Here is a 67464-nt window from a genome sequence, read left to right on the forward strand (position 1 = left end):
CTGTTGAGGAGCCTACTTCAACCCAGCGTGCCCTTGCAGCTGAGAGAGAGAGGAGAAAAACCAGGAAAAGACACGCAAGGGAGATTAAAGCATTGAAAGAAAAGGTTAAGAAATTAACAAAAGAGCAAAACAAACTAAGAAAGCAGGAATGGCGGAAAAAGAAGGCTCAAATAGAAAAGTCAAATGTCAAACTAAAAGATAAAATGATTGTAGATTCTCCATGAACAGAAACAGAGAGGATGATAACGGGAAGCCAACATCGGAACCCCAACATTAGGAGATATCTTCTTTTCCACAAGAGCTGAGAAGGAATTATACAACTCATCTGGCACAGAAACGAGCCGTTGAAAAATCAGGTCACAGACAACTGGCATTACACTGCAAAAACTGCTTATCTAATAAAATCTAACCAATATTATTAATCTTATATCAAGATAAAAAACTAGTTTGTATTGTTTTCAGTATAAAGAGACTTACCAGCGCTTTCTCATGAAATCATTTGACTTAATTTAAGAAAAGTTTGACTTATTTTAAGACATCTCATCATAAAAACAAGCAGATTTGCCAGTGCATTGAGCAAATTTGTCCTAAAAACAAGCCAATTTGTCTGCCAGTGCGCTAAGTAAATTTGTCTTGATAAGACTCCTTAAAATAAGTCAAAGTCTTCTTAAATTAAGTCAAAATGACCTTTCAAGAGGTAAGTCTTTTCATACTAGAAACAATACCAAATAGATTTTTTGATGTTATTATAAGATTAGATTTCATTTTTTGCAGTGTATCAGGCAAGGTTCTAAAGAAGTATCGGCTTCTCCATAGGCTTCGCCAGTTTGGTGTTAGCTACAGACAACTATCATGCTCTTGCAGTGCTATTGAATTGCCAATGTTTTCCCCCAGCTACTCTTTGTATAAGAGACTGCTCAGAGGAGCAGCAGACTGATGCAAGGGCCAGGAAGAGCTGTCCATGTTGATAGAGGAGATGGAAGACGAGTTGGGAGAAGAAGGGGATTCGGTCGATGAAATGTAAAATTTGGTGGATAAAATGGAAGAGGAGCCATTGAAAGATCCTGGGAGTGCTACTGTTGATATCAACAGTATTGAGACAGGGGATTGGCTGGCAGTGGTGTATGATGATCACTGGTGGTTAGGAAAGTCCATTGATGTAGATATAGAACACCAAGATGTGAAAGTTGAGTTTTTGCATCGTCGTGGTCCTACTGCCAATTTTCACCCTAAATATGGGAGGAGGGTAGCATAGAAATGTAGATAGATAGATAGATAGATAGATAGATAGATAGATAGATACTTTATTGATCCTCAAGGGGAAATTCAAGGGTCTCAGTAGCGTAAAGACATAACACACAACATGCACTTACAACAGAAATGGTAAACATTAGTATAAGTATAAACATATAACTAAACTCCACTGTACAATAAAGTCAGTAGAAGATAAGATAAGAATCTAACAAACTAAATACTAAATACACTATATAAGTTAAATTAAGAAATGTGCTTGAGGGTGATCAAGCATAAGACGCTTGTAGTGACAGGGCCAGGACTGGTGAGGTGCTAAAGGGAGTGAGTGTCATGATGAAGGTGCAAACAGTAGTCCAACCATAGTCCTTAGTTGTGTGTGCCTGGCAAGGTGCTCAAGAGAGTGGGTGTCATGGTGAAGGTGCAAAAAGTAGTCCAACATTAGTCAACAGTGCAACAGTAGGGTCTAGAGACCAGCATAAATAATATAGTCAAATAGGAGAGTAAAGTGTAATGTAAACAAGGTAAAATAAAAACTATTTCAGTGCAAGAACGGGTTGAGGTAACACAGTAGTGAAAAACACTAGGCTGTGTACAATAGTAAAACAGTAGTAAAACAGTAGTAAGCAGTAGTGGGCAGTCAGTACTCAAAAAACATGGACGTGGAGAGGGTGGAGAGGCAGACAGACTAAGCAGAGAAGTCTATCTCTCCTCTCCCCTTTAGTGAGGCATTGAACAGTTCAGTGGCCCTAGGAACAAATGACTTCCTCAGCCTTTCAGTTGTGCATGGCAGTGAGCGAAGTCTCCAGCTGATCAAGCTCTTTTGGTTTTTGATAGTGCTGTAGAGCGGATGACATTCATTGTCCAAGATGTTGATCAGTTTGTTTAGGGTCCTTTTGTCAGCTATTGAAGTGATGCACTCCAGTTCAGCTCCCACTACAGAGCCAGCCTTCCTTACCAGCCTGTCAAGTCGCCCAGCATCCCTCTTCTTTGTGCTTCCTCCCCAGCATACCACTGCATAGAAGAGGGCGCTGGCCACAACAGACTGATAGAACATCCTGAGGAGCTTGCTGCACACATTGAAGAACCGCAGCCTCCTCAGGAAGTACAGCCTGCTCTGTCCTTTCTTGTAGAGCGCATCAGTGTTGGCTGACCAGTCCAGTTTATTGTCCAGGTGGAGACCCAGATACTTGTAGGTGCTTACCACCTCCACATTGACCCCATCAATGGAGACTGGTAGCAGAGCGGGCTTAGACCTTCGGAAATCCACCACCATCTCCTTGGTCTTTGAGGTGTTAAGTTGAAGGTGATTGAGTTTGCACCACTGCACAAAGTCCTCCACCAGGCTCCTGTACTCCTCCTCTTGCTCGTCCCTGATACACCCCACAATTGCAGTATCATCAGAAAACTTCTGCATGTGGCATGACTCGGTGTTGTAGCGGAAGTCAGATGTGTACAGGGTGAACAGGACTGGAGAGAGCACAGTTCTCTGTGGCGCTCCGGTGCTGGCGCTAGACTGGCGCTGGTGCTAGACGTACCCTAGCAGCAGCAAATGTAATTTGCAGCCAGGGTAGTCTAGCAACTCTCTGTTGGCTTGTAAGCTGGAAAAATCAAACTTTGATCAGGCCAATCATATTGTGTGTAGAGTCGGTGGGCGGGCTTAAAGGACAATTCCGGCGCAAAATGAACCTAGGGGTTAATAACACATGTGTACCGAGTTCGACCGTTCGCTGGGATTTGTTTTCATGCTAGTCGAATGTGACCAGTTTTATTGCAAACCGCTTATTAGCGTTTAACGCTAGCCTTCGGGGCACACGTACAGTAGAAAGAAATCGCTATTTCTATACCACTAACAAGGCTCAAAATAGCACCACACTACACCACACCACACACAGTAGCATAATGAGGGTCTCTACATGTAAACCAATGCATTGAGAACGTTGTAAGTGTACAGGCAGTTTATTAAAAAGAAACACATTACCGTTCACGTCTGGTTCACATATACAGGCAGGCGATGTGAACTAAAATCAAACGTATGCTCCGATGTAACATAACTTGTATAGTGTACTTACTTAGTGGATGTCCTGGTCCCTCTGGTATGGATCGCCGCAGCCTGTGTGGCATTGACTACAGTAGCTTCTAGCTCTCTCTCTCATAGCCCTTTCACGGAGCTCCCGCAGCTCTTCGTTGGTATATTCCGACTCGAAAAGATAAGGACGTCCAATAAGGGTTCATCCTCGATGTCTTCAAATTCATTCAAATAACCTGCCATCTCTTATGTCATCTCAATGCTTCGGTTTACATGTAGATACCCTATGCTACTGTGTAAGTGTGGTGCTGTTTTGAGCCTTGATAGTGGTATAGAAATAGCGATTTCTTTCTACTGTACGTGTGCCCCGAAGGCTAGCGTTAAACGCTAATAAGTGGTTTGCAATAAAACTGGTCACATTCGACTAGCATGAAAACAAATCCCAGCGAACGGTCGAACTCGATACACATGTGTTATTAACCCCTAGGTTCATTTTGCGCCGGAATTGTCCTTTAACATAATGATGACAGAGTTGCGACGGTTCCACGTGAATTCCCTGCTACTTGAAAACAAAAAAGATGGATGCTGTTGCTGGAAAACAGCGGTCTTTGAATCACGACTGGAGTTAAGCTTTTTTTTAAGTTGGCAAAAGTTTGATCAACTAGCCAACTAGCTCCACTGGTGGGAAAGCGCATGGGACTCATGAGATGTAGGCAGTGTTGGGAAGGATACTTTCAAAAAGTATTCTGTTACAGAATACAGAATACATGCCCAAAAATGTATTTTGAAACGTATTCAATCTGAGTAACGTATTCTGAATACTTGGATTACTTCTGCATTGATTTGCAATGCAGCCATCAAATCCTGCTTACTAAACAGGCCTATTCTAGTGTGTTCTTCTGTTCCAAATGGCTAAACCCTGCTGAAAAAAACAGCTAGAAACCAGCTTATGCTGGTAGCTGGTTTTAGCTGGTCTTTGCTGGTTTTCTTCCAGCTCTTGCTGGTCTTTGCTGGTGTAGCTGGTTGGGCCACCAGCTGAATATGCTGGTGTGACCATCTGAGGAAGCTGGTCATGCTGGTGTGACCAGCCTGTCTTGTGGGATACAGCTGGTGCAAGATGGTCATGCTGGTGACCAGCCCGTCAAGCTGGTCATGCTGGTTTGCTAGAATTACCAACATAAGCTGGCATGGCCAGTTAAACCAGCACTATAGACCAGCAACACCAGCTAAAATGACCAGCTTGAGGTGGTACGACAAGCAAAACCAGCTGAATTACCATCATAAGTTGGGAAAACCAGCTGAAGGTATGTTTTCGCAAGAGTTTTGCTGGTCTAGTAGGTCAACCATCATAGGGTGGTCAAACAAGCTGGTCAACCAGCAAACCTCCTTTAGCTGGTCAGGCTGTTTTTTTCAGCAGGGAAGTGTTAGGCCCATATAGGAGAATGTAAAGTCAACAAAGCTACCAGATACAACTATAAAATAGCAAGGTGACCAGTAAAACTACAGCAGGCAACTAGGCTAGGAGGAGGGATGTCTGTTTCTGTCCAGTGAAAGATTTTGAAACTGACAGGGACAGCTTGTTCCCTGTTCAACACCTCTTGTCCAATGTCCAAGTCCCGCAGGTTAGACAAACTATTATATATAAATATCTAATACTTGGCTCTACACTGAAGGCAGTAATGACAGATAAAACACTATATGTACTTACTTGCTGAGAGAAATTGGAGCAAATCATAGAACTTACTTGCCTGAGGTCCTGTAGAAACTCTTTGTTTGAAGTTTGATACTCTTTCCCTTGATACTGCCATGTCAAAACTAGTCAAATATCTTAAATCAGTTTGATTCTCGATTAGTTTGTCAACACCGTCAATTGTGTGTCAACACCGTCAGTTGTGTGTCAACACCGTAAGATGGAGGTTTTTCATTTTTATAAAAAAATGTATATGTGTTCATACATTAAAACACCAACTTATCTACATGCATCAGTGTCTTGTGTGCACAAAACCACTACTTATATATATATAAAAAATTAAAAAATAGTAAACTAAATTAAAGTAATTTAAAATGGCTTATTTCAAAACAATGTAAAATGATATTAAAAGTGTATATAATGTATATAATGCAATTTATCACTAAACCTTGCTAAGGCACACCATTTCTACACACTTAAAGACTTTAGAGTGTTGTTGAATTGATCTAGCACACAAAAAAACATATTTTCATGTGTCCGACGGAGTTGACAAATGACAAGTTACTAAGTCAGTAAATGTCAATTTTTATAAAAAGTGGTTAATAAAAAACCTGTTCCTTTTCAGGCATGATAGATGAGATCTATGTTTATGATGATATCCAATTCAAATTAATGTAGTATTGATTTTTTGTTTGTCACTTTTCAAAAGTACTTTTGTTCCTTATCTCAAGAATCAGTGGGTTATAATGCAGCGATAATTTTTGACCGGGAACACAAAACTAGTACACATAAAGCAAACACAACAGGGACTTGTTCTGGTAATGGCAGCGGCTGAGGGGCATGTTGCTTCTGGAGCACTGATTTAAAAGAAGATTCTAGCCTGTTTCGAATTCAAATTTTCTATCAGGTTCATCTGGGTTTTCCCAGGCTATGGAAGAATGTGGACAATGTCAAAAATGAATGCTAAAGTGTGGGTCTAAAGGCCTAAAATTATGTGAAGTATTTCCTCTGCTAAATAAGTTTAATCAGGTCAGCTATAATATGTTTTTTTTTTAATTAAAAAAACAGAAACTTGTCCTAGCCTATATTTCAAATAACCGTTGTGAGAAAGCCTGTGATAGGGAGGGAAAGTAATCTCATCGCCATCTAGTGGTTGCGTTCCTAGAGTTTAGCGGAGTGGATGGGATTTTTTTTTAGAAAAAATATATATCGGTGCACATTGGGATCTTAATTTAATGCCTTCCATATGTTAGACATTGGGGTCACCTCTATTGCTTCAAGTGGTCATACCTTATTTTTAGGATCAGTTGAATTGTTTTGAGTTTTTGTCGTAACATGGTGATAAGGAACTACAGCTGCATGTGACGTCACATGTTTGGGCGCTTAATCTCTAACTGATCAATACGGCAATTTGCTTAACTGGCTTAACATATTTTTGTAATAACGGAACGTGATGTAAATTGCGTGGTGATAACCTTTATGTCTGAATAACTGGTGTTGTGCTTCTACTCACATGAAGAGCTAGCTGTAAGTGTTAAGTGTCAATGCAAACCATGCTACCGTGAGTAATATCGAAGGGTAAAGTCACGTGACTTCTTTTTTAGTTTGTTTATGAAACAAAAGGAGCAATTTCGATTTTCTTAAATAAGGCAAAATAGGGTCTGACATTTTCACAGTTAGAAGATTATTACTGTATAGACATTGAAAAATATTTTTGGTGGATAACATCGCTGATTTGGCTTCACAATATTTTTTTTAAAATAGGTCTATGGGACTTAACATTGGAGCTGTTCTTCGATAGGAACGCAACCACTTGGGGCGCTGGTTTTCACTTTCCCTCCCTATAGGAGAGACAAAGTGATGACATCATCAAGTATCGACTCCCCCTCCCCCCATTTTACTTTCCCTCGTTTTGCAATCGTTGCAGTCGTCTCTCTAAATCGTGAATAACAATGTACCTATTTCCTGTGTGCGTAAATGCAGAATGTAAGTTACCTACCAGCAGGGCTGCCAACTTTTCAAAAAAACTTGGAGTGAGATTTGGTGGGGCCAACCAAAATTTTGCTGCGGACAGTAAAAAAAATGTACATCAGTAGTTCTCAGGTGTAGGGACCAGGCATGGACGGATTATGAACTTTCGGGCCCCTGGGCCCACATGTATTAAGGGCTGAAACTTTTTTTTGGACTAGATGCAATTTCCTGAATTCTGGTACATTTTAACAGGTTATTTAGATACTTCTATATAACAAAATAAAGCCAGCCTACGAAATTAATAAAAAGTAAATCATGCATAATTTAAAAATAACTCAATATATAGGCTACTTGGCTACGCAATAAGGTTTCCATTACAACACCGCGGACGTTCAATGAAGCGGATGGTTTGTTTGAAATCCGGACACTCTTTCAACTACATGGAACGTAATAGTGATCATCAAATACCTCCCCAGATTTCAGTGCCCATCAGTCCCAACATTTAACAATATAATCAAACAGTCCAAAAGTAAATTAAATATCAGACTAAACCGAAAATGTCATGCTTTTGAAGGCCTACCAGTATGCCGCTCCAAGAAACGCATGTCTCAAAATAAAACTCGCATAAGAAATAAAGGGCTGTCTCGAATACAATCCTGCCCTTAAAGGCCTGTACTTTGTCTTAAGACCCCGGCCATAATTTGAGGATTTACAGTATCTAAGTAGACAAACTGGCTTCAGATATCCAACAGAGTGAATACGAGATTGTGCAGTCTTAGCTGTGGTTAGTGACGTGATGCTGTTAATGGGGAGTTTTACATAGCCTAGCGTAAACCTATAGGTTATTATTTATTTGGCGTACCTATAAGGCTTTTTACCTTTGAAGTGAAAAGTGAGGGGGACGACTGATCTCTTCAACACTGTGGGGGATTTGGCGCTTGTCACTGTGTGTGTGACAGAAGCGGAATGGGAGAATGCGTGTAACAAAAAAAAAAAGAAGTTTACGAGCGATTTACGCGCAAATGGGAGAATCCAATGAAAATGACAATGAAGCACTAAACAGATGCTGAAAACAGCACTGGTATATCGCACGGCAAAAGTGTGTGTGTGTGTGGTTAACTTTTAAATGCATCAATCAGGTGCACTTTCAAAATAAATTCAGAGATCAGACTTGCTTATTTTTATGGAAATATTTGTGCTGCCTAAGCTATTTTGCACTTCAGAATTATAACCATGCATACACAGGTGGAAAAGTTATGGTGATATTGCAATAAGTTCACAACCACAAAAACATATGCTACATTTCACAGTTCAGAAATGTTCAAAAATGTGTGTACATTTCAGCACTGCATACATTTATGCAGAAGTGGTCACCTGTGTTATTCAGCTAGTTCATTTAAGATAATATATTGGTCATAATGGCCATAGCCTATAGCCTACATGCTATTCCTTTTTTAGGATGTACCCATATGGCTTATGCATATGGCTTAAGTCAGGCTTTATATCAATATTTGTGTCTCGTTATTTGATTTTCTTCATATTTTTGCATTAATGTCACTAGGAAGCATGCCAATATAAATGTATTCATCTGTGTAAGTGGGATTGGCTGGAACCTGACAATATAATAATAATAATAATAATAATAATAATAATAATAATCTTTATTTATATAGCACTTTTCAAAACAAAGTTACAAAGTGCTGTACAATATCAACATAAATGAAAATGCAAATAAGACATAATAATATAACAATCAAATAATATATACTTATTCAATTAGAACTTAACATAAATTTGAAAAAGGAAAATAAACTTACACTGAAATAAAACTTACTGAAATAAAACTTGACACTGAAAAAAAACTTAGGATACTGAAATAAAACTTGACACTGAAATAAAACTTACTGAAATAAAACTTAACACTGAAATAAAACTTAATAAACTTAACACAAAATGGAGTATATTACTTAAACAAAACTAAGGAAGGCTTGCTTGTAAAGATGAGTTTTAAGGAGGGATTTAAAAGAGCATACTGACTTGGCTGACCTGATTTCATCAGGCAGGTCATTCCAGAGCCTAGGTGCCCTGACACTAAATGCTCTCTCCCCTTTAGTTTTGAGATTGACCTTAGGAATAGTTAGGAAACCACTACCAGATGATCTTAAAGTACGCACAGGTGTATAAGGTACTAGGAGGTCAGATATGTAGTTGGGAGACAGGCCATGTAGAGCTTTAAAAGTAATCAGAAGAATCTTAAAATCAATTCTAAAGCTCACTGGGAGCCAGTGCAGTGAGGCTAAAACAGGAGTAATGTCTTAGTACTTTGTCTTAGTAAGAAGCCGGGCAGCTGAATTCTGAACAGTTTGAAGTCTCTTTATAGATTTTTGGTTCAGACGAGAAAAAAGACTATTGCAGTAATCCAGGCGTGAAGAAATAAATGAATGTATAATGGTCTCAGTGTCTTTAAAAGTTAAGATGGAACTAATCTTGGAAATATTTCTGAGGTGATAGAAACAAGACTGTATGAGCTTTGTGATGTGATGTTCAAAGCTTAAATTACTGTCAAACCAGACACCAAGATTCTTTGCAACAGGTTTTACACAGTCTAAAAATTGAAAGGGACCTAAGGATGGTATCATTTGTTTCACTATGTGCTGGGATCCAATGATGAGGACTTCTGTTTTGTCAGAATTCAACTGGAGGAAATTGTTTGACATCCAGTTTTTTATGTCACAAAGACATTCATTTAAGGAATTCAGCATACTAGGATCAGAGGAACTAATGGGCAGGTACAGCTGTGTATCATCAGCATAGAAGTGGAAGGAGACACAGTGTTTCTGGATAATATGCCCAAGAGGAAGCATGTATAAACAAAATAAGATTGGTCCTAAAACTGACCCTTGAGGTACCCCATACTTGACAGGAGAAAATGAAGATGTGTAACTGTTTGCAGAAACACAAAACTTCCTATTTCACAAGTAAGATGAAAACCATTGTAAGGCTGTACCAGAAATTACCACCCAATGTTCCAGTCTATGCAGCTGTATGCTGTGATCAATAGTGTCAAAAGCTGCGCTAAGATCAAGAAGTACAAGGACAGAACACATGCCATCATCAGCTGTTCTTAAAAGGTCATTTGTAACTTTCTGCAGTGCTGTCTCAGTGCTATGATACTTTTGGAAACCAGATTGTAGCTTTTCAAAAAGATTATTATTTTCCAGTGCAGAGACAAGCTGCTTGGACACTAATCTTTTAAGAATCTTTGATACAAATGGTAACTTGGAAATAGGTCTGTAGTTTTGAGGTAGAGATGGATCAAGCCCTGATTTCTTTAGCAATGGGCTCACACTTGCAGTTTTAAAGTAATCAGGGACAATGCCATTTAAAAAAGAACTATTAAAAATAGAAAGCAAACAGGACCCAACAGATTCAATTACTTCTAATAGGAACTTTGTTGGTACTACATCAAGAGGACTGGAAGATACTGTCATATGTGACACTGTCTCTAGAAGTTCAGATAGAGTAACTGTATTGAAGTGATTTAAAGTATGCCTATCCTGTAAGAAAGAGACTTCAGAGTGCATAGTATTAGGAGTGATAGAGGTTCTAATTGACTCTACTTTCTCAGTAAAAAAGGACAAACACTTTTCACAATCAGCATCACTTTCCACTGGGACACAGGGAGTAGATGGCTTTACCAGCTGCTCTACTGTTTTAAATAGAAATCTAGGATTATGCTGATGATCAGAAATAAGTTCTGAAAAGTAATGTGATCTTGCATCCTTAACCAAGATGTTATTTGATTTTCTTCATATTTTTGCATTAATGTCACTAGGAAGCATGCCAATATAAATGTATTCATCTGTGTAAGTGGGATTGGCTGGAACCTGACAATATAATAATAATAATAATAATAATCTTTATTTATATAGCACTTTTCAAAACAAACTTACAAAGTGCTGTACAATATCACATATCATATCAAGTGCTGTACAAAAAAAGTGTTTAAGTGATTCCTTCATAATGTCATAATGAACTTGAAGACCAGACTTCTTCCATTTACGCTCAGCTTTCCTACAATCCCTTTTACAACTACGAATGTCACTATTAATCCAGGGCTGCTTTCTTTCTGATGACTTAGTTCTAACCTTCATGGGTGCAATAACATTTAGAGAAGACAAGCAGATGGAATTAAACTGGTCAACCAGATCATTGGTACAAGAGTATTCAGAGAGGTCAGGGCATTGACTCTGGAATAATGCACAGAATTTTGAGGCACTATGCTCATTGAATATGCGGGAACAGAAAGAGCTGGGAGTGACAGTATTGATGATGGATGTTTCACAGCTAAAAACTATACAGTTATGATCAGATACAGTCATATCAAAACAATCAACAGAGGATATTTTAAGACCCAGAGTGAAAACAAGGTCCAGTGTATGACCACGGTTATGTGTTGATCCAGACACATGTTGGCAAAATTGAAAAGATTTAACAATGTTTAGGAAATCAGTAGCATGAACATTACTGGAGTCATCAACATGAAAATTAAAATCACCACAAAGAACAACACTGTCATAATATAAGACAAGAGTGGAGAGAAATTCTTGGATTTCATTTAAAAAACAACCTGATGGTTTAGGGGGACGGTAAATTACAACAAACAAAATTGGATCAGGACCACAAAGTTTAAAAGTGAGCGTTTCAAAGGAAGAAAAGTCATCACAAGGTATTTGGTGACATTTTAAGCTCTTCCTGTACACACTCACAATGCCTCCCCCGCGACCGCTGACTCCAGGTTTGTTGAAAGACTCGTACTGAGGAGGACACAGTTCAACAAGCTGACTATGATAATTTGTTTGTAGCCAGGACTCAGTTAAAAACATAGAATCCAAGTTGGCAGATGAAATAAAATCGTTTAAAATAAATGTCTTATTTGAAAGAGATCTCACATTAAGTAGTGCCACCTTAAGACTAGGTCTTAAGTTAGGAGCAACAACGTCGTCACATGATCCTGCCGCATAGATATATACACTAGATGTCGCCTTCTGCTTCTCAGCATGCATAGATATATTGACGGATTCGTTCCAATGAACAGCAGTAGTCAAGGCGACATCTAGTCAGTATATATATCTATGCATGCTGAGAAGCAGAAGGCGACATCTAGTGTATATATCTATGCGGCAGGATCATGTGACGACGTTGTTGCTCCTAACTCAAGCACGAGGGCGTGTCTTATTTGGCCTCAACCAGAGCCTGTCTACGAAGAGCCTGTTTACTTTCATTGTATCGAACCTGGTTGCAGTTTACTCATTGTTCCTCTAGGGGCCGCCGCTAGCTAGTGCAGAATGAATCAATGAATGGGAGTCTATGGGGCTAGACGGTAGGGGTGTGAATCTCTCATGTAAAAGACGATACGATTCACATCTAGATACATGGGCACGATTCGATACAAGAAAAGATACATGTTCATAAAAAACGATTCAGTACGATTCGATGCGATGCGATTCGATGCAGTTCGATGCAGTTGAAGAATGGAAAGCATTCTGAAAGATTTTTTATCATTTGCTTAAGGTGCACATTAATTTTATATTATAAATTATCATGGTCATGTCAATTAGGCAAAAACAAATGTGTGAATATGATTATCTAAACTGAGGTTTGTATCATATACTGTATTGAAATGAAAAAAGAATAGTCTACATTTCAGCCAAACAAAGCAGCCAAATACAACATGAAAATACATTTTTATAGACTTTATAGATTTTATAGAGTTATATCTGATTGTTTTCAAGGAGCTGTTGCCTATTGTTGAGGTAAGACAATACCGAAATAAAATAAAACGGTGCTTAAGACAATCTTGGCCTTTTCTCATTGCCTACAACAAAATAGGCCTACATATCAATGAACTGGGCCTATTTTGTTCCAAGTCTGAGTGAATATAAACAAAATAATAATAATTTGTACATTGTTTAAGCAGCAAGGGCCAAATTATTCTTTAGTATTAAGGAAATCCCTTCATCAAACGTAAGGCTACTCTACAGACTATCGTTGCCGTTTAGGAATGCTATAGTAAGTGTTTAATTTCGCGCTGGATTTTGACAAACAAAAGAGTAAAAACTGTCAAACACCGACAGAGTGCGAGTTGTCACGTGCTTAAGTTGCGGTAGATGTATGGGTAATGAAGTCCTTTGACGACATTGGGCAATGAGTGTAGCCCAAAACGAACTTCATTACCCACAAATCCGTGCCATGTGTAGTTTCAAAACAGGAAGCGGGATGAACGCGCTGCTTGCAACGTAAATCAGAGTCTGAGCGAGCAGAAAAGGTTATGAACCGATTTGTAATAAGTAAATCAATATAACGACCGGTTCATTTCAGTTTTATACCGATACGGGGCTTCACATATCGATGTAGCCGTATCTTACGCGTTAAAAACGGATACCGATACATATCGGTTAATCTTTACACCCCTACTAGACGGGTAAAATGTATCTTTATTATCGTCTTAAGCTTAGTTTTCTCTAGACTCAACCATAAATACATGCCTGTCAGTTGGAACAACCCAAAAAACTAGATAATTGCTTGAGATTTTGACGATTTATGGTGATTTTATTTTCGCTAGATCTTTGCCCAGATTGACGCTAATGCATTATAGAGGAGTGGATCACTGAAGCAAGATGGCGTCTCGATTGACGCATTCGTTCCAATAGAGCATCACAGTCCCGCCCCTCCTCCGAGAGAGCTTAGTTTCCGGAAGTAAATTTCCCATTCATTTCTCCCATTGACGTTTTGGAAAAATCCGTATCTAAAGAGTTTTAGAGCATGTCTTAGGCTAATCAGCTACGGCGTAACTCATAAGCATACAACATATCATTTCGAGTGAAAAAACGAATAGAAAGTCCAAAAAAAGTCAAAGGTACAAGACTGTGTACATATTTTCATTTCCGAGCGAAGGAACTACTCATCCCATAAACCACCGGGCCTCACTGAAAAATATATAAGCAGCACGAACCAGCGCAAAATATTCATTTCCAACCGGCGACAGCAGCGAACCATCTCCTCCAAACAATGATTTTTATATAGTTAATAGCAGATATTTCAGGAGTAATCGTGTAAATAATAGTGTTTTGGTATTGAATGTTATATTTACCATCGTGTATTTTATATCGTGTGTGTGAAAGCGGTTAACGTTAACGTTAGCAACATTGTGCAGTGCTTCGTATCTGACTGCCATCCTGATGCATGGACCGGTGCATGGTCTGCTCTTGGACCACCATATTCAGTTTATTAACTTGAATTATTACACAAAATGTTCATTAAATGTACGAAGAAGTATTTCTAGGTTAATGATTGATATAGCTTGTACAGTATGAAGGCTACGAAGTAGCCTAGCTAATGTTAACTAGCATTACCAACCTCCCTGCAAAACTCACCACACAACTTCGTAGGTTTGATAGGTCTTGTTCCTCATGCTGGCCCATACAAAACCCACAAGCTGACCCTCGACACACAACAGTCAATAATGTGACCCGATTTAAAGTGGTTTTCACCCCTTTGGACACTCTTGATTTCGTCCTTGAAACTGAAATATTCACGGGCCGGGGGCATGGATGGTTTGCTAACCATTTTACTGCAGTGTCTACCCGGTGGTAGCATCCAGCTTTATCAGCTAGCTAGCTAGTTCAAAGGTTTAAGTTCTTAATGGGGATATACAGGGCTTTTTATGCCTCGTCTAAGTTGATGTTTCATATAAACAACAATTCATGTTCATAGAAACAACAAGGTCACTAAAACGTAATATATTTCATACCTGTGTTGCAGCATGTAGGCTAATGTTAGCAGCATTATAATGACATTCTAATGTCTGAAAGGCTAATGATTAGCTAGCCTATCGGCTACCTGAAAAGTTAAGTGTTCAAACTAGCATTTACAGTGTTCTATTTGATGGTGTATTGGCCACCAATCAGAGGCATCACTGTGGGATTGTGGGATTGTTCAGGATTGTGGGTAATGAAGTACTTATCCAAGATATCGCGAATAAAAGACATTTATCTCAAAACAAGGTTAGTGCCCCGTGAACTTTTGGCGTCTATATGAGCATACACAATCGCTTAGTACAGCCGTAGCTGGTTTTGAGTCTACCATGTGCAGTTAAGTTTTTATGGCTTATACCCGAATTGTCAATGGAAAAATTGCATTGAATTCTTACTTCCGGAAACTCCTGTGGGCGGGACTGTGATGCTCTATAACTGTGGTCACATTGTACAGACCCCTTGGCCCCTTCACTGAATTCTTAGAGGAATTTTCTGATTTCCTTTCCACTTTAACTATCCAAACAGAAAAAAATACTTATATTGGGTGATTTTAATATTCATATGGATAATGTGCACGATTGTCTCACAATTGCATTTCAATCCCTAATTGACCATGTCGGGTTCTGCCAAAATGTTAATTCATCCACGCACCGACATAACCATACTATTGATCTAGTCTTGTCATACGGCATAAACATAAAGCAGTTAACAATCTTGCCACAACACCCGACCTTAACTGACCACCATCTAATTACTTTTACAATGACATAGCAACATGCAGTACCTAATTTAGCTGAATACTACAGCCGCGGCTTATCTGAAAAAACTAATGCAGACTTTCTAGAAAAAATTTCGCCTACGCTTGCCCCATTCCGGACTCATGTGGTAGGCCTATCAGAAGGCCCATTCCTTAATCCAGCCGAGGTCGACTTGTTAACTGATAATGTGATGAACTCATTACGCTCAACCCTTGATTCAGTAGCACCACTCAAAAAGAGAATGAGAAAACAAGTAAGGCGTGCTCCATGGTATACCACACAGACAAAAACACTCAAACAAACAGCGCGTAAACTTGAACAAAAATGTCGTACCACTAAATTGGAAGTTTTTCGTCAAGCATGGAAAGATAGCCTTATCACTTACAAAAAAGCACTCAATGAAGCCAAGTCAACTTACTACTCCTCGCTGATCGAAGAAAACAAAAACAATACAAAATTTCTCTTTACCACAATCTCCCGCCTGACGAAGAGCCACACCGAAGTAACCGAATCTATCCCTATTTGCCTAAACAGTAATGACTTCATGAACTTTTTCAATGACAAAATTGAAACAATTAGAGATAAGATTAATATCCAGTCAGTCTCACCAAATATTCATACTCCATTGCTGAACGGTAGCGAAAACATAATTGACTCACAGATGAGACGAACAACGTTGAATTCATTTACACCTATTGACATATTAGACCTCACTTCCACAATCTCTTCATCAAAATCTACAACTAGTCTACTAGATCGATCCTATTCCTACTCATCTTCTGAAGACTGCTCTCCCTTTCTTGGATAATGCTTTGCTCCAGATTATAAATAACTCACTGCTATCAGGCCATGTACCACAGTCGTTTAAGTTATCTGTCATTAAGCCATCCCTCAAAAAGCCTACCCTTGACCCTAACAACCTGGCCAACTATAGGCCTATATCTAATCTCCCTTTTTTGTCAAAAATACTAGAAAAAATAGTGTCGAAACAAATTGGTACCTTCTTGCATATGAATAAAATCCAAGAATTATATCAGTCTGGTTTCAGAGCTCACCACAGTACTGAATCAGCCTTAGTTAAAGTTTTTAATGACCTCCTCATCGCTGCCGATAATGGACATATATCAATATTGGTCCTCCTGGACCTCAGTGCTGCCTTTGACACCATAGACCACAACATACTACTCCACAGGCTTGAACATTCGATAGGCATTAAAGACTCAGCACTCGCTTGGTTTAGATCATACCTTTCTAACCGCAGACAATTTGTACAGTTTCACAATGAACCATCTACCCAGACTATGGTAAAATATGGGGTGCCTCAAGGCTCAGTACTAGGGCCCCTGTTATTTTCTCTCTATATGCTTCCTCTAGGCTCAGAAATTAGGAAACATGGCATTAAATTTCATTCTTATGCAGACGATACACAACTATACCTTTCCATAAAACCTGATGAATTGACTCCGTTAGCCAAACTTGACACATGTATACAAGACATAAAGACATGGATGACGAACATTTTCCTGCTTTTGAACTCCGATAAAACAGAAGTCATGGTTTTAGGTCTTAAAAAGATGAGGGATATCCTATCCTCATCACAAGCTACATTTACTGATCTCCGACTATCCTCATCCACATGTGTTAAAAATCTATGAGTTACAATTAACCAAGACCTATCACTAAGTAATCACATAAAACAGATTACCAAAGCTTCATTTTATCATTTAAGGAACATTTCAAAGATAAGGAAGTCTTTATCCCTACCAGACGCTGAGAAATTAATCCATGCTTTTGTCACCTCAAGGATTGATTATTGCAATGCTCTATACGCTGGCTGCAATAACACCTGTCTAAAGAGCTTACAGCTTATACAAAATGCAGCTGCTCGCACACTCACTAGAACTAAAAAATATGAACATATTTCCCCTATCCTGGCATCTCTACACTGGCTGCCTGTTAGAAGTCGCATTGACTTCAAAATATTACTTCTAACATACAAAGCCATTAATGGCCAGGCACCAGAATATATTAAAGATCTCCTAGTCCCATATAACCCACCCAGACCGCTACGATCACAGAATACTGGCCTTCTTGTAATTCCAAGAATCTCAAAAACTACAGTAGGAGGCAGAGCTTTCAGCTATCGCGCACCCCTCCTCTGGAATAATCTTCCTACCTCAATTCTACTAGCAGACACCCTCCCTATTTTTAAGTCTAGACTTAAAACATACCTCTTTACTGCCTCCCATAGTTAGGTATGGTGCGTGGAAATTCACCCACCTCAGTCCTCGTGTGACTGGCACCCCAGTCGCGCGTGCGATGGTGGTCACTGACCATACCTGCGCTGGTGTCGACTAACCCTCACCATGCCTTAGTTATGCTGCTATAGCATAGTGCTGTCATGGACTTTTCATGTGTCACGCCGTACAACCCCCCCCCCTCTCCTCTCCCCTCTTCTCTCTCTCTCTCAACTCTCCCTCTCTTGCCTATTCCCACCATGGTATACTGTAACAATATATAGTACTACTGATTACTTATTGACATTAACCATTTTGATTTTCAGTAATACTAACCCACTCTACATCTCTCTTTCTTCCCCCTCACTGTACCTCACTTGTGAGGTATATCATCACCAGTCATCAACCATCCGTGTGTTGGCCCTCCTCTCACCCATCTCACCTGAAGTCCCATCCTCGATTGCCCTATTACTGCCCCCTATCTGGACTCCTGGCCCGTACAGCCGAGCGACCGACCACCAGCCTATGGCAACTCTGCCCGGATTACTGGCCCGTCTGCCAACCCACCACATGCCCCTCGACAACTCCCTTCCCCTGGACAATTCCAACGCTGGACTATTGAACTTTCTGTCACTAAATCAGGAATAATAAATTACCATAACGGATACGTAATCATCCCACCTCTTGTAACTTTCAGCTCAAGTGCTTTCAACACCATGTCTTATTCTCTACACCCGACTATCATATGCATTTGTCATGTATACAGACCTTACTGTCATGTACTGACCCTAGGCAGATGGGTCAGGCCCTTGAGTCGTGGATCTGCTCGAGGTTTCTTCCTATTCACCTTATTCAGCCCCGCCCATTTTTTAAAATTCCACATTGTCTTTAAACTTCCGGTCGGTTAGCTACGTCTAGTTAGCTTCATTGGGATAACACAGCAGAAGAGGATAGAGAGGCTATCTTGGGAGGAAAACGACAAATGCCATCAGGAGGTCAGATTTGCAATTGTACTTCGCTACCCAAGGCTATTCACCCCTATGGAGTGGGTAGACGATATGCGGCAGTGGCCGCTGTATCATGGAGAAACTCGCAAATCCGTATCTGTTTGGTAACTATGGTAACTAGTTTAGAAAGTCATTACAGAACAGCCGCTCCAAAGTCAGTGTTTTCCTAACTTCAGATAGGAAAGGTGTATAACAGAAATGTCTTAAGTCACCAAAATCCTAAATAAACGTTCCTAACTTTAGGATGACCCATAACATATGATGCCCGTCATCTCGATAGAGCTCTGCTATCTCAATGTATCGCAATGGATGCTACTGCTCAAACGGAAGTTCGGAGACAATGTGGGCAAAGCTAGCGCCCCCATGTATGCGCGCGGAATAAGGTGAATATATATCTCCAATTCTAGGGAGTTTTTCCTCGCCCCTGTTACCCATGGGCCTCTCTCTTGCTTTTCTTTTCTTCCTTTCTTCCCTTCTTTCTCTGATTGCCTACATTCTGTAAAGCGCCATGATACATGTGTTATGTTTTGGCGCTCTATAAGCACAATAAATTGAATTGAATTGATTATAAAGGCAACTTTCTGTTGCAATTTTCTGTGTGTTCTAGACTGGTAACTTGTTAAGCCAACATGTTCTAACATTGCATAAATATTAACTGCAGACACATAGTGGAGAGTTGATTTGGTTTATACCAGACAATTTAGGTACTGTAGGCCTAACTAGGCTATTTGATCATGTAGTCTGTTTGGATCATAGGCATGATGATTCATTCATGGCTTCATAAAATATCAACATCATGTTGCTTTTAGAGTATTCTACCATTGGCCCAAGTAGTGTAAAATAAATCTAAAAAAATTAGTAGAATTGCACATTGTTTAATCAAACAATATTTTGAAAACAATCAATGGTATTATCTTAATATTCTGGCAAGTTTAAAATATGATGGTCGAAAGTGGGCCAGAGGTGGCGATCCGATATCTGGAAATCTGATTTCACTATGGGTTTGTGTTCACAATTTGGTCCCCCTCACTTTCAAAATATCTCCTGCGCCCCTGGTGGCACTGGACCATTAATCCACACAATGATCCAAAACATACAGCCAAACAAGGCAAGAAATGGTTAACAGAGAACAATATCAACATTTTAAAGGAACACGCCACCCAAAATCAGTAGTGATATATGTTCTTACCGTAACTTTCACGAGTTGAGTCGTACCTCTCCCGCGTCGGTAGGTGCACTCAAACGCTCTGTCGCGCGGCGCGAATGTGTTAGCATGTTGCTATGCTAGCGGGCTCTGCCGTGGCCGTAGAGAGAGGCACATAGCAGTATTCAAACACCTCCACGTTTTACCTACTTAAATACAGTTGCAGGAGTAGTTGATGAAAAATGTTAGGGCACACAACATGAAACGTGACGATTTTCCAAGCGAATAAACATGAGAACTACAATGTGTGGCGCAATAGCACTTGGGAGTACTTTGACCTAGCGTGGTAATATTATTAACACCTAATTGTAGATCCTATCCACCACAGAGTTTAGAATCCATGCTGGATCGACCCTCAGCCTCTCCCTCCCCTCTGAGCGAGAGAGGCACACACACTAGAGGTGGTGGCTGGTTGTTTTAATGTAGGCTATATGGGTGATGCAGCGCTGCTGACGTGAGGCTAGAAAGCCCTTGCCTGTTCTAGAAAGACTGATCTAATGCAGCAAATATATTAAAAGGCAAAAGTCGTACATTGGCTAGGCCTATCCCCAGAATATCAGCAGCAAACTCAGTCTCTGTCGCGCAAAACAGTCTCCAAATAAAACGCACATCGGCCTGTTGCCTATTCTGCCAGCTTGTGACAATATATCGTCCAAAATGCTTGATTGCATTGCATTCTCCACATTTTTAGCTACATTTTCATGTACCACATCAGCATTTTTGTTCAGTGAATCTTTTGTAAATTGCTTTACAATTACGTAAAGTGTTCTGTTCGCGACGTGTAAAATCAGAGAATGTCTAATAGGAAGGGCTCTGATAAAATCCATTAGAGGAATGGTCTATTTTCCCGAACGTAGCAGGCCACTAACACGCCAGGTGTAGCTACTTCCATTGATTAGGCCTATTGGAAGCTATAATTGTTGCAGTACATAACGCGAACGGAATGCTTCAGTTTCGTGCCTGGTGTAGCTACACCAGAGACTTTCTAATGTGGAGAGACAGCACTCAAAAAATACTCCATAGAAATGCATGGGGCTAGTTTGTCACGCCAATATGGCCGTTGTCTACACATATCCCACCCCTTCCTCGGCAAAACGTCGACATGTGAATACATTGAGCCAATCATGTGGTGTGATGTGAATAGATTGAGCCAATCATGTGGTGTGATGTGAATACATTGAGCCAATCATGTGGTGTGTCGTGAAGACATCGTGCCAATCATGTGTTGTGATCTCGCCGCTGGAGCAAGATTGGTGTCGTGAAGCCTTGCGCACGCGCAGTTCGACCCAAAGACTGTGCCCGATGAGTGCCCATAAAACGTTGGTATAAGGACTTTGGCTACACTCATAAGAAACTGACCACACTACCCAGAGATTTAGCTTGTTGAACCTATAATCTTCTAACCTAAGCGTTAAACCACAAATTACATTAATACACAGGATTAGATGTTAAAATCCCTTGTGCCAAAATCCAAGGTAAAAACACATTCAGAAGCCCCTGCTCAAGTTTAACTTTAAAAAGCACACTACCCACAAATCCGCCAACAAATGGTCACAAGCACAATGCAAATGGCCTATCCAACAGCAGTAGCCTATATAGTATGCGGCATGTCATTGGGGTTATCAAGTGGGCACCCTCATTCACCGATGTTTCGTTAAGTTAGGCCCACGACACCTCATGAAGGCTTAACAGTGAAACCAGCGTCCTGGAGACACTCCCCTCCATGCTACCACCATATTACCACATTGAAATATCCAATACTCAAAATACTCTTAACCAGCCCAGGCATGGTCTAAGTTGGCTAGGTCGGTCCGTCCCGTTGATGTGGACTGAACCATAAACCATAAAGAACCTTAGCCAAGTACCATCACCCTAGGCACAGCCCATCACAAACACAAAACAAATTAGCCAGTTAGCTTAGCCCATTATCTTAGGCCCCATCCCAAACACAAAACAAATTAGCCAGCAGTTAGCAGTTAGCTTACGCCCCATGCTGTCCCATATTACCACAACAAGCATCCAAATACCCTTAACCAACCTAGGCATGGTTTAAGTTGGCTAGGTCGGTCCGTCCCGTTGATGTGGACTGAACCATAAACCATAAAGAACCTTAGCCAAGTACCATCAACCTAGGCACAGTCCATCACAAACACAAAACAAATGAGCCAGTTAGCTTACCTTAGCTTGCGCCCCAGGAAGGGTAACTTCTCCTTACCCACGACCAAAACAAATGAGCCAGTTAGCTTACCTTAGCTTGCGCCCCAGGAAGGGTAACTTCTCCTTACCCACGACCAAAACAAATGAGCCAGTTAGCTTACCTTAGCTTGCGCCCCAGGAAGGGTAACTTCTCCTTACCCACAACCATTCGCTTGCCCGTTCTGCTGCTAAGGACATGTTACTAACCACCTGCCTTAGACTTCGACCACAAATGCCCAATTCAGACAGCAAGCCAATAGCAGATCTGGCCACAAACCCACATGCACCGATTTCAATAGGCCTTAATCGTGCACTCCAACCTCGCTTAGCTGCCTCCTCTGCTATTTCAGTATATTTAGCTCTCTTCAGCTCATTGGCCACTTCCACTCTGTCTTCCCAAGGAACAGTGAGTTCAATGAAGTAAACTATCTTCTCTGAATCCGACCATAGAATTATGTCAGGACGTAGCTTAGTACTCACTATATGTGGAGGTACCGCCATCTGCTGGCCAAGATCAACCTTCATTTCCCAGCCCGCCCCATTTTTCAACTGGCCGGTTTTACACCTGGCCTTCGCGGAACAAGGTTTATCCCCCTGACGTACAAAGTTAATTTGCCTTACCCCTTTACTAGCTGCTAATGAATTGACTTCTCTTCTTTTATCCTCTATTGCCGCTGCCACACATTTCAATACCTGGTTATGACGCCACGTATACCGCCCCTGGGTGAGACTTACCTTGCATCCTGATAGGATATGGTGGAGACTGCCCACACACGAGCAAAGTATGCATTTATCATCCTCACCAAACCATTGACTTAAATTCTTGGGAGATGGGAGCACATCATATGTAGCACCTAACATAAATCTGATCTTACTAGCTTCCATGCCCCATAGATCTTTCCATTTAATCTGTCTTTTTTCCACCCCTTCCCAGTTCACCCACTGCCCTTGTTTTGCCTGCGACACTGCCTTAGTACATCTTACAGCCTCCTCCTGTCTATGCATTTCCTCCACTACCATTTTCCTCTTTTCTCCTGCAGAAGCCTTACTCCACAAGGGTTTACTTGCACCCACCCCTAGACCCCCCCGCCCGTGCTGCACATGGCCCATTATATCTCTATGCTTCAATGCTGATTGAGCTTGCTTAACTGCCTGCTCTGGGTTCCACTTCCTCCCTGCATTAACTGAGGGTGCAACTTTCCTCACCACTGGGTCCTTGGACTGAGTAAGAGTCAATTCCAATCTAGCCTTAGCACACTTAAATTCCTCTGTCAGACTAGATATTGGCAACTCTACAATACCCTTCCCATACAAGGCTACACTGCTTAAGCAGCGTGGGACTCCGAGCCATTTTCTGACAAAGGAGTTGATCATTTTTTCCAACCTCTCTACCTTTGACAGAGGAACTTCATAAACTGTCAATGGCCACATTAGCCGAGGCAACAAACCAAACTGCAAACACCACAGCTTGAGCTTACCTGGCAGCCCCGACTTGTCAATTTTTGCAATACCTTGCCTAGTGACCTGTCTCAAGTCTTCAACCTGTGATTTATCACTAAGGCTTGCATCATACCACCTTCCCAGGCTCTTCACTGGTTTCTCCAGAACTGTGGGAATCACCTCCTTATTTATAGCAAACTTCTTATCTGTTACCTTCCCTTTAATAATTGAGAGACTCCTAGACTTACTTGGTTTCACCTTCATTCTGGCCCATTGCAGATTACTATTTAACTTACCCAGCAACCTGTTGGTGCATGGAACGGTTGTCGTCAAGGTTGTCATGTCGTCCATGAAAGCCCGAATCGGGGGGAGGCGTGGCCCTCCCTGCAACTTCTCCCCGCCCACTACCCATTTTGAGGCCCTAATAATGACCTCCATTGCCATTGTAAAAGCAAGTGGGGAGATGGTACATCCGGCCATGATTCCTATCTCAAGTTGTTGCCAACCTGTGGTGTAATCAGCTGTAGTAAAACATAATTGAATATCCAGAAAGTATGCTTTTACTAGGCTTTTAATGCTACCTGGGATTCTGAAATAATCAAAGGCCTCCCACAACAGACTATGCGGCACAGACCCAAAAGCATTAGCCAAATCCAAGAACACAACGTGCAGGTCTCTCTTCTCACGCTTTGCTAATTGAATTTGGTGCCAAATCATGCTGGTATGCTCTAAGCACCCGGAGAAGCCAGGAATTCCAGCTTTTTGCACCGTGGTATCAATTAGTTTATTCCTTTCAAGGTAATTTGTCAGTCTCCGTGCCACCACACTAAAGAAAACCTTCCCTTCAACATTCAGTAGACTAATTGGCCTAAATTGATTAATCTCCACTGCGTCCTTTTCTTTGGGAATAAATATTCCCCCAGCCCTCCGCCAAGCCTTGGGAATACTCTGCTTTTTCCAAACTATCTTCATTAATTGCCATAAAAATCTTAAAACATCTGGTGCACTCTTATACAACCGGTAGGGCACTCCATTAGGTCCCGGGGCTGACGAGACCCTTGCACGTTTTATTACTTCTTGCACCTCTTTCCACCTTGGTGGACTATCGTCGCATTGGCTACTTAATTCACCAATAGGTGGGATATCAGCAGGAAGTACCATCTCCCTGAACCTCTCCCTATCTTTGTGCACTCCCTCTAAATACTCCTCAAGCTTCTGCTTAGGTTCCAAAAGACTACCACTCTTCTGCATTACGAATAAAGACTTAACAAACTTAAATGGGTCTTTATAGAATGCTAGTCGGGCTCGTGATTTCTTCTTCCTATTTTTTCTAATATTTTCAGCTCTTCTTAGCACTACTAACCACTCCCTCACATCTGCCTGTAGACAGTCAATACCTTCCTTCTCATCATCTGTAGCTTTTCTCCACTGCTTCTTAAGCTGCCTCCTCTCCTTGATAAGTTTATCTATCTCCTGCTGGCGCCTAGATTTAACTACCTCATGTAGCCGTTTTGTCCTTCTCTCAATAGTCCCAAATCTTTCCTTACCATAGCTATAAATAATGTCTCCCATTTTCTCTAATTTGCTTTCAGCCGTCCCCTTGAGCTGACCCAGGATACTGACCAAATCACTATTAACATCTTCCCACATTCTACATTCTGCTGCGCCTGGCCATCTAACCCCAGGCCTATGACCATTAATCTTCTCCCTCCTTGGCTGACTGGCCTCTCTCTCTGCCTCAGTGCTAGAACTTACCTCAACAACAGGGTTACTGATGTCCTGCGAACTGTGGGTTTCTTCCTGTCGCTGGACTTCAACCGACTGAATTGATGCACTTTTTAAGAAATAGCTATCAATGCGGGGAACCTGTGTTCTCTCTACCAAGCACTTCTTTTTCCCTTGATGAATTTTCAGGCCCTTTAGACTTGTAACATTCTGCCAACCACACACACACATCTGCAGCTTTTTCTCAGTTTTCTCTGAACTAGTGGCTTCCACAAACATGTTTTCCTTACTCGTAATCAAATTCGTTCCAGGGTCAGTAACCATGTCTATCACAAGTGAGTCATCTTCCGCCCCTGCTCTCGCTGACTCTAGGGGTATTTTTTCATTATGTCGTACTGTAGCTTAGTAGGGTGCAGCCCATAGCTTAGTGAAGCCTGGGCTACTGCCACAATGAGCTGCTAACCCATTGTAGCCCCGGCGGGGTCTATTCCCTCCTGTCAGCCGTCTTTCCGTGCTGTCACAAGGTCTTTCCCTAGTTGCCAGCTGCCCTATTCACAGCAGTCACTAGCCTACGCTAGCTTCAGCATTACATTAATACACAGGATTAGATGTTAAAATCCCTTGTGCCAAAATCCAAGGTAAAAACACATTCAGAAGCCCCTGCTCAAGTTTAACTTTAAAAAGCACACTACCCACAAATCCGCCAACAAATGGTCACAAGCACAATGCAAATGGCCTATCCAACAGCAGTAGCCTATATAGTATGCGGCATGTCATTGGGGTTATCAAGTGGGCACCCTCATTCACCGATGTTTCGTTAAGTTAGGCCCACGACACCTCATGAAGGCTTAACAGTGAAACCAGCGTCCTGGAGACACTCCCCTCCATGTTACCACCATATTACCACATTGAAATATCCAATACTCAAAATACTCTTAACCAGCCCAGGCATGGTCTAAGTTGGCTAGGTCGGTCCGTCCCGTTGATGTGGACTGAACCATAAACCATAAAGAACCTTAGCCAAGTACCATCACCCTAGGCACAGCCCATCACAAACACAAAACAAATTAGCCAGTTAGCTTAGCCCATTATCTTAGGCCCCATCCCAAACACAAAACAAATTAGCCAGCAGTTAGCAGTTAGCTTACGCCCCATGCTGCCCCATATTACCACAACAAGCATCCAAATACCCTTAACCAACCTAGGCATGGTTTAAGTTGGCTAGGTCGGTCCGTCCCGTTGATGTGGACTGAACCATAAACCATAAAGAACCTTAGCCAAGTACCATCAACCTAGGCACAGTCCATCACAAACACAAAACAAATAATAATATTAGCAACAATATCTTATGCTCAACTAAGTACGGGTATTGTTCTTGTCTAAACAGGGAAAAAACACAATACCCGTGCACTATTAGGCAAAGTTGCTATCACTAGAGCTCAGGTTTTTTACACTTCAGTCTAATTTATGTCTTATTGCCATTATTACATTGACCTTTGTAGGCCTACAATGATGTTTTGTTTGATTACTTGCTGTTTACTTAGTGTTTTGTATGTCTTCCAGAGCACATCCTCATGTCAGGCTACACAGCTTTCTAGCCTACATTAGGTCATCACGTTAGAAGCAAAGGTTTGTGATCTAACTTTTATTGTTGTGCTAGTTAGTTTCTAGAAGTCTTTTTCTAGTAGGCTAATACAGGTTCTTATGTGCTCGTCAATGTTTGGGAAAGTCAATTAATTGGTTTCTTTAGGTCACTTTCCACAGGTGTATAAAATCAAGCACCTCGATTATGAATGCAGACTGCACGGTGCTTGATTAATACACCTGTGTAAAGGGACCTAATGAAACCCATGAATTGCATAACAGATAGAATTGATATTACGGAATGTCTTCTTGTGGGTGTGCTACTTAGTACATCATACACCTTACCACAGTCACTAAAATATTTTGGTTTCCATTGTGCCAGTACAGTTTTGTGTGAGATAGTGAATGTCCTGTGTACTATTAGTATCTTGTAACTTGACAGTAATACACATTTATTTACTTTAGGTACCCAAACAGAATACTTCATGAAAAGTATGAGTATTGATACAAGCACTTTGGATACACCATGGGCATGGGGGCCTGCTATCTCTACTGCCATCAAGCCTGTTCATCCAAGGCCAGCTAGAAGACCTCAGGTTGATCAAGAGGAGGAGGAGGAGGATGAAAGCGACATCTCCACAATAACACCTGATGGCTCCACCTATGGCCCAGCGCAATCAAAGAGCAATGTAATAGAATCATCACAGCCAACGAATGTGTTTTGTGTGTTGTCCCTTCGGATCCCCAGGACAATACAAGCCGAAACAACAACTTAGACCTTTTTCCCTAAATAATCCCAGCACCATCTTACAAAGGATCTGTAGGCCAGATGTCTGCATCGTCTGGCAAAAAGAGGACATTGTTAATTCTGTGCATAGTTTGGATGTTCTTGTTTTGTGTTTGCATTATTTTAATAGACTGCAATATTACTATTTGTCAGTGTTTCACGGACCAGTAGACCTATTTCAGCAATGTATTACACAATAGGCCTTATCACTGAACCATCTTGCTTATTGTCTTTGCACCTTGCTTATGGTGTCAGAGGATTCATATGATTTAAACTGGCATAGGTTACATCAGTGTTGCAGAACTGTTTGGATTTACATACAAGTTGGTTCAATATTGCAAACAACTCATCTATTATATTTTACCACATCTACTTGTGGAACACTTGAGATAGCTTGCGGACCACACTTTGAGTACCACTGCTGTATGTACATATAATAAAGTTATTTATTAAAAATTGACCTGTTTTGTATATTTGTTTTAGGAGTTTCATCAGTTTTTGTCCCTTTTAAGCTAAAGGTTTATCTTACCTTTCATATCTTCTGTCTCACAGAGGGCCATAGTCGTCATAGTCGAATATTTAGTGCATTTTGAAGGGAGTGCATTATGCTAAGGCAGACTGGTTCTAATCCTGGGTACAGGGTCATACAGACAACAGGGGTACTGGTGTTGCCCATTTTTCTAACCACATGAGCAATCCCCTTACGAAGAAGTAGTATAGGAATCTTATAGTATTTGGGACAAAATATTATAGTAATCTTATAGGAATAATTATTATAGGAATAATTGGGACATACTGTAGAAGTACTACTAATAACCCTATAATATCCTGTAACCGCTATAGTTTTTCTATAGTAGTCTTATAGTACCTATAGTATGTCCAAACACTATAGTATTCCTATAAGATTACTGTAATATTTAGTCCCAAAATACTATAAGATTCCTATAGTAGGCTACTTTTTCTGTCATACGTGACAGAAAACAACTTGAGTAGGCTAACCTCTGCCAATGTCAGGCTATCAAAGCCATAGTTCTCATTACCGGAGAAGTCTTGCAGCACACATTCTCTGCTTCTGTAGGCATTCTGGTACAATTCCAGCAAAATATAGCTAGGTAGGTGTGTTTGCATTTAGATCTATATATATATTGGGCTATGACCAAGTGGTCTTTCAATGATAGTATCATGGAATTCAAACCATAATTATCTATTCCGATAGCATTAGCAGGCTAGGTCAGTGGCTGAACTGCATTTAGGGTGCTTACCTGTGTTGTGAAGTAAAATATCTACTAGGAAGATTGCAAAGACTTTTGACTGTGTAAAGAAATAGGTCTTTATTTTAAAACGTTTCCAACTGTTTATTACTTGAAAGCAAGATGACGATTGTCACAAACGTTTACCTCTTTTAGGAGAAATTTTAAGCTGACAGGCAATTGTTACCATTCTATTAAACCAACGTTCACCGACAAACGATCAGGAAGCAGTTCTTCTTCCTACTCGGATATTAGGATCAAACACATGAAGTTGTATCTCCGAAGACATTTTGTGCAACAGTTTTGACTCGAGTTTTAGCCAGGTTTTAGCACTGTAAAGTTGAATATGGAGCCTAGCACAGGCAGAATCGGATGAGGACGCACTGGAGGAAGCGTCACAGTACTGTTAGCCAATCAGAGGTGAATTCATTAGCATGTCATTAATATTCATGACTAGAGGCGAAATCCAGTCGTTCCTCCCCGCCCACCTTCCCCACCAAACTAGAACAGCATGAAACAGACGCAGGACAGCATTTTTTTCACCAAAACCGGCTCACAGGGCATTCATCAATACTACAGACCACTGCAAAATGAATGAAAAAACGATGAGATGAGACCTTTAAAAGGGTATGAATAATTGTGGATACGCCATATATATTGTATATAATATTGCAGCCATGTTTCTACTAACCTGACTCTCGCCAGATTAATTTCGTTCCGCTTAGCTCTGCCTAGCTTCACTCACATTCATCTGGGACCTCTTCCATTGAGAGTGATTTCAGCACGAGATTGTATGGTAGAGCCAATCAGGACGCAGGGCGGGAGTTTCATAGATGTGACATAGCGTAGAAGCGACTGTGAGACTGTTATCAGCGTCACGGGTTGGCTTCGATGTGAGTGGTTGAAGTAGCACGTCAATAGATGATGGACAAGTGGCTTATTCAATCATATGCAAGCATTTTTTTTTATTAGGCCCAGCCTTCTTAAACACCATTCCAATGGATCGGTTCCAGATGGATGAGTGGAGCTAGGCGGAACTAAATTCATCTGGCGAGAGTCAGGTTATGTTTCTACCACATTGTCTTACAACCTATTGGCATGTGGCAGTGTCATTTTCAGTCAGAAGGTAGGCTATCAGAAGGTAGGCTATCACACTTTGTTTATGTTAGTTGAGCATTGCTAAGTGTTAGAGCGCTAACTGTTGTGGTGCTGATGCAATGTCTTTCTCCAAGAAAGATACATTGGGTTACCAAAAAAGAATGGACAATCAGAACGAGCACAACAACAGCTAATAAACCTCCAAAGAAAGGTGATCCTCCTCATCCTGCAGGCGGACTAAACCATTTTGCGCTTTAGACTTCACTATTTTTTATATACAAAATTCAGTCAGTCAATCAACCAAGCTATTTAGGGAATACACTAACTTTACATTTTGTCTGACATTCATTATGGCATTTCATTTGGAAATGAAAATATTCAGGAAAAATAAAATGTATTCCAGACTTTTCAAGGGCCATCTTCCCCATTGGGGCCCTATGATAGTCCCACTTTTAACCCCAGTCTGACGCCCCTGGTCTGAACTAGTCTGCTACTGTTACTGTTATTATTACCTCTGCTACCTCTGCCATGGAGTTTATGTTTTCACATGTGTCAGTTTGTTTGTGGTATAGTTGTTTTGTTTGTTGGCAGGATTAAATGAAAACTGCCAGCCTGATTCTTGTTAAACTTGATCTGTAAGGTGTGTAAGCCAATAAGCCAGCCCAGAAATAATCAAATGCAATTGGATCACATTAGACTCACAGGGTGCCTGCCCCACACAAATACTTTCGCTTTCAAGAACATTTAAAGATACAACTGATGGGACAGGTGCGTTCAAAAATGTACTTTCACTTCTGTATACTTAATGGTTTCTTCTTATGCCCAGGCTTTTTCTACCCTGGAAATCCAGAGTTCTCATAATAGCACAATTTGAATTGTGCCTGCAAGATACTCTGGCCACGAGCAATGATCCAAATTTCTTCTATCTCTCGAGCGAGAGGGACCAATCAAATCGGTGTAGGCGGGACAAAGGCGAGCTACACTGATGACGACAGTGCTGCGACGTCCGGAATCATCTAGAAAACATTGTAAGATGGCTACCGATGAACACCAGTTGTTTGAAACCATGTTTTGAAACGGCTTTGGCCGCTACAATAAAGGATTTAGATTTGGCTTTTCAACTAAAAGAGGAGCAGAAAATCGCCCTCAAATCTTTCCTTTGTAAGAACTGGATACGTCACACCGTGAATTGTTGTGATTGGTCGTAGCGTTATCCAACTGCGTGCAGTGAGAGTTTCAAATGCATGCTTGGTGCCGCCCCTCGAATTTGGCCATTTTCATTACTCGTGGCCAGACCCTTAATCTGAAAGATTCCAGGGTCTGGTTTACCAGGCTAGGCTTTTTCACCAAGTTTCATGAAAATGGAAAGAGGTATGTGGGTCACTGACTAAAAACAATACTATAACAGATGCATTTAAAAAATACCCATCAATCCAACTCAGGAAATGTCATGTAAGTTACTGTCTCTTACTGTAATCTGACTAGCAAGTCGTACCTCCTCCACTATTAGCATTATCACAATAATGGCCTACTCATCCTTTACCACAACTCCACATTATCAGTTTACTCTTTTGCATTGTTTTTAGCAGTTTCAATCTTTTTTTCCTGCTTATGCCTATAGTCTTCTAAGTGTTAGACTAGTCTAAATTTAGCACAAAGTATGGGTCAGCAAGGTCAGTCAATCTTTGTATTTTTCAATCCATAAAATGTTTGTGGTCAGTAACTTTCATCCCCAAGATGTTAATCATTAATTTAACAAAACAATGGTTCAGTAGGCCTACTATAGTAGTCTATTACCGGGATACCAAACTCAAAATGGACTATGCCCTTAGGCAGCACTGTACGCTAATAAATGCCGCCACTGTCAGGTAGTGGAGTCTATGATCTGTATGGATGTGGCATAGGAGGCGGAGGGTAATTGTGTTAAATTCCTGAAATATTTTAAATATTTAAATCTCTCAACAGGTAGTTAAACAGAATAACAGTGACAGGCATCGCCAGAGGAATACACAGACACAAAAGCATGTTGTCTGTGTGGATTGATGGAGGAACTGGTCATTTCTTTCAAGGAGGATCAGCCAATCTACATAACTTGTGACTATCCATAATGTAGCACCAGAATCATAGTTCGGATTACAGAGAGACAGAAATATCAGTTTTGGAGGGGGTCAGATAATTTTTCTGATATTGTGAAAAAATATAATTACAGTTATAATACAAGTCAACTCCTATTTTCACTGTAGGAACATTTTAATGTAAAGCTATTTCAGACACCCCTATTGTGGACCGTACCATTTTTAACCACTGTGGCGCTAGAAGCAACTGAGATAGTTTGCTAAGCCTACATAACATCAGTGAAACCTGTGGAAACATAAAAAGACCCAAGTAGCTGGCTAAATAGTATGTGCTAGTATTTGAATTTGTTTTTAATTGGTTGGTATTGTTTTTAAATTCTATTATTTTATATTTTTAGTTTGATGTCGTTTCATCTGAGAACCTTGATACTATCTCAATGAAACTAGGATTTTATTTTATTTAAAGAGACACTATGAGGAAAAAAAAAGGGCACACAGACATCAGGCACTTTTTTGGTGCTAAAAGAGTAAGCAGGAAATATTAAAATTAAGATCTACAACAATTACATTAAAAGTGTAGGTGCAGTTAGGTTTTATACACTGTTCATATGTGTTACGGAAAGGAGTGCTCAGCAGACAGGAGAGACACAGAATGAATGCCGTGAGCAGGCCGCAGGGAGACGACAGGATATATAAGAACGATGAGATATTCTGTAGCCTACTGATTATCAGTGTGTCGCATGTTTAGACCTTGTATGTGTGTTGCACAACACATGTTGCACTTGGCGATCACGGTGGGGATAGATATGGTAGTGGACCATGATGGTCTTAAAAGAAGTGAAGGAGCAGTACCCCCCAATTATGGTGGGGTAATTCGCACTCTGACCAGAATCAGGCGCGCCGGAAAGAATTTCAAAGTGAAGTGGCCAGATAACGAACCCCGACCTCCTAATCGCGTGCGCTGTCATTCTGTGTGCGTTCCAAAAAAGCCTAGTGCGTAATTTTGCTTCATAAAGTTGAACAAATGCATGTGGTTATTTTACAGAACAATATGAATAGCCTACTGTCGTGCAGCTTAAGGGCTACAGTGCACAGCTGGTAAGTTATGGTAGGCCAACTTTGAGTGAATATATACACAGGGGAGATTCTTTCTTTACTCGTAGCTGAGTAGCCTGATGGTACGCACAGCGCGTACGGCCATATGCCTGCAGGCGCCACTGGCTACAGACAGCTAAATAGGACCAAACACGCAGTTGCCACGGTTTCAGCCCCGCATATAATTTCAAAAGTAGACAGACAAAGCCTATTTGAAGCTAAACAAAAAACCTAATTGTAGCCATACACCTTTGAGTGCGGTTCATGACGCTGCTTATGAAAATAGACGCAGCAGGTCTCTTTCAAAATGTCCTTTTGTTACAACTGCAGCTAATCTCCCCAACTATGTTGAATAGAAAGAAGTCTATTTAAGCGAACGAGAGAGTCAGATTTTTGGCGTCTGGTAGTAGCTTGCTAATTAACTAAAGCAAGGCTTGAGAATGGATATCACACATTTGAAAGGGAAAATATGAAGGCAACAAGTGGCGGGCGAGGCTAGACCTGTAAACAAAGGACGTGAGAGTGCCGCAGACTGATATAATAGGCTCAGGTAAACCGCACAATGTGCACAAACCAAGGGCGTAGGTTTGGTCTTAGCTTTGGTGGGGACACATCCCCAACTCCTGTTGACACGATACCAAAATGATTGTTTCAATACCAATCCAAGTAAAGAATGTCGATTTCGATACTTTTGTGATTTTTAAAATTTTTATTTGATTTGGGGGCCCCCAGCACCTTGACGCCATCAGTAATATTGAATATTGTGTGATCATTCACATCAGTGGCAATCATAGAATTTGATTGACCCTCCACACACACACACAACCTGACACACACACACACACACACACACACACACACAAAGTGATGGTTGTCATGGGTTTCTATTTCATATTTTGGAATTCTTATAAACTTTAGGCCTATTTTGTTAATTATTTATAGTATTTTATGATCTGCATAATTACTAATAGCTAAACATATTTGGTAATTGGAATACATCTTGTTGATATTTAAATTATTAGACACTTGTCTTTACTGTAATATCATCACATTTATGGTGTGTACGTCTAATTGAGTGCCTGTCACTTTAAGAAGAAGAATGTGAACGTCATTAGCTTTCAGTCTCACGGTTTTGGGCCAGTGGAAAATAGTTTCGCATAATGCAAGGATATGTGGATTCAATTAATCATATTTGCTATGTCATTAAATAAAATAAATGTTCAAAAAACTAACAAGTCAAAGAAAATCTTCCTGGGATGAGATCATAGAAAAGATAAGTGTCTCACAATGTTCATTTATGGAAATACCCATAGTTTGGCACCATAGTTTATTTCATTTTCATTCATTTTCATTCATTCCTTTGCATTGTGCAGGCTACATTCACAAATACATTAGCCTACATAAACAGAATATAGGAGCAGGAAAATGTCTCAGATCCATTGTTTATTGCGACTGCAAGGTTGGTAGCCAATTAACAGTCAGTGGCATGGTGACTTCTATTCTGTGCTATATGCACACCTCTATTCAACATGACTCCTAACTTGGTTGAAAGATTACAGAAGCTAGGTTTAGCTGTGACAATATCCTGGGTAATATCCTAACAGTTAACACTATTTTTCACTGTAGAATCTGCATTTGAAAGCCTGATCACTAGCCTAGTTGCCAGTTTGTGTGGCTAGTTATTTTGCCTACTTCGACTCTGCATAATGAAAAAGCTTTGACTATTTATTTTCTTCTTTGCTTGGCACAGCTGATCTACAAAGCACAAAAAGGGGCAACATGTGCATGCTGAAGGGCAAAGGGAATATTAAAATGTTTTACATTGGCCTTTTCTAGGTTATGTATTGGTAGACATCCCTGATAACTTAGCCTATACCGACACACTCGCCCACCAAAGCTCAGACCAAAACCTACGCCCTTGGTCCAAGGCCAGCCAGGCATTCGCTTCCTTGCACAACACCTGGAACTCCAACATCATACGGCTGGAAACTAGGTTGTGTATATTTAAGAATAATGTCTATGGGGGAAAACATGTGTGTTTAATACTGTAGCGTTGGCGTAGGAGACTGTGTGCTACGGCTCCCACAATGCAATGTGTGTGAATGTTAGATTGTGTAATGTCAGTTTATTGCATTCTCCTTGTCATGTATGTGTTAGCATGTGTAGTCTTTCTTTGGGTTGACCCTCATGTGTTTACCCCGTGTGTTGTACAGTATGTGACTACCCTGTTCGTGTATTGTGCTTGTTTTAGTGACTTCCCTTGTGTTTCCTTTGCAATGGTGTTTGAGTGTATGTGTGATCCCCGCTTCTGCTAAATAAACCTTTGATTGGACAACTGTGAGTCTCTCATCAATTGTTACAATACATTTGAATTTGAAGATAACACCATACTAGTTAGATAGGCTAGGCCAACTCAAAGATAGCAAATTGTCTATACCTTTCAATGCATAATGTTGTCTTATACCCCCCTCTAGTGGACAAAAAATCATGCCATCCCAATGCAGAAGATGGCAGTGTAACATTTATAGATGCAGATGTTACAGCAAAATGCCCCACTGATGTATCACTGGTTACTACTGCCTGCATTGCAAAACCTGACATACCAAGTGATATTAACCTAGGGTTAGAAAGAAAACAATCTAGTTGGTATTGTTTTTATTTCTTGTAAAATCATCTGACTTAATTTAATACCTGTACGAGTTTGACTTATTTTAAGACACATTATCAAGAAAACAAGAATATTTGGCTGCAAATTTGTCTTGCTAAATTTGACAGAAGAAGAGCAGTGACCGTGTGGAACAAAGCCGCAGTCTACTAAGCTGACCTCTGACCTCGGGCTCTATACTCTCTTTAGTACCAAAGCTTGGGGCTGTTTACTACATTCCTGTGCATGTGTCCTTTATCTAAGTCTGGTCCATTGACTGCTGCATGTCCAGTAAGGTCTTCAGACCATTCATTATGTAACCGGATGCAGAGCACACAGTAGGTTACTATGTCCAGACACATGGCGGCTCTATCTGTATAAATAGAACAGTGCACTGTATTGTATTATTATGACCGCCGCACAGCGAAGCAGCGGTCATATATTTTGGGGCAGCCGTGGCCTACTGGTTAGCGCTTCGGACTTGTAACCGGAGGGTTGCCGGTTCGAACTCCGACCAGTAGGCACGGCTGAAGTGCCCTTGAGCAAGGCACCTAACCCCTCACTGCTCCCCGAGCGCCGCTGTTGTTGCAGGCAGCTCACTGCGCCGGGATTAGTGTGTGCTTCACCTCACTGAGTGTTCACTGTGTGCTGAGTGTGTTTCAATAATTCACGGATTGGGATAAATGCAGAGACCAAATTTCCCTCACGGGATCAAAAAAGTATATATACTTAATATATACTTCATATAGGTTTAGTCAGATTTTCCATCAAGGATTCCCGGGATACTGAATGACCGGGGTGCACGAAACTTGGTGGGCATGTAGCCCCACAAGGATAGCATGGAACCATTGTTTTTCGTTTTGATTCATCGCCCCGCCGCCGGACTGGAGCCTCCCTCAAGGATGCTAGGGCGAACACAGTTTTTTGTGAATATCTCGAGAATTGTAGGACCTAGGAGGTCCACCTTTTTTGTATGTTGGTCTTAAGGGGCCATGTCAACCCATCCCATAACACCCATTTCATGTATAGCGCCACCTAGTTAAAAATGAAAAAGCAAAAATGAGATGTTGTAATCGCAGGTATCTCTGACCTTACATGGTCAAAACTGCACGAAATTGGAAGTGTAGGATCATTATGACACCCTCTGAATGCATGCCAAGTTTTTTGGAATTCCGTTGATGGGGGGCCATACAATAAATTAATTTATGTTACTGTACACCAAGTGGCCTGTAGGTGGCCGAACACAGTTTTCTGTGAATATCTCGAGAACCGTAGGGCTAGGAGGACCACCTTTTTTTTGTATGTTGGTCTTAAAGGGCCATGTCAATGCATCCCTTAACCATTCATTTCATGTATAGCGCCACCTAGTTAAAAATTAAAAAGCAAAAATTAGGTGTTGTAATCACAATATCTCTGGCTGACATGGTCAAAACTGCACAAAATTGAAAGTGTAGGATCATTATGACACCCTCTGAATGCATGCCAAGTTTCGTGGACTTAATTTATGGGGGGCCATACTATAAATTAATTTATATGTACATTTAGTGACTGTACACCAACAGAGTTTTCTGTGAATATCTTGAGAACCGTAGGGCCTAGGATGACCAATTTTTGCGTATGTTTGCCTTCAGGGGCCATGTTAACCCATTCAATATGCACACATGTGCATAAACAGATACACACCCACACACATACATTCACAGTAATCATACGTATGACACATACACACACAGTAGACATATGTACGCATGCATGCACATGCGCACACACAGGCGCACACACAGGCATACACACAAGCACATGCATGCACGCACACACACACACACACACACAAGCATAAACACGTACACGCACACATGCACACAATTCAAGAATTTCTCAGAATTATGAACAGGCAAGATGGGGGTGGGGTTGTATAAAATGTATTTTACATGTGAAATCTATGAACTAATTATGTTTTGGTACTTGGTACTGGTACTAGATACCAGTGAGAATTGAGTGTGCATAATGCAATTCAGTGAGACAGTTAGAATCATATATGCCTTTCACCTTTTGTTTTTAGCCGGCAGCCAGACCAGCAGATACCCTGACTTTGCTGAATTACTGAAGCTAAGCAGGCTTAGTTAGTACTTGGATAAGAGACCTCCTTGGAAGAGTAGGTTCCTGCTGGAAGTGGTGTTGGTGGCTGGCCAGTGGGTGGCACTCTTCCCTGTGGCCAAAAGCCACCAAACAAATATCAATCCCAATGCCCTATTGCAGTGACCGGGACACTGTACTGCAGGAGATGTTTTCCTTTGCATGAATGTTAAATTGAGGTCCTGACTCACCATGGTTGTTAAAGATCCCATGGAACTTATCGCAAAGAGTAGGTGGTTCCCTGATTTGCTGGCTACATTCCCAACCTGGTTCATTCAATTTGGCCTTGTAATCATCCTCCCAGTGTGTAATTGGTTCATTCACTCATTCACTCTCTACCTGAAACTAGTGTGTGGTGAACATTCTGGCACATAATGCCTGTTGTGCATCACTTAGATGGGTGCTACACATTGGTAGTGCTTAGTGAGATTCCACCTCTCCTGTAAAGCACTTTCAGTGTCAAGAAAAGGGCTATAACTGTAACTGTACGTACACACCGCCGCCGACAAAGAAGCTCTGGTCGCCCTGTCAAGGATGCTTGTCAAAAAAGTACAGGGAAGCTTTGGACGCTATGGCCGCTCTGACGTGACAGCATTTTACGTTCGATCATGTTCTATCTTACTTTATTCTATTCGATTGGTTGCTGGTAGTTGGTCGCTGAACCACGTCATAGCTCAAAGTGGCTTGTTTGATTGTTGATTTCTGTCACCATATAACGTTCTCTTTCGTTCCATAACTGTCAAAATTGAACATTGAAAATAAGGGAGATTTCCCGGGGTTCTCACCCAAAATACGGGAAACATTCGGGTTAACATTCGTCCCCATTAACGTTGGAAGGGTTGGAGCAACAGTAGCCTACTTTATTCACATCTAACAGCCTATACTTATTTGGTCAACTTTATACAGCCCTTAAAAAGGCTAAATTTACCTTTGGTTTACTTTTAGTTTACCGTGTAGCCTAACTTTAAACAGTGTGCAATCTGTGCATGCTTAACATAGTAAAGAATACTTGTGCTTCATTCATCCACACATCCAACTCCTAACGTTTTGAGAAGCATTTCTACCAATTGACCTTGATCTCTAGCTTTGCTGTCTCCATCCTTTCTGTTTTTGTTGTTTGCAAAAAAATATATAGTATTTATTGGTAACCAGCAACAAGTGCAATTTGTTAATCGATGTCATTCTCTCTCCTGCGCAAACAAAAATGTGCAAGTAGCAGTGCGTAATTCTGCTTCATAAAGTTGAACAAATTTGGTTATTTCGTATAAATAGACAGTTTATGGTCTGCAGTGTAGAGTTGGTAAGTTATGGTAGGCCAACTTGGAGTGAATATACAAACAGGGGAAATTCTTTGTCTACCCGTAGCTGAGTAGCCTGATGGTAGGCAGGTGCGCACATACACATACGGCCGAACACTGCAAGCGCCAATGAATCGTGCTCTCACGACAACCACGCTGTTAACTTAAATAGGTTAACATCACTCTAAGTTCGCATTCAAGCAAGCAAAACGATGATTTGAAGACATCTGTTTCACTGGAAGGGCAAGGGACAACAGGACAACATAGAGACAGGTCAGATGACAGGACTAATGTTATGAGAGAATTAATATGGGATATTCTACGGGAAAATATTAAAACGGCAAGACAGCGGGGGAAAAGTTAAAATACGTGATAAACCCGGAAAACGTTGGCATGTTTTTCGGCCCCTGTGATTATTTGTGAAATTGTGCAAATGACTGAGGAAGCCAAGAGACCATAGCAACCAGTTCATGTGTTGAATTTGTTATTACCCAGTGTGCTTTGTTGAATGGTCTCAATGTTTTATTGTTTTATTTCATGTGAATACTATTTACTAGAGGAGTAACTAATTTCAAGTAGGCTAATGCAGTTATGCAGGAAGTGTGCATTTAGTTTCCATGCTTATTGTGTTTTCACAACAATGTTAGTGAGTAAATCTACTGAAATGGCCACCATCTTGGTGGAGTGTGATGTGAAAGCAGAGGTTGATTTACAAATGTTCATTTTTGTCAGTGTGTTTTCATAGCGCAAAGAGGTGCGGGCGGAAGACACCGACAAACGGCTGGGAAGGGTCATGTCTTTTTTAGAAATTATTTTGGAGGGTCATTGAAAATTTTCATGCAGGCAAGGGAGGGTCATGCAACTTTTGACTGAAGCACTGAAAATCCCTCCGGTGGCCCCTATATATATTTGATGTTTGTTAACATTGTTAAATGATGGTGATTCACTAGTCCCCTACAGTATTTTGAAGGAAGGAACCAGTTCTGTATGCATTATTGTAACAGATGGGCTAGGTTATTGGTAAAGTAGTTGAATAGCACACTATGCACACACACACATACATGCACACACATGCACGCACAAGAACACAAACACATAAACACACATACACACACCCTCACACACACACATGCACAGAATATAATTCGCAATCTTCTTGAGAATTTAGGTTATACTTGCGGGCAAGTACAAAACTTCTTACAGACGAACTTTGGACTGAACAGGGGGGCAAACATCTCGTCATTACAAGTTTTGCACGGAGCGCAACATACACAGGCTTGATTATGCAAGACTAGGGTATAGGCCTACTACGAAGCACGTTAGACATATCTAGGCCATCTAGACATATCGAAGTTACACAAAGCCTTAACTCGGGGTATAAGTTAAGTGATACTAGGGCCTACTAGATAGATAGATAGATAGATAGATAGATAGATACTTTATTGATCCCCAGGGGAAATTCAAGACTATACTATATATTTATACTATAGCAGTTATGTGATATATTTGTAAAACTAGGCTTCCAGCTCGGATCTGTGCGCGTTCTCGTGTTGGGATGATGTTGGCCAATCGTGAAACGTGGAGATGCACAAGACCGCCTAAACGATTACTTCCGCATTTATGAGAGATAGCGTAATCTAGACTGCGGTCATAGTGTCTAGCCTATAACATCAAATAAATCGACTGTCATCAGATGTTGCATGGTATGCACGTCCATAGTGGCATATTTGCACACACAACATTGTTAAAGCGTCTGGCGTTTGAAGAGGCGAAGCTTCACCTGTAAGATATACGATATGACAGAATCTTACACGTGAGCACATAACCTGCTCCCGACCAGGTTTGGTTGGCAGCATAAGACACCATGGTGATACAAGTGACGCTGAAACAGAGCCACTTTCGAGTCACAGCATACCCTGGCTTAGAGCGCAACATGCCTTGCCACTAATCGAGATTCATAGCATAGCCCATAGGAAGGGAATGGACAAATCAACTTGTCGCGTCTGCGGCAGCCTCAAGTGGTCCAGACACACCCATTATACCTAGCCAACCAATCATTGGTAACTGGAACAAGGGAGAGAATATTATAATTCCTGATCCTCTGAATAAAAACAGAAAATTGCAAAAACAGTTAAAAGATCCATTTTTTTAATTTGTCAAGACGGAAAACAAAAAATTGGATATTTGAATCCATTTTTCTGTTTTTCCAAATGTCTGTTTGTGTTTAGTACTGATAAGCATTACACGGACCATTTCAGCGGATGTTTATACATTTTGTAACTGAGTTGATTGCACTTCTGCGTGCTGTGATAGCCTATGATGACCATTTCAATTCCTCTCCCTGTCTTTTCAGTGGTTTTGTCAGAGTTCTAGGGGCAACTAGTCGTAAACAAAAAGGGCTGTTTGTGTTATGTATAGTGATAATGAAATCCGTTTACAAATAAATACTGAAAACATTTGTTGATGTATTATCTTTATTTTTCATTACATGCAATGTCATGAGTGGATTTAGTATTAAAATAGTACTAAAACATGTATTTAAAAGCACTGATACCAGAGATAGCGTCTGACCTTGACATGAGATATGAAGATGTCTGATTCATTCTGAATCCAACTGCTATCTGAACACTTACAGATAATACAATGTTGCAAACAGTTTAAAATCAATCATGAAGTTTAAAGTCATTCATGAAAGTGTTGTTACTCAATGAAATCAATATAAACAAATAAGATGTTAATGTAGGTTAAGATCTGAGATGAGATTTTTTTATATCTGTACTATTGGTTAGATATAATTGGTTCTAAAACGCATGACTGTAAATACGTATATTTTGAGTCGGCCACACGGACTGCAGGTCAGTGAGAAATAAAACTGCCAGTATAATGTGCAGAAAATGGAGGAGAAAAATAAAATAAAATTAATGTTATAAACCTCGGGTATAAGAAATGTTGGTTACACTTTACTTGACAGTGTTGACATAAGAGTGACATGACACTGTCATGAACGTGTCATAAACAAGTCATAAACGTTTATGACATAACGCTTCTGTTATTAAGTGTCATTCAACTTAAGTTAGGGTTAGGATTAGGGTTAGGGTATGAGTTAGGGTTAGGGTTAGGGTTAAAGGTTAAGATTAAGGTTAGGGTTAATGTGTCATGAAAGTGTCATGTCACTCTTATGTCGATACTGTTAAGTAAAGTATTACCGAAATGTTAAACATTTTAGTTTGGATAACATTACGTGGTCGGATAATAAACATGGGTGTAAAGTGACATTGTCCGGCTTGTTAGCTCATTTTCAGAGTAAATGTAGTCTGTTAAACTATGACCTTTTAGACTCCAGCACTTGGAATGGGATGCATTTCAGATATTTGTTTATATAGTACACCTATATTACAGCTGTGAGTGAATTTGTTTTTGTTTTTATTGGCGTTCGCTGTTGTTTTGAAGAAATGGTCTCCTCAGGTTTGTGATCAGCAATGCTATATCTGTCAACATAAAACACACTACTACTTTTTTATTAGTTTCTCTTTACTCTTGAGGCTGATAACTCTTTCTGTTGTCTGTGACTTCATTAATCTATCAACAACACTAAACCATCTCATGTGTTGAGCCTCCTAAATCTGGAGGTAATCTCTTATTAAATGTTTCAGCTGTGAGACTTCCACTGAGCCGGTTTTCCTTCCTTCTTATCGAAGTGGATTTGTTTGAGACCTCTTTTTTTTTTTAATTATCTACTAATCGATTGACTAATGGATGACCAAAGAGCTTTCTGTTTGGATCATAGTAAACCGAGATAATACCATGGTAAATTGGCCTATGCAAAAACCATGGTTCCTCACACCCAATTAGCATCATCAATTGTCATCATCAATACAAAACCATGGTAACATAGTTACCATACAGTATAATGCTAACATATTTACCGTAAAGTGCCACGTTAAAGCATATTTCCAGAGTAATTTGAAGCTCCCGGTACACTTACTAAGTTCTTGATGCTTTGTTTTATGTGTAGGGACCCTATTCATACTACTGCAAAAGTGAAGTGCTATTTTGAGCATTAGTAGTGCTTAAAAAATGGCGGTTTGGAATGGTGGTTTAGCAAATGGGCCCCTAGTACTTGCACTGTTAGCCATTTGGGCTGTAAGTGCAAATGCCGGTCAAATTCGGTACTCCTTTGAACAGCGTAATCTAGCTCTCGAGGGGTGTTTGACCCGTTGTCATTGTGAAAAAGGTTCAAATTACTCCTAAACTACACTTTAAAACTGTAGTAGTACCACAGTTATGAAGTGCTATAGGTAAACCATGTAGTGCCACGGCTACTAACAAGTGCTATGGAGAGTAGTAGTACCATGGTTAGGAGCATAGTAATCATAAGCACAATGATTTGCCATTGTACAACCATGTTTACTGTATAAAGACATAGGAAACAGTAGTGAATTTTTGTAAAGGTGGGAGTGATCTTCAAACACATGGTTTGGGTTGTTGACCATTCAACATTATCTGTGCTCTACAGTACGGGATGCGAGCCAACCTTGTCCATCAGTGTATGGCCTCCTCGTTCAAACTGCCCCTAAAGAGAGAGAGAGAAACGGAAAAGAAAAAAAAAAAACATGCAGAAGATTTAGAGAAATGAAACATACAGAAAGTGTACAAATATAAGATCTATACTATGAAAAAAGAATACTGGCTTCATTTTAGTTTTAAAATGAGAACAACCAGGATTGTCATAGTGATATGAATATTTAATCTATAAATCTTTTGACAAAATACAAATATAGCCTACTTATCATCAGTAAACACCCTCTTGGAAGAACTTTACAAACTGTAGGTGCTGGATTGAATAGATCAGAATAAACTTACTTCCAACCCTTTATTTGTGTGAATTTCATTATTCTTAATTCAGATGTGTTAAAAAGACCTCATCCTCTAATGAAGTTCCTGAGGATTGTTTGGTAGTTCAACACCTACTAACCTGCACTGCTGCTCTTGGTGTCCTCCTCTGACTGGTTGACCCTGCTGTGGAGGTTCTCCACGCCCCTCCAGACAGGGGTACTGGCCCCCGGTGACTGCTCATCACCCCTCCTCCTCTTGGTCCGTCGTCTCTGCTTGGCCTCTATCAGAGCGTAGTACTTGGCAAACTTGTTGACGAGGATAGGGATGGGCATGGTGATGAAGAGGACTCCTGTCATGGCGCACAGACTGGCAATCACCATAGCAGGCCACGATTCTGGATACATGTCTCCGTACCCCACGGTCGTCATGGTAACCACCGCCCACCAGAGAGCCAAGGGTACAGTTTTGAAATTTGTGGGGTCGTTGGTGATGTGCTCAGCACAGTACATCAGGATGGAGAACACAAGGAGGGCCACAAACAGGGCGATGCCCAGGAGGCAGAGGTCGCAGATGCTGGCCCGCAGCGCATGTCCCAGCGCCCGAACTGCCGTCACGCACCGTGCCATCTTGAAGATCCGCACGAGTCGGATGCAGCGAGCTGCACGAAGACATCCCAGGAAGAACAACGTGGTCCCGGACATCGTCCCGCGCCAACTCACCTCCATGAAGAAGGGCAGGATGGCCACAAAGTCAATGATGTTCAGGACGTTCAGGACGAACTTAAGCTTGTTTGGGCAGCTGATGACACGAATCAAGAACTCAACGGTGAACCAGATATTGCAGACGATCTCCACTATCATTATAGAATTTGTTTGGTAATTGCTGACCTCATACTCTCCCTCACTGTATTCATATTCAACGTTTGAGAACATTGGCCCCAAGACTTCTGGGAACTCCGGATGGGTCCCAAGGCTGAAAGCAATTGTGGACACCAGGATGAAGAGCAATGAGAGGATGCCAATGATCTGTCAATGGAAAGAGCAAACACACAACATCTAGCACAAACTACAACGATAAACATCAGAAAAAAGGATTTCTGTGCAGGTTGTGAAAATGCAAACAATTGCCATAAAAAATAACTCTGGCATACCTAGTTTGTCACAGGTATTAAAAGCATTCAGTATAATGTACAGTTCTTCTTTCATTCATTTTCTAGTGGTTCTCCCAAATCCTGCAAAATCTGTACATACGGTAATCTGAAATGTCATATCCCAAGAAGAAGAGCTCAAATAGCACACCAAAACAAGAGGGGGAGCAATTAGGCCTCTGGTTCTACACAGAGGAGGCTCCTTCATTGAGGAAAGGGAGGAACACCCTCCCTAACATTTCAGAGAAAAATAAAAAATATATAAAGTGAATTACTAATCTGATAAATTACTGTTAATATTACTATTTTTAACACTTTGAATGAACAGAATCGTTCCCCTAGGTCAAAATGCCAACAGCACCCCCTATCGCTATTGAAAATTACTGTATGGAGGAGCTTCCTCCTCAAGCCCCTCATTGAAGTCCATTATAAACGCCTCGGGCCCCAGCGGCTCGTGAATCACGTCGTTTTCAATGGCCAAGGGAGGAAGCTCCTCCGTACAGTAATTTTCAATTGCGATAGGGGGTGCTGTTTTTAGCGGCAACGGTTCAAGAACGTTATCTGCAGTCTACGAATCTTATGTTGAACGGAAAGCTTGTTTTTTGCTCGTGAAATAAACAGTACAATGGAATCAGAGGACAATCTCAAATCTTTTATACATTCAAATACACTGTGAATACACTGATGTATGATGAATGTTTATCAAAGCAGGAAGACCAGCTCCAAAAATTCATATTCCAAAACAAGACGGTAAGGCTAGTGTAGGCTACTGAATGCTACATAGTCAGACAAATAGGCTACTAATGGCTAACTGGTAACGTTAGCACAGAAAACAATCAGCCATAGCCTACTGCTGACCTGTCACATATGTGGACAGTTCACTTGGTGATAAAACATTTTTGGATAGTTATGCGTTGTTATAATCATCCAAGTTATGCTTTCATAAATTCCCACTTAGCTATTACAACCTGTTTTTAAATTATAGCGATTTGGCTTTAAAAACAATAGCATGTTACAAATAGCCACATTTAAGGTCTATTTTTAATGGTAAATAGTTACATGGTTTTATAAAACAAGTGTCTATTTTTATTATTATAGACTTTTCTGCCAATATATTACACTGATCAAAACCTCCAGACTTTCCGTAATTTTTCACATCTGGAAAACAGTATTTCATAACTAGACCTACATATCTTCCCTGACTTCCCAGACCTAAATTTACATTTATTTACATTTACATTTATTAATTTAGCACTATTATCCAAAGTGACTTATATATTTAAATTATATTACAAAGTCCATTGTCCCTGGACGAATTTGGGGTTAAGTGCCTTGCTCAAATGCACAATGGTTGAAGCCAAGAATTGAACCCACAACTTTTCTGGCTGCTGCATGCTTGCCTAGCTCCTTAGGTCAGACCCCCCCCCCCCCCCCCCCTGCTACATAGTACATACTGCTGCTATAAATGTGTCTGGGTAGGCGGCCTACATACTCTATTGTTCACATATGCCACCAACACCATCACAACCTCACATTTGCCACTAACGCCAATCAAGCAGACATTCCTTCCTCCGTTATTTTTTTAACCACCAGCCGCCACTGGTTCTACATAACTGTGTAATCCAGAGGTGAAGAAAGGTGTTTCTTTCAACTAATTAGGCACATCATGTAAAGACATCACTGAAGTCCTGCCTGTAAATGCTTTTTCAACCATGTGACATAACCTATTAAAATAATGTTGTGATTAGGGATGTAACGATTACCGGTATAATGGTAAACCGCGATAAAAATGTTGACGATAATAATTACCGTTTTCATTTCAAACATCATGATTATCATGGTTGATTACTGCGGTGTGGAAACCGTGTGTTTAATCCTTCCCAGCTTCATCCGAGCCTGCTTTTGACATACAGTAGGCCTGGTACAATGAAACAAAACTGGTACCCTACTGATTCTGTTGTCTAATTGATGGTTTTAACTACGATTCGGATTAGGCTACACCTGATTTTAAAAGGCGGAACTTTTTCACCACAAAATGTGCACTGTATCATGTAGCCACTCTGCGTCTTTTTATGTTCGTGTCCACATTAAATCCATTCCACTGACGTTATCAGGAGAATACAGTAGCCTAAAGTTTTATTTTAAACGCTTACTTCAGTCTCACTCATTGCATCCAAATAACAGAAATAGCAAACTCCAAGTTATGGTAGGGTAAGTTAAGCTATAAGCACATAGCCAAACATGAAGAAAAAAGTGAACAGGACACTTTTTGAAACTATTTCAGCTTGTGTAGGCCTATCAGTGCTTTCTGAACATATTGAACACACTTTTAGAAATACCGTGATAATACCGAAAACCGTGATAATTTTGGTCACTATAACCGTGAGGTTAAATTTTCATACCGTTACATCCCTAGTTGTGATTATTTGGGATATTGTTGTTCTAGGCCATCATTGTATAATCCTTTTAATAGGGTGCAGCAGTTACTTAACGCACAGCAGAGCAAGAATAAAATTTTCTCTGAAGAAAATAATCAGACACTTTTATCTTCATCGTGTAGCCTACAAATTGCAGAGACTATTTCCAGAAGAGTTGTGCAACTGCAACTCTGGTAATTACCCAAGTCAACATAAAGCAACTTATCAAGCAAAAATATCAAGCACATACTGTACATGGACTACAGCAATGATCAGAAAAATAGCAAATGGACGAACCATGGCCGTCACAGATGAATGGGGATCATCAAAGAGGGCCCACATCTTTGCCATGCAAGCTGTCTGCATCCTCCCCGGTCCCCCCACCAGGGTGCTGTAGTTTGGGGGTCCCTCGTCCGGCTCAAACTGAGCCAGCGCCTCCTCTGCATCCCGATGCTGTCGGAAGTTCTTCCAGCAACACTGCTCCACGTCGGTCTCACTGACTCCCCAGAAGGAAAGCTCCTCTTCAAACGACTGACCGCATACATCTGCCGCGCAGTGCAGTTTCCCTGTGCGGTAGTAGTTTAAGATGGGGGCGAACGCTCCCGGGTCCCGGTCGAAGAAAAACTCAGAGGTCGGATGTTTCTGTGGGTCAGCACTGGAGTCAGAGACTAGGTTGGCAAGGCGTGTGCCTGGGATGGACATGAGGGTGCTCTTGTAAGTTTCATGTCGCACGCCACCAACATTAATTACAACCCTCTCTGCTTCAGAGGCTGCAGGTCCAACTTGCGTCAGGTGAGTAGGTGGGCTGGTGGCGCTGGCCATTTTGTGGAATTAATAAAGTCCTGGAGGCTGTTTAGTTTTATGACCTGTTTTACAAAATGGATATAAGTTCATTATGTCATCTGTTCTTTAACATGAAACCAGTAACTTAGTTATAGCCTATAAAACTCAAAAAGTAGCCTAGAACATTATCCTTCACATAATCTACTGTATTTGCTGTAAAGGAGTTAAATGACTCAAAATGTCCTACTTTGTATATAACCCAAAGCCCTAGCCCTCATGGCTATTTGAACAAACCCCCTTGAACAAACTTGCTTTCTTCCGATGCTTCAGTAAGCCATCACTCTGTTATATTCTCTGTTATATACTGTTATAAGCTTCATACAACGTAATTCAAATATGTTTATGGATGGTGTAATTAGTGTTCTGATGTGGGTTCACCTTTATTCTTTCGGTACTAACCAGATTTATTATTGAAATATAATTGGTAGGTCTAGTTGTTACATCCTACTCATTCAAAGGGTGGCATTTAGATGTAATGTATGACCAGAGATTGGATTGGATTTATGACCAGCTGGTTTTATTTCAGAAACAGCACCACTCCCTAAATAGTCTAAAAACTACAATTTTGTGAGACTGAATAATAGCCAACTCAGCCAGGGGATTTACGATACAAATGGATAGTTCTCCGAAACTCTTGCAATGCAGTGGTCGCAAAAAGGGGAAAGCATTGTGCATGATTGTTTTATTGGACCCAGGGCCGTAGCCTAGTGCACGTGTGCCCCCCCCCCCCCCCCCCCCCCCCAATATTCAAATATGACCAAAATGTCCCCCCCAATATACGGACATAGGCTGTAGGCTTGGTTTATATTGGGATGTCTAACATGATTTTAACACATATCTCATGTGTTGATTATGGAAGCAGTCTCTTGCTTTCAGATGTTTTTCCAGGTAGGCTAGTGTACAAGTGATGGGATAGACAAAAAATGCTTTTAGAAAGAAGTAGGATTTTGTAGTAGGCCTATTTTGAAAATACAAAAATACTTTTATTTTGATACATTTTTGGCTGCTGTATTTTGTAGCTTATTTTGATACATTTAAGGTGGGTATTTGGTATTTTATTTGGAAATACATTTTGATGTATTTGTGCCCACCCCTGGATGTTGAACACTTAGCCTACTCAAAATGAAACACGACACGGACTGACACTTGTGTCAACTATGCTACTGTTGTTTCTGTGGGCCAAGTTGATTCTGTGGGCACGATGAAGAGAGATTCTGAACACTCGGACACCGTTGCAGCAAGTGCCACCGATACATTTACCACTACTCCTGCAACGCCCAGATGAGCATAAATCTCAACCAGAATGTTTTTTGACACTGCTGCATAAGAACTTCAGTATCAGGTCTCACGATAGATTTGGGAAGATAATGGAAAAGGTTTTTCGCGTTTCTGACCGCAGGATGACCCAAGCTGTCAGAGGAGGCTCACTGAGGCACTGTGAATGCATGAGGTGTTGATAAATAAATTAGGCCTACAGAAACCGTAAATAAAGAAACCGTAAATAATGTCGCATTTCCTATATTTTGCAATATTGCCCATGCTAATGATAAATTCAAGCAATGGAGACGTGGATCGTGTAGGCTACTTTAATAGGGGAGATGGAATTGCACTTAAAAGTGAGAGCAACACAGCACGGGTCGTAAAATGCTTTATCCAGAGGGAGACATTTTTGGATGCAGTGACAAAAAGCCTATCATAGACCTGGCTGGGAAATGACAGTTGTGGAGTCGGCATCCTGTCTCTTTCAAACTAGGCCTACGTTAAAATTGTGTGATTAGCCGCCATAATAAAATCAAAAGACAAATAGCCTACAAAATCGTTTAGGCTATAGGTCCAAACCTATGAGTCCAAGCCAGTGGTCTATGCCTGGCTGTAAGAGAGGGCCAGAGACTTGGAGTAGACCTATATAGCCTAAATGGCTTGCTGTGAACAATTACAGCAGTCTACCTTAGTTGAATCCCGACAAACACGGGACGTATGGTATAAAATTCTCGCCAAAAGTTTTCTGTACCTGTACCAAAGTTTTGTGCTTGTAAGAATATTTTGTGCTCGTAAAAATGATTTGTGTACATGTAAAAATAATTTGTATCTGTAAAAATATTTTGTGCACGTAAAAATGGTTTGTACATCTTCAAATCCGTTTTCTCACTGTGTAGAATTTTTTTTTGTGAATTTGCTAACGATATTTGCACGCACGGATTTTCCATTTGCAAGTGCGCATCTGTTTTCTACAGACATGAAACAGATCTACGGGTACGAAACGAATGTACAAGTACAAAACTTTTTTACAAATTTTCCCAAAACAGCCAATCACAGCACTGCTTACTGAACGGCCAGTCAGCCGATCAGCTCGCTTCTTTAATTCTGAAACGCTGAACGCTGCAGCTCTTGGTACATCCATGTAAACACCACAGTTCAGAAGAGGTGAAACACTTAAAAAAGAAGAGCTATCTTAGCTAACAAGCAAACAGCTCAACTTAACTCTATTCCTTCCCTACTATGAATCTAATATCATTAACTAGAACTAATAAAATTCGGATCATTAGTATTATTATTAATGATATAATTGTTCTGTATAGTTATTGTGTTAGTGTTTTCCGACTAGTCATTCCTCCCTTTTGTATTTCCCACGTTAATGTGCGGTGCTTTCACGTAATGTTAGCAGAGACGGTTGATAGTATCTTTGACGTTAGCTTAGCCCAGCCAATACTAGCCCAGTTAGCTGCCATTACCTATTGTTACCTACTAATTACCTATCCAGTGCTTGCGTTTTAAACTATACTGTTTATTAGTTCTAGTTAATGATATTAGATTCATAGTAGGGAAGGAATAGAGTTAAGTTGAGCTGTTTGCTTGTTAGCTAAGTTAGCTTGTTACCTAAGCTAGCTAGAACATAACAGTTACTGCTACCAAAAAAGTTCAGGGTGGCTTTAGGCTGACTCCCTTCCCTCCCTCCCTTTGTATTTCCCATGTTATATGTGCGGTGCTTTCACGTAACGCTAGCAGAGACAGTTGATAAGAGCAGTATCTTTGACGTTAGCTTAGCCCAGCCAATACTTGTTTCACCTCTTCTGACTGTAGTGTTTACATGGATGTACCCAGAGATGTCCAGCGTTTCAGAATTAAAGAAGTGAGCTCATCGGCTGATTGGCCGTTCAGTAAGCAGTGCTGTGATTGGCTGTTTTGGGAAAATTTGTAAAAAAGTTTTGTACTTGTAAATTCGTTTCGTACCCGTAGATCTGTTTCATGTCTGTAGAAAACAGATGCGCACTTGCAAATGGAAAATCCGTGCGTGCAAAAATCGTTCGCAAATTCACAAACATTTTTTCTACACAGTGACAAAACGGATTTGAAGATGTACAAACCATTTTTGCATGCACAAAATATTTTTACAGATACAAATTATTTTTACATGTACACAAATATTTTTTACGAGCACAACATATTCTTACAAGCACAAAACTTTGGTACAGGTACAGAAAACTTTTGGCGAGAATTTTATACCATAGGGACGTCCCCCGGACCTTATGCGGACATTCACGACGTCCCCGATTGGTCCCGAACGTCATGTTCTCTACGGTGACGTTATTGATGTCCGGAGCAAGTTATCCTTTGGTTATTGCGCGACGTCCGGTGCAGGACTTTCTGGGGACGTCACCGTCAGGTCCCTCGGATGACATTTGCATTTGGTCATTTCAAAGACGTCCTAAGGACCCGACAATAACGTTATACCGAGGACATCAAGGGGACGTTTGTTTATTAAGTACACACATGGCAGCGGAGTTGAGAGAGCTCTGGCTACAGCCAGCAGGATGGAGACATCCACATCTATGCGCGACTTCACGTTATACGTCATTACGTAGCAACATTGAGGTCAGCTAGGATCAACTACACAGCATTCGGAAGAAATGCACCATTGGTGGCCACCGATGAAAGTACAGTAAGTAACATTTTTGGCTGTGTATGTAGCTGATAAAGTTTTCAATAACTGAATGAAACTGAATGAAAAGTTGTCAAATGTTAACGTATAACGTAACGTTCTGGAATTTTTCCTCTGGGGATGAATAAAGTATCTATCTATCTAACGTCTCTAGCTTAGCTGCTCATTAGCCTACCGTAGTCTAAGGCAACATATCAGTTTATGAAGTTGTGCGTCTATGAACAAAGTAGAACCATGGTAGGTTCACTGCAGATATGTGAATTATGTAGCACATACATTTTGAGTTTAACGTTAATGTATAACGTTACAAACTAGGGAATGGATTTTTATCAAATTCATGTTAGCTGATGTGATGCTTGGTGTAACGTTAGCTGTTCTTAGCTTCTAGCTTACAATGTGCATTTCTTCAGATAACTGTCATTACGTGATGCATGTAACATGCTCTAAATAGGCAGTGGTTTATCTAACCTAGTCACATACTTATTATCTGTTTCATTTTCAGAACCACACACACGGCCGAATTGGGGCTGAACCGAGGACTTTTGGAGCAGAATACGATGCAATAAAACTAGAGAAATGTTAAAAACAGACCACGTAGCATTTGTTTAGGGTTGCCTTCTGTTTACAGAGGTAACTAATTAATTTGTAAAGCAAAACAATCTAGCTCTACATTGCAGAAGAAATTATAGCTTCAGCGAAAGTTCTACTAGGAAGACTTAGGGCTCTATCATGACATTCCAAAGTGCATCGTCACTCGTCAAAAGTCTATTCAAATTTAGTAGGATGTCCAGTTCACATTGGGAGGGGTTTCGCTATCAAAAGTGGAGCGCATGGCGTAACAAGGTGTTCCTAGGTCTTTTAATCAGTCATATGGGTGTGTTTGGGGCGTAACATCTTTTTAAACCAATGAGAATGACATCTGTCATTCCCTTTAACAGCGCAACGCGCGATATGTCAAATAAATGCATCGGTATTTTGGCATTCAAAGGCGCATTTGAAGGAGGCTGCTTGCGAGACCGTATAGAATAGTCATTCTTAAACCATGCTTTACTAAAACCTAGCATAGCCTTCACGCATTTGCACTCGTCTATTTGAACTCATTGGCAAAGTGAAACTAACTTCACCAAGGAGTCAGTCAACGACAAGACAGTTGTATGCAGCAGGGGCGCCTGCAGGAATTAATGCTATGGTACGCACACCCATCCCCCCGCCGAAAAAAAAAAAAAAAAAAAACGTTCACGCGTGGACAGTATTTTTCCTTTAGGTTCGTGCATACATAGCATAACAACATCCACATGCAATAATGCAACAACAACGTCTACAGTTACCTATTCATTTGGGCAACTTTATACATCCCTAAAGCTACCTTTAGTTGTGTTATAGCGTACTGTAACGCCTGGCTTTAAACAGCTGTAATGCAGTCGTTCTGACAAGCACGCCAATTGCTTAGCCAACCTTGTTCTTGCCCATCTTGAATAGCTCCTCTAGTTTTGCTGCCTCCATTCTTTCTGTTTTCATTGTTTAAACTTGTGATATCCATGATGAGTATTGAGTTAGTGAATTAGCTCAACATTGTGTGCTGATAACCATATAGAAAGCCGAGTAAAAGAAAACAAGTAGCCTATGCGTGCCTGCGTGCGTATTCTCTCCTGCTCAAACATGTGTGCGCGTTAATTTTGATAACTGTTCACTAACTTTACTTAATAGAAATTTGTAAATAGCCTGATGGCATGCAACTAATGGGATACTGTGCATAGTTGGAAAAGTATGGTAGGCCAATATGGTGTGAATATACACACACACAAGGTAAATTTGTCTCGTTGTTGAGTGATGGTACGCACAGTGCGTACGGACGTACACCTGCAGGCGCGCCTGGTATGCAGTTACTTTCACTGTTGACTGACAATGGGTTACCACCGAAAACATAGGCTGGAAAAAGCAACACTTACCCTAATATTGCTCAAATGACAGAATAAAACAACATTTATTCTGCAGAGGAGTTGCTTATATCTCGTGACAGTGCGTCTTCAGCTGTGCTCCATACATGTCTCTCGCCTCTCCCCTAATCACTTTTAACCAATTTGCAAATGATGGTGAATAACTACTCATTATGAGATGCACAGTATTTCGTAATATCTTTGTTCTAATTATGTTTCCCATTGTAATCGTGCAATTTGTAATGCTTTGCATGGACGTGCACTGGTGTGCGTTCATGAATGATAGAAGGATGGTGCGTGCAGCTGCCAATATGACTCTTAAAATAGCATATGAACAACTCGCGTATTTGACTTCTGACCAGGTTTAGGTGGCGTATGATAGCGATTTTTAGACAACGCGCTAGTCCCCTCCCTAGGTTGTTAATTTTTGTATTACAAGTTTTCTGAAATGTAATTTTTAAATATGCAAATGAGGCTTAATCTACTGAAATATGCGCTAATATGCACACATTCCAAATTTGACACGTACACATTGGATGAAGTCATTTGAGGGGAAAAGTTGTTATACATTATATTTTGAAGGTTCAATGTTTCCTGAATATAAATCCACTATATAACATATTCATTAGGGTACCAGTTCTTAATATTTTGTACTGAAACAATATGCGTCTCAGACACTTCAAAACACCACCGTATGAATGGGGCAACAAAAAAAACATAGATATCACCGTAAAACTCAGTTTTCTGAAATGTTATTTTTACTTATTATTGATTCATACAAGTATCACATGATATTCTGCATTTGCAAGCAGCAGTAAATGGGTTTTCTGATTGCCACCAAGCCTCTTCCACGGCGCTTTCTTGTTCCACTTTTGATAGAATGTGTGTGGTAGTGATCAAACAAAACATCAATTCTCTGGAATTGTGCTCCACTTCTGAGAACAGATTCCACAAAAACATCAGCAAGGTCCCCAAAACTCTTTGCTGCTTGTGGCTTTCCAATGGCAATGACCAGAGATTGACCATCAATGATGAGCATTGGTTCATCCTGAAAGTCTCTGTCATCAAGGTGGTTGGGACATGGAATGCCAGCAGCTAGAATCTTAGTAAACACTGCCTTTGAACCTGAACGAAGCTGTCCATTTACATCTGCCAGAGACAAGGGCACAACAAGCTAGTTCATGCATCATAATGCTGTCAAGATTGACTGGGCGCCCTGCATCATATGCAGCAATGAGGCGTTGCAGAATGTTTTCGGTCTGCCTAGACAGTTTTCACCTTTCCAGTTTTTGGATCCGACTTCTTAACTTCAAACAAAGACGCAAACATGAAATACTTGTTCTTTTTAAGTTTGTCCCTGAACGAGACTCTCCCCCCCCCCCCCCCCAGATGGCAACAGCCTCTCAACAACAAATGTATCTAATCGACTTTGACCTTTCTGTGATGCTGTCAACAGCTCGCTTTCAATATCCTGCGTGGCCAAGTCTTTGTTTGCAATGTTTTGCAGGGTCTGGGACAGGTTGGCAGAGAAAAGGCCAAACCCCTGCAAGACTGCAAGCAAAGCATCTTCATCTGCATTGTCCAGTTTCATTCTGCCTTTTGTCGTTTCACTATGGATGTAGTTATCATCTGGTCCCTGGCCAAAAGCAACTTTAGTGTAATGGGCAAGACTGGATCGGAGGTTGAAAGACAGAGCCCACCTACTGAGTGCTGAGGATGTCTTTGTGATTCCAACAATGCCTCCGCCTTTCTTTCCAATACACTCTAGCCACTCCTGACTATGATCAGGGTCCACTTGGTTGAAGCGGTGTAAAGAGCGTTTGACTACAAAGTTTCCGGCATCAAACTCCGTTTTTACTGGTTCAGGAAGTTGGTGCATTTCATTCAGGTAGATAGTGCCCCACCGTGCATAATTGATGTGGTTATACCGCATGAAAAAGGGCAACATTTTCTGGAATGCACAAAGCTGCAGATCCCAGATTCCATCCCTCCATGGGCGGATTATGAACTTTCGGGCCCCTGGGCCCAGATGTATTGAGGGCCCCCCACTAATTGTCGTATATGTGGGAGGGGGGGGGGGTCCCATGCAGGCCCATGCAGTAATCCATCCCTGCATCCCTCTGTGCATGAATGAATAAAAGAAGAATATGTATATCTGCATGTAGCCCCACCAAAACCTGAAGTTTGGATTAGTGTTAGCTGCAACAAAAACCTCTGTGATCCCTTTCTGTGATTCAGTAGAAAGCAATGTCACAATATCTTCTACAGAGCTATTCTTTGTCTTGTCCAGTTCTTCTTTCAGGTCAGGATTTCTGTCCTCCAGAAACGTAAGCAGTTGAGGAAGAAGTATCCTCCACATGGACTGAAGAGTAAGTTAGTGGGCTCTCATCGCCCTGTTGTAAGACTTTCCTGCCATAACTTGCTCAGCAGTTTTGGAGCCTAAAAGGTTACCTTCAACCCATGCCTCTAACAGTCCAGATGATTGGATGTGCTTGCCAAAGTTTTGTGGTGATACGTAGAAGTTAAATTTTCCCCCTATCTACCAGTATTTTCTCGCCTGAGAGCAAGGCATCCATTTTTAAATGAAAATTCAGAGAAACTGGGGACCTAAAAAAAAGTTATACGGTGGATTTGTATTTAGGACCCTTTGAACTGTCTAAAAATGCTGTATAACAACTTTTCCTCAAAAATGCCTACTGCCTCTTTTCTATGTTTGGTCCAGACTAGAATTAAGGATACTGCTTCTTCATGACTTGTATAAATGTCATTGTAATTTATTTGACGCATACTCGCGTTTAAAAGTGTCAAGCATAGCTGTCCCCGATGTCACAGCAGCTCCTTGTGGAAACAGCAAAGAAGAGTGCATATATCCTGTGAGATTTCTGACGAGGAGCAGATCGAAGATCTCTGCCTTACCAGAGCCTTACTGTTTATGAATAAAAAATTATATGGAATAGAAACATCTGGAATCTATTTATTTCATCTTAAAGTTGGCTACAAAGAGCATTCATAGCCTAGAGAAAACGATAAATTTTTCTTTATCTGCAATGTTCCAGGAAGATAGGCTTACATAGGCTATTCTTAGGCTGTCCCAGTTTGATCACAGGTCCAAGAAAACGCCTTAGAGTGGATATAACGTCAATGCATTCTAGTTATATTTCATGTACTTTATTTCATGTTGAGTTTTGCTTCCCAGCATGCATTGCGATTCATTTACGCATTTTAGGCTATTATTATTTTTTTTTTATTTTGAAACAATATGGTTTGAACAATTTAGCTTAGGCTAGCCTAGGCCTACTCTGATGATGTTTTGAACAATATGCTACGGGATATGCCCATTAAAAAGTGGTATTAGTTTATTAAGAAAAAGACACCGTAGATGTGAAAGTAGCACATCCTAGCCCGGTATAAAGGTCCATGTCTACTCATCATTAGTGTAAATCATAAGGAGGATATGATTTCATACATGACTGGTCGACGTGAAAACATGAGATAAGTGTAATTGATTGTGTAATTGTCAGGCAAATCATAAATGCGAGTTCATGTTACGACACCCTCTCTCCTAGCAGCCTATGAAGCCTAGCCTACAGGATGTAATACCGCAAAATCACGTTTCATGTTTTTTTTTTTTTTACCATCGCGGAAATATAAACGTCGCTGTGACCATTACAGGACGTCCCCTCAAAGTCTCGGGGACGTCTTTTAGACCTCCCGAACACAGGTCCGCGGGACGTCAAGGGAACCCTACACAATGTCGAGGAGGTGACGTTCGCCAGGGGACCTTTAGGGGACGTTGCCAGGACTTTATTTTGTTTACTGGGATATTCCATTTAATCATAGGCTATCGCAATCTAATAGCCTACCTTTGTAAGCTGTGTTTATTTTATATTGCCATCATGCCATATCGATATAAAATATAGCTCAACATGGAAATAGCTCAAATGGAATAATACGAATAAAAAGACATAGCATTCCCAAAAGTATATTTTATTAAAAATTTGTGAACTCTGAACTCTGTGTCTTTGCATACACAGCTCAAGTTGTGAACAAGCAATATCTACAAACAATTTAAAGTTCTGAAACTATGAGAGTTTTATGAATGCTGGAAAAAAACATCTGAAATGACCACCATTCTAACTGAGAACTGTGTGAGCTCTGCTGTCTTTGCATTAACATTTGAACGAGTGAATAAAAAATAGAAATAATTATCCCAGAAAGTCCCAGAAATATGACTTGAATAGAAATTAGGCCTTTAAAACTATTAATGGATACTTTTTTAGAATACTTTGAGCACTGATGCAGTCAGCAAAGGCCAAAACAACCACCAGTTGGCAAAAAAGGTATTACAGGTGTACTGTTTAGACTCACCATAGAGCACAGGAATTTTGAGGGGCAGTTGCTCTGCCCTGAAAAAAGGGCACCCCCCCCCCCAAAAAAAAAAAAAAACGGGCTATATGCAGGACTGAGAATAACAGCGTCTTTTTAAAAATATATACACAAAGAAGTAAAACACTGAAATACAGCAATCACCTTAACTTATAATTATTATTTTCATGCCCACTAGTGGTATTTATGTTCTGCTCAGGCAAGATCTTTGAAATTACCTTTAAAATAGCCTATGTTTTTTTAGATTACAATTATTTAGCATGCAGCTCTTTAATCCTGTATTTTCTAGCATGGTCCTCTCATTTCATCTCGTGATCATCACTTAGGCCTTCCTGTCCTCTGTGCCTCCTCCTGGTCCACATTTTCCTCACATACAGTAGTCTGGAGGCTTATGACTGCTCCTCATCTTAAATGTAATTTAATTATGAAACATTGCCATTAGTATGCTAGGCTAAAATATGAGTCTGATTAATTAATCAATTCGTCTACACAGTGTCATGTCATCTTTATCACAGTGCAAAGTCTCTGTCTCACCTGCTGGTTGGCTTTTTCGCAGCCAACCTGCAGTGATTGCTGCCTCTCCTGAATCTGACTCTTTTCAGTGGGCATCTTGGCTTCAAACAATAGGCCTACCCAAAATACTAGTGATAGGATTTAGGCATTTAACCATTTTGAATAAAATAATTAATGTGATGCATTACTTCCATCATTCATTCTTCTTGCTAAAACGAAATGTGAGAAACTAACTATCAGCAGACATGTAGCTTAGTTCGCCTAATGCCTACCAAAAAATAGTAGGCCTAGCATATAGGCTATGTGATAACGGGCTGCTTATCTGCAAGCTATCTGTCTGATTATTTAGGCTAAACGTGGCAAACTCAGCCTGGCTTTATGAAGATTTTAATTAATTTCATAAAACTTGATGACGAATCGTTTGTCACAAACTCACCTTTTCCGACAATGTTGAGTCGTATGACAACCGCGACAATTCTAGGGCCGCTTATGCAGGCTCAGCTCAGGTGCCGGTCGCGTGCAGCGCTGCAGCCACGTAAACAGAGTTTGCCCTTCCCCTACTGACTTTCACTTTCGGTGCCCGAATGGAAGTGAATGAGGCTTTGTTATTTTTTTTTATCTAGTCCTACGTGAAATTCTGCATCCATTGTACGATTTATTTATTTATTTTCCCTATTGGAAGGGCAACATGAGTCAAGAAGGGAATATGGGCAGTTGTCCGGGCAACCTGAGCAACCCCCCTGTGCACGTCCCTGCGTAGGGCAACTCCTGGGCGGGCCGGATGCTATATAGGCTACCACGGACATGTTTTGAGGGGCCACCCAAAATAAGGTGCGGGCAGTAGTTTGGGGACTACAGTTTTAAACCTGTTAAAAAAAAAACCTTAGGTGTAACCACTGCATTCAGGATTGGTTTAGGTTCATAATTTCGTCATATGATCTGCAAAACTGTTGAACAGATCAACATTAAATGATGTTATGTCTTACCTTCTTATGGTCCAAAATACACTGTCCAGACACGATGGATCTGCTCGAGCCAATTCACATATGCCAAGTTACTCTGGTTTCCAGGCAGGCCTATACTGCAGTAGGCTATACTGCTTGTTTCCTTGCCACTATTGCCAAACGTTGGACTCGTCGGACTTAGGACAAACATAGGCTACACGATCTGCAAGACTCAGTCACCGATTTAGTCAATGCCAGCTACCCCTTAACTTTTACTTAGGCTCCTTCTTAACTAAAGTCTAAAGTCAAAAATCTAAAAGATTGAATAGCTTAAGCCTACATATTCACCGTACTTCCTTTCCCCCAAGAATGAAATGTGCGCACTTGGCGGCCGCAGATGTTTTGGATCAACCGCATCTGCTTAGCCCACACACACAGTGACAGTCCCTCGACCCCTCCCCTAGTCCATACGCCAGACCCCCTGATTTTGGTCCATTGAGGTTAGCTTTTTACTAAGATACGATGCATCGTAATGTGAGTTGTAGGCCTAATGTGAAATGTTCTGGGCGTGCATTTGGGCTGGCTATTCGAGGGGAATATGCAACAATTTGACAATTTGCGTATACAGACAGCTGATAACCTGATACAGAAACACTGGATAAATTCAGGATACAAAATATTTTTGTTTTTCATATTTTTCTGGAAAACGTTTTGACCTATCATAGGCTACTGCTTAGAAACAGTTGTCTTTGCAGGCCTATAACTTTGCAGCTTTCTAGCCCAGGTCTTTATATGTCTATAATTGTCTTAGGGGTAGGCTAAGCATTTTAGTTTAAAACATTCGAGAGTTATTCATTAAGAAATAACTCACTTGGTCACTCCCTCATAATATAACTTGGTAGCCTACCTGAAGAGGCGCCTTTCATGCAAGTCAAAGGAAGAATGATGGTGGATATAATAGTTTACCCTAAAGTTTCAGCTTTACTCCTATACACTGGAGGGTTTTTTTATAGAGGAGGTTGTTCATCATACATATATTAATATATAATATGGAAAATAATACAATTCTAGAACATAACATGGGTTTTCAGCAAGTTTTTGAAGACATTCTCAAAAATCCAGAATATATGAATATATAACATATGTCGCCAAAATGAAAAACAAAAAGAATTGTGAACCTGACTTGATATAGTGCCAAGGTTGTATGCACATTATTGCATATTCCAGTAGCGTAGATAATGGATCAGTTACATATTTATAAATACAATTTCAGAAAACTTGCGATACCAAAAATATTATATAGCCTATATAATTGTATTTCTCACAGAATCATCAGCATTATCACAACAATAGCCTTCTCATCCTTTACCACAACACCACATTATCAGTTTACTCTTTAGCTTTTTTTTCAGTCTTTTTATCCTGCTTATGCCTATAGTCTTCTAAGTGTTAGACTAGTCTAAGTTCAGCACAAAGTAATGGGTCTGCAAGGTCAGTTAATCTTTATATTACTGTTTGCCTTTATATTCGTAAAATGGTTGTGGGCAGTAACTTTCATCCCCAAGATGTTAATCACTCATTTAACAAAACAATGGTTCATAGTAGTCTACTTAACCGGGATAAGTTGTTTGACAGCCAAACTCAAAATGTATTATGCCCACACTGGCATAGGAGGTGGAGGGTAATTGTGTTAAATTAAATTAAATTAAATTGACTTAGGGGCAAGTCATTTTAGTTAAAACATTCCAAAATGATATTGCCACAGAATTTGAAATAAATAAGAAAGAAAGAAATAACTCACTTGGTTACTCACTCATAATACAACTTATACCTGAAGAGTTGCCGTTTCAAATATATACAAGTCAATGGAAGTCTGGTGGTGGATGTAATGGCTTGTTCAGGACAAATACCACATTACCTCTTTAACATACCACAGTCTACAGTACCCTCCAGAATGGCACCTCTGCTAAAGTTGACTAAAAACAGGAATATAAAATCATCTTTTGGAAATTTATCTTAATGCCTTAAGTAAAAAATGAGGAAATATCCAACCTTTAAGGACACCAATTTTCTTTGTGAATGAATAATGTATCATAAATAAATAAATGTTCCTCCTTAAAACCGCTGGTCATAAGTATTGGCACCCCTATGTAAATTTCCATAGAGGCAGGCAGATTTTTATTTTTAAAGGCCAGTTATTTCATGGATCCAGGATACATCCTGATAAAGTTCCTTTGGCCTTTGGAATTAAAATAGCCCCACATCATCACATACGTACCCTCCACCATACCTAGAGATTGGCATGGTTTTATTTCAGTTAGCCTATTAGCTGGTTTGATTTGCATTGAGCTCAATGAGCATAAAAACTAGATGTACCGCATAGCGGTACAAAATATGACCGCCGCTCAGTCCTGTACATCCGTTCCGCAAAAATAAATCACACTTCAATTTGTCTCCATCTTTTACTCCATCCCCCACTCTTGAAACTTTTGTGTATGCTTGTTTGGCATGCCTGAGTGTGTGTGTGCGGCTGCACAGAAAGTAGCCTACTGGTGCTGAAAAGGTGAATAGATTGTAGAATAGCCAAAGAAGATGTAGCATTGTTATAAAACCTTTAAAATCTCTAAACAAGTAGGGCAGTTCATCACAGTCCATCCATTGCAACTGGACTGATGAAAGGTACACCTGTAGGCTACATTGTATTTGGGAAAAGCAGAAGGTAGCAGCATAATGTATTTATTTATTTATTATTAAACAAAACAATCCCTGTCAGTTCCATCCATTATCAAGAAGAGAGGTCATGTCAGTTCCATCCATTATCAAGAAGAGAGGTCATGTCATGGATTTTTGTGAATATTTCTTCTTCTACATATGCATACATTTAGTCATCTAGTTCAAATGATATTCAGCTTTATTGTCAATGCACAAATTAAATACCAGTAGTCTAAAACAAAATGCCGTATCACCCAGTGGTGCAAATGTCCAAAAGGGCCTTCATGAAATGCGTTGCGAGACTGTTCATACACATTTTAACGGGCAAAGTTGAAGAGCTGTCCGTTATTGTTTGTGCAAATAATATGCTGATTCATGTTCCCTTGCATTTTGCAACTATGAGGTCCATGGTTAAGCTCAATCTTTTGACTTTCACCCAGCCTAGTCCATGGTATGCGCCCGATAGAAATATTGTTTAATTTTGCGATTGAGATATCCACGCACTGGCGCCCCCCCTGCGACGTGTTCGCCCCCCGGTTTCAGAGCTAAATGCAAAAATGCATAGAGGGAGTTATGACAAAACCGTGACTGTTAACAAACTATAAGCTATATAAGGTAGGCCCTATGCTAGGCCTATTACACAACACTTGTCACTATGCTAGCGACCCAAATAAAATCTCCTTTGGAACCAATGGCTTACACCTTACAGTATCAAGCTGCCACCTCTTGGCGAATCACGGAAAGGGCGAATGAAGTGGACACTTCTAAATGGAACCCAACCCACTGTACAGTAGCTCAAGGTCTGTGGCTAAAGCAGCCATAATGAAAGCGTTATCATTGTTTGGATACTTCACACACACGTGTTTTTTAATCGCATAGACTAACTACCAAGCTGGAATCACATCGACTCCCCTCTCACACCCTAAACACGCACTTCGAACAAACAAAAAGCGCCTCAGTCTCACGGAATAGCCATAGGCAAAACTGTATCTGACCGGTTAGTGGGGCAGATAACTGTAACAATCGTTCAATTCTGGTAACAAGCGTAAAAATTGGTATGTTTATCCCTCTGAGGCCATTTATTTGAAAAATAACGTTAGCCACGTGAATTTTCAAAATGGCGGCAATTTTCCAAGATGGCCGCCATTTTTGCCATTGGAGAAACCTATTTTGCCCCAGAATTTTAGCCATGGGACATATTTCAATGTTTTTATTAATGAATCCTATATTTCAGACCTTGGGAACATCACAAAAATATATATGAGTGTGATTTTAGAGTATTTCATGCCCCTTTCTAGCAAATAATATGAAAAATCAAGAAGAGAGGTCATGTCAGTTCCATCCATTATCAAGAAGAGAGGTCATGTCATGGATTTTTGTGAATATTTCTTCTTCTACATATGCATAAATTTAGTCATCTAGTTCAAATGATATTCAGCTTTATTGTCAATGCACAAATTAAATACCAGTAGTCTAAAACAAAATGCCGTTTCACCCAGTGGTGCAAATAACTGACATGTCCAAAAGGGCCAGAAAAAATATTTAATTTTAAGTATGGTGAAGTAATAGAAAATATGGTATATATGTTTGAACTATTATGTTTTCTGAGGCATCTAAGGATAAAGTTACTAGTCCAGGCATTTACAGCTGCATAGAGCTGTACAGGTAAGACCAAACTGATAGCATTTGCATCTTCCTCTGCATTCCGTTTTGCATCCACATTTGGTCAGCTGCTGACAGCTCTGTACAATCGGGGATAGCTCTGTCCAGTAGATCTGCCAATTATCACCATCCTTGGTCCATCCCCACCCAGAAGGACACTCTGTTTGTGGCTGGCATACTGTTGCCTGACTCCAAATGCAGCCTGCCTGGTAAGCTGAACGTTTTACATGCTGCAGTAGTGCTGCTTGTGTAGGGGGAATGGCTTCGTATGGCCTCTGCTTTCTAGCAAACAAGTCCAACCTGGCATCATCAACTGTTGCTACTTCACTTGATCTATCATACATCATAATGACAAACTTTTCTAAAGGCTTCAGGTCACTGTCTTCTAATCTTATAGGATACTGGCTGAGTTTGTTAAAGATTTCAGAAGCCTCATCACAAACATTCCAGGTTTGCCAAGCGGTCTTCTTGCCTTTACCACGGAAGGCTGAAACAACATCACACCCTGTAAAGGCATGGAAGAAAAGGATTCCTCTGCTCCTCTCCCATCCAATACATTGATAGAGGTCATGCACAGGGATCCACCTTATATTCCCTCCTTGGCCAAAAGCAACCCACAGTTGTTGCAGACCTGCCTCCTTAAGTACTGGCAGAGCATTGACTGCTATGACAAGAACATCAGTATCGTTGGCTTGGATCATGAGGGTTTTGCTGCCTTGTTTTGCTGCATGCATGGCGTGGACAAAGATTCTAGTGTCAGCCTCCTCATGAGTACATGGACTAATTTCATCCAGGCTGATGGACGTGTTGCTCAGAGCTTGATTCTCTTTGGTCACTATTACTACATTTGGTGTAAATATTTCAACTACTTTAACAGCAAGGAAGTGAAACAGCTCAGTTTTGTTGTCATTATTTCTGAGGAAGTTCCGCCAATTTGTAGGTACTTTACCATTGCTGGTCACTTTCCTCCTGGCTCCATGTCCTCTCTTTGACCTGGCCTCTGCTTTTAGGCTTGATTGCTGGTATACATCAAAAACGATGTCTGTTCTTTTGTATTTAAGAGAAAATGCATTTATCTTTGGGAGAAACTCAAATAACGCATAGTCACCAAACGTCTTTGAGCTCCGTGGAGGCAAACTGTTGATGAGTGCTAAGCCATCAATAATGGCTGTTTGTACTTCAGGTTCAGCATCAGAGATGTTGACAAGAGACTCCAGTATGGAAGTCAGCTGAGCTTTCTGAGCAGTGTGGAGCTTCCCACCATCACTCAATGCAGCTGGGAATGGTTGATTCTCATGTTTAAAAAACTCTTTTAGATCACATTCCCTGCTCTGACATGAGATAAAAAGCTTTGAGAAAAGCTGACAGTCCTCCTTTAGCACCTTCTGCTTTGAAGAATTGACTGAGGGTGGTTCTTGATGGAAGAAGTTCATGCAGTTCCTCTTGATGGGCTCATAAAGTCTAGGTTCTTTTTCTTTGAGTCTTTTCATGAACTCCTGGAAGCAGATTTTGCCTCGCTCCAAGTGTGTATGAACCAATGCAGCTGCACCTGGGTTTGCAATGTCCTTTGTATCAAGTGTAAACAGGTCCTGGCTCTCCTCCTCAAAAGGGTAGCCCATATCCCCCATTACACGTGTAAGCTTGTTGACTTTATCAAGGAACAATAATTGAGCTCTTTCAGTCTGCTCATGGTGGCTGGTGTGCTTTGTACCCTCCCTGTCACTGGATCCTGCATTGTATTGTGAAACCAAGTGGCTGACCTCAGGACCAGCTACCATCCACCTCCTCAGTGCAGATGGATCCTCAGTTACACCAATGGCTCCCCCACTTGACTTGATGACAGCATTGGCCTGTTCATGGGCTTGGTACATAGCCATTCCAGAGAAGTCTCGACTTGATTTGTGCACAACAAATTTTCCACTCTGAAACTCCTGGGCTAGCAAGGGATGTTTATCTTTGAGGGTGACCATGTCTCTGAGGTGGATTGGAAGCCATCGTGCATAGTTCACATTGTTGTTGGCAAAAAAGTATGGTATCAGCTCTGACAATGACTGAAAATACAGACTGAAGTTGGCTTCCCTGAATGATCGTATCAGTAGGAGGATTACAAGTTCCATTGACAACACCAAATCCCAGAATTAAAATTGGGGGCTTTGCAGTTTGCGATCCTCACACCAAGCCTCAAAGTCAAGCATGTCCTTTTGAACAGTCTCGTTGGTGTAATTAGTGTAAGCTGCCTTCAAAAGCTTGTACAGACTGCATGCAGTGACCTGGTGCATTTGCCGTGTTCTAGTGATGCTTGAGGCTGTCAAAAAAGATTCAGCTGTTCCAGAGGATGCAACCCCTGCTTCCACCAGAGCTCCTGTCCAACCACTTTCCTGAAGTAAAGTCCCAATTGACTTCAGTGCTGCCATCTCAATGTGCAGGCCTCCAAACATGATGACAAAATAGTTTTCACCGTACTTCTCAGGCCAGTGCCACTGCACCTGTTTGGCTACTGCAAAGATTGGCTGGTCAGCAGCAATAACAGGTACCTGGCCTCGGTTCAGGAAAGCTACTATGTCCTTTATTTTGTCCATCACATGTTTTACTGTAGCAACTGAGTGGGCCTGATCCCGAAGCAGAGGTAACATTGATGTGATGCTAATTTCAAATGCAGGACTTCTCTTCTTGGAGGCATGGTGGGCAGACCAAGTCACATCTACTGGTCCTTCAGTCATAGTGATCTTGTCCAGCCATTCATACTCCAGAGCGATCTGTGATCTCAGCAGACTGGTACCCAAAGGATTCGTAAACTGTATTTGCAGAGGAGAGGGATTTTTCTTTGTGAAGAAA

General features: G+C 40.7%; 1 protein-coding gene across 3 annotated transcripts; it reads right to left on the reverse strand.

The window, feature by feature from the left end:
* Positions 1-35809: 35809 nt before the first annotated feature.
* LOC143122912 (voltage-gated potassium channel KCNC1-like) lies at positions 35810-60663 on the reverse strand. 3 transcript variants are annotated; one of them, XM_076283916.1, is made up of 5 exons: positions 60298-60663; positions 47990-48558; positions 44268-45153; positions 43827-43865; positions 35810-35831 (listed from the first exon to the last, which is right to left on the reverse strand). In XM_076283916.1, the coding sequence occupies exons 2-4, from the start codon at positions 48512-48514 to the stop codon at positions 43855-43857; spliced, it is 1422 nt and encodes a 473-aa protein (XP_076140031.1). In that variant the 5' UTR covers positions 48515-48558; positions 60298-60663; the 3' UTR covers positions 35810-35831; positions 43827-43854. The 3 variants fall into 3 exon arrangements, with proteins under 3 accessions (XP_076140031.1, XP_076140030.1, XP_076140029.1); XM_076283915.1 differs by lacking the exon at positions 35810-35831 and adding an exon at positions 41391-42780; XM_076283914.1 differs by lacking the exon at positions 35810-35831 and having other exon boundaries at positions 41391-43865; positions 60298-60662.
* Between the last annotated feature and the right edge of the window lie 6801 nt (positions 60664-67464).

Source organism: Alosa pseudoharengus, unplaced genomic scaffold, assembly GCF_046254945.1.
Source record: "Alosa pseudoharengus isolate Yale_2024_CS ecotype anadromous, Long Island Sound unplaced genomic scaffold, YU_APseudo_1.1 YU_APseudo_1.1_scf_14, whole genome shotgun sequence".
Taxonomy (NCBI): domain Eukaryota; kingdom Metazoa; phylum Chordata; class Actinopteri; order Clupeiformes; family Clupeidae; genus Alosa; species Alosa pseudoharengus.

Bases quoted from the DNA above. Each gene is read 5' to 3' on its own strand.
- LOC143122912 (XM_076283916.1), bottom strand. From the start codon at position 48,514: ATGGCCAGCGCCACCAGCCCACCTACTCACCTGACGCAAGTTGGACCT. The intron at 45,154-47,989 runs GTTCGTCCATTT...TTCCATTGACAG, and splicing joins ATTCATCTGTGACGGCCATG to ATCATTGGCATCCTCTCATT.